The sequence below is a fragment of the Diceros bicornis genome, chromosome X (assembly GCF_020826845.1).
Source record: "Diceros bicornis minor isolate mBicDic1 chromosome X, mDicBic1.mat.cur, whole genome shotgun sequence".
Lineage (NCBI taxonomy): Eukaryota > Metazoa > Chordata > Mammalia > Perissodactyla > Rhinocerotidae > Diceros > Diceros bicornis.
In genome coordinates, this window is record NC_080781.1 from 73,702,210 (window position 1) to 73,766,413 (window position 64,204).

Here is a 64,204-nt window from a genome sequence, read left to right on the forward strand (position 1 = left end):
AATGGCAAGATTTTATTCTTTTTTATGACTGAATAATATTCCATTGTATATATATACCACAATTTCTTTATCCATTCATCCATCAATGGACACTTAGTTTGTTTCCATATCTTGGCTATTGTAAGTAATTCTGCAATGAACATGGGGATGCATATATATTTTTTTTAATTTTTGTTTTCTTTGGATAAATACTCAGAAGTGGATTTGCTGGATCATATGGTAGTTCTATTTTTAATTTTTTGAGGAAACTCCATATTTTCTTTGATATTGGCTGAACCAATTCACATGCCCATCAACTGCACAAGGGTTCCCTTTTCTCTACATCCTTGCCAACACTTGTTAGTTCTTGTCTTTTCTCAGAATAGCCATTCTAACAGGTCTGAGGTAATATCTCATTGTGGTTTCGATTTGAATTTACCTGATGATTAATTGGGCATCTTTTCATGTACCTGTTGGCCATCTGTATGTCTTCTTTAAAAAAAATGACTATTCTCTGAACAACCAATGGATCATTGAAGAAATTAAAGGAGAAATAAGAGAATATCTGGCGACAAATGAAAATGAAAATACACCATACCAACTCATATGCAATGCAGCAAAAGCAGTCCTGAGAGGTAAATTCATAACAATACAGGCACATCTTAAGAAACAGGAAAAATCCCAAATAAGTAATCTTAAACTACACCTAACAGAATTAGAAAAATAAGAAAAAACAAAGCTTAAAGTCAGCAGAAGGAGGGAAATAATGAAAATTAGAGCAGAAATAAATGAAATTGAGACAAAAAAAAACAGAATGGATCAATGAAACAAAAAGCTGGTTCTTTGAGAAGATAAACAAAATTGACAAACTCTTAGCCAGACTGACCAAGAAAAAAAGAGAGAAGGTTCAAATAAATAAAATTAGAATGAAAGAGGAGAAATCACAATGGATACCAGAGAAATACAAAGGATTGTAAGAGCATACTATGAAAAACTATATTTCAACAAATTGGACAATCTAGAAGAAATGGATAAAGTCTTAGACCCACACAACCTCCCAAAACTGAATCAGGAAGAAATAGAGAACCTGCATAGACCAAACATAAGTAAAGAGATTGAGGGGAGAGAAGTCAAGATAGTGGCATAGGCAGAGTCTTAACTCACCTCCTCCCACAAACACAGCCAATTTACCACTACTCTTGGAAAAATTACTCCTGAGACAGAACTGAAAACTGGATAAAAGGAGCCCCTGCAACAAACTACAATCCTAATTGAGGTGGAAGAGGCAGAAACTCCCTTCTGGAGATTAAAAAATGCCACCTTTACCAGCCACAGCACTTCACAGCCACCCAGGAGCAGCCCAAAAGTACACAGCCTTCCCTGGAGGATAGGAGGACCTGAGCTTGGGAGAGTGCCCACTATAGACATTTTTTTGACCCAGCAGAATTGAGAAGAGTGGCGTAATATCTGACTTTGTTTGCTACTAAAACAGTGGGGAGTACCCCCAGAAAAGCTAGTTCACAAAGAAATTAAAGCTGGCTCTTAAAGGGCTCATGCACAAACTCACCTGTTTCAGAAAGCAAACTAAAATTACCAGAAAGAAAGGTACACAGTCCTTTGGTGAAAAGAGACTCACCTGATAGGCTCTGAGTGCATCTTAGTGAGAGGTGAGACCTTTCCAGGGACTAGGACACTGGAGGTGGCCATTGTTGTGGCCTGGTGTGAGTGTGCTGACACAGATGCTGGCAGGAACCATTGGAGTTCACCCTGGGGCCTGCTAGCCCAGGGTCTGCCCCACCCACTAGAGCACCAATTTAAGCCAGCTCAGCCAGGGTGGGCAGCCCACGCTAGGGGCTGGCCCCATCCAACAACAAGCCTTTGGGAACCTTGTGCACCTGCATAATTTGGTGACTTGACTCTCCTCAGCCTGGCAACTGGGTCCACCTCTGTGGGGCAGGGCATATGCAAGGACACGGTGGAGAGTGTGGGGTTGTGGTAAAGTGTGTGGGGCTCCTACCATGGTGAGACTGGTTCCACTTCAGGAGGTCGGGATGCACACAGGGGGAAGGACTGTGTTGACTGTGTGTGTGGACCTGTGGGTGGCGGGGCCTGTCAACTGTGGAAGACTTGGGCTTCTCAAAGACCCACATAGGGGGTTTGCCCCACCTTCCAAAGCCTGAAACAATTGGGTGCTCCCATGCCTGAGGCCAGCCACACCCAGCTGCAATCTGTGCAAGCTGACAAAGACCTAAAGGCTGGAGGATTATAGCAATTGTAAGCCCCTGAGCCTAACAACCTGACATGCTGGGAGCCTACTCACTTAATAAAAATACTGCAACAGGAATGTGCTATTAGAAATTACAGCCAACTGTGCTAGGGCTCCCCAAACCTGATAAAGAGACTGAAGAGCCCACAACAACCACAAGCACCTGAGCATGAGAACAGCTGGTCAGGGACATAGCTCATCCTCCCTGGGCACCTACAGAGATCAACCACGCCACAACAGAAGGACACATGTAGCCCACATAGGGGTCACTCCTGGAACATTTGGAACTGAGGGAAGCACACTGCAAGACCTCATAAGGCATCACTTATATAAGGTCACCCCTCCAAGTTTAGGAGGCATAGCTGACCTAATACATAGACACAAGTACAGGGAAAGAAGCAAAATGAGGAGGCAAACGAATATATTTCAAGTAAGGGAACAGGACAAAACCTCAGAAAAGGAACTAAATGAAACAGAAATGAGCAACCTACCCAACAGAGAGTTCAAACAAAGGGTGTTAAGGATGCTCACCCACCTTGGGAGAAGAATGGATGAACTCAGTGAGAATGTCAACAAAGAAATGGAAGACATAAAAAAATGACCAATCAGAAATGAAGAATACAATACCAGAAATGAAAAATTCACTAGAGGGACTCAAAAGAAGAGTAGATGATACAGAAGAATGGATCAGCGAGCTGGACAAAAGAAGAAATCACCGAAGCTGAACAGGTAAAAGAAAAAAGAATTAAAAAAGGTGAAAACAGTCTAAAGGACCTCTAGGACAACATCAAGCACACATGCATCCATGTTATAGGTGTCCCAGAAGGAGAAGAGTGAGACAAAGGGGGAGAGAATCTATTTGAAGAAGTAAAAGCTGAAAAATTCCCTAACCTAAGGAGGGAAACAGACACCCCGGTACAGGAAGCACAGAAAGCACCAAACAAGATAAACCCAAAGAGACCCACACCAAGACACATCATAATTAAAATGTCCAGAATTAAAGATAAAGGGAGAATCCTAAAAGCCACAAGAAAAGACAAGTTACATACAAAGGAAACCCCATAAGGCTATCAGCTGACTTCTCAGCAGAAACATTACAGGCTAGAAGAGAGTGGCACGATATATTTAAAGTGTTAAAGGAAAAAACCTACAGCCAAGAATCCTCTACGTGGCAAGGTTATCATTCAAAATGGAAGGAGAGATAAAAAGTTTCCCAGACACGCAAAAATTAAAGGAGTTTGTCACCAAGAAACCAGTACTACAAGAAATGCTAAAAGGACTTATTTAAGGGGAAAAGAGAAGACCACAAATAGGAAAAAATAACTATTTCCATGATAAGTGGGTAGTGGATACAAATGCACAAAGAAGAGGCTAGGTATAATATCAAAAACATAAAATGTGGGAGGAGGGGAGTTAAAGAGTAGAGTTTTCAGATAGAGGTCAAACTAAAGAGACCATCAACTTAATACAGATTGTTATATACGTAGGTTACTGTATATGGATCCCATGGTAATCACAAACCAGAAACCTATAATAAATACATAAAAAACTAAGAGAAAGGATCCCAAACATAATAGTAAGAAAGGCATCAAACCACAAGGGAAGAGAGCAAAAGAAGAAGAAAGAAACAGAGAAGAACTACTAAAACACTGAGAAAAAAGTTAAAAAATGGCAGTAAGTACATACTTATCAATAGCTACTTTAAACGTCAATGGACTAAATGCTCCAATTAAAAGGCGAAGGGTGGCTGATTGGATAAAAAAACAAAACCCATATATATGCTGCATACAAGAGATACAATTCAGACCTAAAGACACTCACAAACTGAAAGTGAAGGGATGGAAAAAGATACTCCATGCAAACGGCGATGTAAAGAAACCTGGGGTAGCAATACTCATATCAGATAAAATAGACTTTAAAACAAAAACTGTAGCAAGAGACAAAGAAGGGCACTACATAATGATAAAGGGAATAATCCAACAAGAGGATATGACACCTGTATCTATGTACCCAATGTAGGAGCACCTAAATATATAAAGCAATTACTAACAGACATAAAAAGAGAAATAGACAGTAACACAATAATAGTAGGGGACTTTAACACTCCACTTATACCAACAGATAGATCTTCCAAACAGAAGATCAATGAAGAAACATTGGCCTTAAATGACACACTAGAACAGATGGACCCAGTAGACATGTACAGAACATTCCATCCAAAAACCGAAGAATACACGTCCTTTTCAAATGCACATGGAACATTCCCCAGGATTGATCACATATTAGGCCACAAAACAAGTCTCCATAAATTTAAGAAGATTGAAATAATGCCAAGCATCCTTTCTGACCACAATTGTACGAAACGAGAAATCAACTACCGGAAGAAAATCAGAAAAACCACAAATATGTGGAGATTAAAAAAAATGCTACTCAAAAACGATTGGGTCAACAAAGAAATCAAAGGAGAAATCAAAAACTACCTGAAGACAAATGAAAATGAGAAAGCAACATGCCAGAATTTAGGGGATACAGAAAAAGCAGTTCTAAAAGGGAAGTTGATAGCAATACAGGTCTAACTCAACAAACAATAAACATGTCAAATAAACAATCTAAAAGTGCACCTAAAGGAACTGGAAAAAGAAGAACAAACCAAGCCCAAAATCAGTAGAAGAAGGGAAATAATAAAAATCAGAGCAGAAATAAATGAAATAGAGACTAAAAAAAAATAGAAAAAATTAATAAAACCAAGAGATGGTTCTTTGAAAAGATAGACAAAATTCACAAACCTTTATCTAGATTCACCAAGAAATAAACAGAGAAGGCTCAAATAAGTAAAATCAGAAATGAAAGCAGGGAAATTACAATGGACATCTCAGAAAGATAAAAGATTATAAGAGAATACTATGAAAAGCTATATGCAAACAAATTGGACAATCTAGAAGAAATGGATAAATTCTCAGGATCATACAACCTTCCAAAACTGGATGAAGAAGAAGTAGAGAATTTGAATAGACCAATCACCAGTAAGGAGCTCGAAACAGTAATCAAAAACCTCCCTAAAGGGCCGGCCCGTGGCTTAGCGGTTAAGTGCGCATGCTCCGCTGCTGGCGGCCCGGGTTTGGATCCCGGGCACGCACCCACGCACCGCTTCTCCGGCCATGCTGAGGCCACGTCCCACATACAGCAACTAGAAGGGTGTGCAGCTATGACATACAACTATCTACTGGGGCTTTGGGGGAAAAAAATAAATAAAAATTATAAAAAAAAAAAAACCTCCCTAAAAATAAAAGTCCAGGAACAGACGGCTTCCCTGGTGAATTCTACCAAACATTCAAAGAAGACTTAATACATATCCTTCTCAAACTATTCCAAAAAATTGAGGAGCGGAGAAGCTCCCTAACTCATTCTACGAAGTCAACATGACCGTGATACCAAAACCAGACAAAGACAACACAAAAAAAGAAAATTGCAGGCTAATATCACTGGTGAACATCGACGCAAAAATCCTCAACAAAATACTAGCAAATCGCATACAACAATAAATTAAAAAGATTATACACCATGATCAGGTGGGATTTATTGCAAGTATGCAGGGATGGTTCAACATTCACAAATCAATCAATGTGATACACCACATTAAAAAAATGAAGTATAAAGATCACATGATCATCTCAATAGATGCAGAGAAAGCATTTGACAAGATACAGCATCCATTTATGATAAAAACTCTGAATAAAATGTTTATAGAAGGAAAGTACCTCAACATAATGAAGGCCATATATGACAAACCCATAGCTGATATCATCTACAATGGTGAAAAGCTGAAAGCTCTCCAAGAGCAAAAACAAGACAAGGATGCCCATTCTCACCACTCCTATTTAACATAGTATTGTAAGTCCAGCCCAGAGCAATCAGGTAATAAAAAGAAATAAAAGCGATCCAAATTGGAAAGGAAGAAGTGAAACTGTCACTATTTTCAGATGACATGATTTTATATATAGAAAACCCTAAAGAATCCACCAAAAATGTTTTATAAGTAATAAACAAATAAGGTAAAGGTGAAGGATACAAAATCAACATACAAAAATCAGTTGCATTTCTATACACTAACAAGGAAGCAGCAGAGAGGGAAATTAAGACTACAATCCCATTTACAATTGCAACAAAAAGAATAAAATACCTAGGAATGAACTTAACCAAACAAGTGAAAGATCTGTACAACAGAAAACTATAAACCATTGCTGAAAGAAATTGAAGAAGACACAAAGAAATGGAAAGATATTCTGTGCTCTTGGATTGGAAGAATTAACATAGTTAAGATGTCCAAACTTCCTAGAGCAATCTATAGATTCAATGCAATCCCTATCAAAGTTCCAACAACATTTTTTACAGAAATAGAGCAAAGAATCCTAAAATTTATATGGAACAACAAAAGATCCCAAATAGCCAAAAGAATCCTGTGAAAAAAGAAGAAAGCTAGAGGTATCACACTCCCTGATTTCAAAATATGCCACAAAGCTATAGTAAACAAAACAGCATGGTACTGGCACAAAAACAGACACACAGATCAATGGAATATAATCGAAAGCCCAGACATAAACCCACACATCTATGGACAGCTAATCTTTGACAAAGGAGCCAAGAACATACAAGGGAGAAAGGTAAGTCCCTTCAACAAATGGTGTTGGGAAAACTGGAAAGCCATATGCAAAAAAAAAAAAATGAAAGTAGACCATTACCTTACACCGTACACAAAAATTAACTCAAAATGGATTAAAGACATAAATGTAAGACCTGAAACCATGAAACTTCTAGAAGAAAACATAGGGAGTACGGTCTTCAACATTGGTCTTAGCAACATATTTTCAAGCACCATGTCTGACAGGGCAAAAGAAACAATAGAAAAAATAAACAAATGGGACTACATCAAACTAAAAAACTTCTGCACAGCAAAGGAAACCATCAACAAAACGAAAAGACAACCTAACAATTGGGAGAAGATATTTGCAAACCGTACATCTGATAAGAGGTTAATCTCCAAAATATATAAAGAAATCAGGCATTTCAACAACGACAAAAAAACTAACAACCCAATTAAAAAATGGGCAAAGGACCTGAACAGTCATTTCTCCAAAGAAGATATACAGATGGCCAGCAGGCACATGTAAAGATGTTCAACATCATTAACTATCAGGGAAATGCAAATCAAAACTACAATGAGATATCACTTCAAGCCCATCAGAATGGCTATAATTAACAAGAAATGAAACAACAAGTGTTGGAGAGGTTGTGGAAGGGAGGGAACTCTCATACTCTGCTGGTGGGAGTGCAAACTGGTGCAGCCACTATGGAAAACAGTATGGAGATTCCTCAAAAAATTAAGGGTAGAACGACAATACGATACAGCTATTCCACTGCTGGATATTTATCCAAAGAACTTGAAAACACCAGTGCCTAAAGATACATGCACCCCTGTGTTCATTGTTGCATTATTCACAATAGCCAAGACTTGGAAGCAACCTAAGTGCTCATCAAGGGACAAATGGATGAAGAAGATGTGGTATATATACACAATGGAATACTACTCATCCACAAGAAATGATGAAATCCAGCCATTTGTGACAACATGGATGGACATTGAAGGTATTATGCAAAGTGAAATAAGTCAGAGGGAGAAGGTCAAATACCGTAAGATCTTGCTTATTAAGTAGTAGATAATAACAACAATAAACAAACACATAGAGACAGAGATTGGATTGGTGGTTACCGGGGGGAAGAGAGGAGGGGGGAGGGATAATTAGGCACACGTGTGTGGTTCTGGATTGTAATTAGTATTTGGGTGGTGAACTTGAGAACATGACATAATCCATGCAGAAGTAGAAGTATAATGATGTACACCTGAAAATTATACAATGTTATAAACAAATGTTACCGCAATAAACAAAAACAAAATAAATAAATGAATAAATAAATAAATAAATAAAATGAAATGAACCAGACAAAACAGGAAAAAATATTAATACAAATAAATAAAAATAAAGAGATTGAAACAATAATCAAAAACCTCTCAAAAAATAAAAGTCCAGGACCAGATGGCTTTTCTGGATGATTTTAACAAACATTCAAAGAAGATTTAATACCTATCCTTCTCAAACTATTCCAAAAAATTAGAGGAAGATGGAACATTTCCTAACACATTTTACGAGGCCAACATCACCTTAATACCAAAGCCAGACAAGGACAATACAAAGAAGGAAAATTACAGGCCAATATCGCTGATGAACATAGATGCAAAAATTCTCAACAAAATATTGGCAAATCGATTACAGCAATACATTAGAAAGATCATATACCATGATCAAGTGGGATTTATGCCAGGGACACAGGGATCATTAAACATCTGCAAATCAATCAATGTGATACACCACATTAACCAAATGAGGAATAAAAAACACATGATCGCCTCAATAGATGCAGAGAAAGCATTTGACAGGATCCAACATCCATTTATAATAAAAACTCTCAACAAAATGTGTATAGAAGGAAAGTACCTCAATATGATAAAGGCCATGTATGACAAACCCAGAGCCAACATCTTACTCAATGGGGAAAAACTGAAAGCCAACCCTCTGAGAGCAGGAATAAGACAAGGTTGCCCACTCTCACCACTGTTATTCAACATAGTCTTGGAAGTTCTGGCTAGAGCAATTAGGCAAGAAAAAGGAATAAAAGTAATCCAAAATAGGCAATGAAGAAGTGAAACTGTCAGTGTTTGCAGGTGACATGATTTTATATATAGATAACCCTAGAGGATCCATCGAAAAACTATTAGAAATAATCAACAACTATAGCAAATTTGCAGGGTACAAAATCAACTTACAAAAATTAGTTTCATTTCTATATACCAACAACGAACTGACAGAAAGAAAACTCAAGAACACAATCCCATTTACAATTGCAACAGAAAGAATAAAGTATCTAGGAACAAATTTAACCAAGGAGGTGAAAGACCTATACAATGAAAATTATAAGACATTATTGAAAGAAATCAATGATGACATAATGAAATGGAAAGATATCCCATGCACATGGAATGGAAGAATAAACATCTTTAAAGTGTCTATACTACCTAAACCAATCTACAGGTTCAATGCAATCCCAATCAGAATCCCAATGACATTCTTCACAGAAATAGAACAAAGAATCCTAAAATTCACATGGGGCAACAAAAGACCCCGAATAGCTAAAGCAATCCTGAGAAAAAAGAACAAAGCTGGAGGCATCACAATCCCTGACTTCAAAATATACTACAAAGCGATGGTAATCAAAACAGCATGGTATAATGACAAAAACAGACACACAGCACAATAAAGCAGAATTGAAACCCCATAAATAAAACATCACATCTAATGACAGCTAATCTTCGACAAAAGAGCAAAGAACATACTAAGGACAAAGGAAAGTCTCTTCAATAAATGGTGCTGAGAATACTGGACAGCCACTTGCAAAAGAATGCAAGTAGATCATCTGCTTTCATCATACACAAAAATTAACTCAAAATGGATCAAAAACCTGAAGGTGAGACCTGAAACTATCAAACTGGAAGAAAATGTAGGCAGTACACTATTCGTCATTGGTCATAAAGGGATCTTCTCAAATTCCATGTCTACTCAGATGCAAGGGAAACAAAAGAAAATACAAATAAGTGAGACTTCATCAGACTAAAGAGCTTCTGCGAGGCAAACAAAACCAGGATCAAAATGAAAAGACAACTCACCAGCTGGGAGAAAATATTTGCAAACGATATATCCAACAAGGGGTTAATCTCCATAATATATAAAGAACTCACACATCTGAATAACAAAAAAACAAATAACCCGATCAAAAAATGGGCAGAGGATATGAACAGACATTTTTCCGAGGAAGATATGCAGATGGCCAATAGGCATATGAAAAGATGTTCAACATCATTAATCATTAGGGAAATGTAAATCAAAACTCCACTAAGATATCACCTTACACCCGTGAGAATGGCTATAATCACCAAGACAAAAAACAACAAATGTTGGAGAGGATGTGGAGACAAGGGAACCCTCATTCAGTGCTGTTGGGAATGCAAACTGGTGCAGCCTGTATGGAAAACAGTATGGCGATTCCTCAAAAAATTAAAAATAGAAATACTTTATGATCCAGCTATCACACTTGTGAGTATTTATCCAAAGAACTTGAAATCAACAATCCAAAGAGGCTTATGCACCCCTATGTTCATTGCAGCATTAATCACTATAGCTAAGATGTGGAAGTAACGCAAGTGTCCATCAACAGATGATTGGATAAAGAAGATGTGGTATATATATACCATGGAATACTACTCAGCCATAAAAAAGACAAAATCGTCCCATTTGCAACAACATGGATGGACCTGGAGGGTATTACTTTAAGTGAAATAAGCCAGATGGAGAAAGATAAACACCACATGATTTCACTCATATGTGGAATATAAACTAACACATGGACAGAGAGAACAGTTCGGTGGTTACCAGGGAGAAAAGAGTTGGGGGGTGGGCACAAGGGGTGAAGGGGCACATTTATATGGTGACTGACAAATAATAATGTACAACCGGAATCTCACAATGTTATAAACTATTATGACATCAATAAAAAAATGCCTATTCAGATCTTCTGCCCATTTTTAATCAGATTGTTTTTTCTATTGAGTTATATGAATTCTTTATATATTTTGGATATTAGCCTCTTACCAAACACATGATATGAAATTATTTTACCCCATTCAGTAGATTGCCTTTTCATTTTATTGATAGTTTCTTTTGCTGTGCAGAAGCTTTTTAGTCTGATATAGTCCAACTTGTGGATTTTATTTTTTGTTGCTTTTGCTTTTGGTGTCAGAGTAAAAAAAATCATCATCATCCCATTTGCAACGACGTGGATGGACCTGCAGGGTATTATGTTAAGCAAAATAAGCCAGAAAGAGAAAGACAAACACTGCATGATTTCACTCATATGTGGAAGAAAAACCAACACACGGACAGATAGAACTGTTTGGTGGTTACCAGGGGCAAAGGGGGTGGCGGGTGGGCACAAGGGGTGGAGGAATGCATTTATATGATGACTGACAGACAATAATGTACAGCAAAAATTTCACAATACAAAAATAATGATCAGGGCTGGCCCTGTGGCATAGCGGTTAAGTGCACATGCTCTGCTTCTGGCAGCCCTGGTTCAGAACCCAGGCACGCACCAATGCACCACTTGTCAGGCTGTGCTGTGGTGGAGTCCCATATAAAGTAGAGGAAGATGGGCACGGATGTTAGCCCAGGGCCAGTCTTCCTCAGCAAAAAGAGAAGGATTGGCATGGATGTTAGCTCAGGGCTGATCTTCCTCACAAAAAAAATAATTATCATCAAGACCTATGTCAAGGAGCTTACCATCTATGTTTTCTTCTAGGAGTTTTATGGTTTCAAGTCTTACGTTCATATCTTTAATCCATTTTGAGATAATTTTTGTGTATGTTGTGTGATTGTCATCCAGTTTCATTCTTTTGCATGTGGCTGTCCAATTTTCCCATACCACTGATTGAAGACACTGTCCTTTCCCCATTATATATTCTTGACTCCTTTGTTGTAAATTAATTGACCATATATGCGTGGGTTTCTTTCTGGGCTCTCTATTCTGTTCCATTGATCTATGTGTCTGTTTTTACGCCAGTACTATGCTGTTTTAATTACTATGGCTCTGTAATATAATTTGAAATCAGGGAGTGTGATGCCTCCAGCTTTGTTCTTCTCTCTCAAGGTAGCTTTGGCTAGTCTGGGTCTTTTATGGTTCTGTATAAATTTAGATTGTTTGTTGTATTTCTCTCAAAGATACCATTGGAATTTTGATAGCAATTGCATTGAATCTGTAGATTGCTTTGTGTACTATGGGCATTTTAACAATATTAGTTTTCCAATCCATGAGAATGGAATATCCTTCCATTTATTTGTGTCTTCTTCAATTTCTTTCATTAATGTCTCATAGTTTTCAATATACACATCTTTCACCTCCTTGATTAAATTTATTCCTAGATATTTCATTCTGTTTCATGTGATTATAAACAGAATTGTTTTCTTAATTTCTCTTTCTGATTGTTCATTATTAGTGTAAAGAAATGCAACAGATTTTTGTGTACTGGTTTTGCATCTTGCAAATTTACTGAATTTGCTTATTAGTTCTAAGTTTTTTGATGGAGTCTTTAGGGTTTTCTACATATAATACCGTGTTATCCACAAATAGTGACAGTTTTACTCATTACTTTCCAATTTGAATGCCTTTTATTTCTTTCTCTTGTCTAATTGCTGTGGCTTGGACTTCTAACACTATGTTGAATAAAAGTGGAACAAGTGGACATCCTTGTCTTGTTCCTGATCTTAGAGGAAAAACTTTCAACTTTTCACCATTGAGTATGATGTTCACTGTGAGCTTGTGATATATGGCCTTTGTTATGTTGTGGTACATTCCCTCTATACCCACTTTTTTGAGAATTTTTATCGTAAACAGATGTTGAATTTTGTCAAATAATTTTTCAGCATCTATTGAGATAATCATATGATTTTTATCCCTAATTTTGTTAATGTGGTATATCACATTCACTTGTGGATGTTGAACCATCCTTGCATCCTGGAATAATATCCACTTGCTCATAGTATATGATCCGTTCAATGTATTTTGTTGAATTTGTTATGCTCATATTTTGTTGAGGATTTTTCCATCTATGTTCATCAGAGATATTGGCTTGTAGATTCCCTACTTCTGTAGCATTCTTGTCTTTTTTGGTATCAGGAAAATGTTAACCTTGTAGAATGTGTTTGAAAAAGTTTCCTTATCTTCAATTTTTTGGAAGAGTTTAAGAAGGATTGGTATTAATTCTGCTTTGAATGTTTGATACAGCTCACCAGTGAGGCCATCTGGTCCTTGACTTTTGTTTGTTGGACGGTTTTTGATTACTAATTCAATCTCCTTGCTAGTAATTGGCCTGTTTTGATTTTCTATTTCATTCACTCTTGGTAGGTAGTATTTTGTAGGAATTTATCCATTTCTTCTAGGTTGTTCAATTTGTTAGTGTATAATTGTTCATAGCTGTCTCTTATGATCCTTTGTATTTTTGTGATATCAGTTGTAACATCTCTTTCATTTCTGATTTTATTTGAGTCCTCTTTTTTTCTGGTGAGTCTAGCTAAAGGTTTGTCAATTTTTTCTATCTTTTCAAAGAATAAGCTCTTAGTTATATTGATCTTTTCTATTGTTCTTTTTAGTCTCTTTTCATTTGTTTCTACTCTAATCTTTGATATTTCCTTCCTTCTACTAACTTTGGGCTTCAATTGTTCTTCTTTTTATAGTTCCTTGAGATGTAAAGTTAGGTTGTTCATTTGAGACTTTTCTTGCTTCTTGAGGTAGGCATTAATTGTTATGAACTTCCCTCTTAGAACTACTTTTGCTGCTTCCCATAAATTTTGGTATGTTACATTTCCATTTTTGTTTGTCTCAAGGTATTTTTTGATTTCTTCTTTGATCCATTGGTTGTTCAGTATTATGTTGTTTAATCTCCAAATACTTGTGAATTTTTCAGGTTTTTTGTGTAATTAATTTCTAGTTTCATACCATCGTGATCAGAAAAGATGCTTGGTATGATGTCAATCCTCCTAAATTTATTAAGATTTCTTTTGTGGCTTAACATATGATCTATCTTGGAAAATGTTCCACATGTACTTGAGAAGAACGTGTAATCTGTTGCTTTTGGATGGAATCTTCTGTAAATATCTGTTAAGTCCATTTGGTCTAACATGTCATTTTAGGGCAATGTTTCATTGATTTTCTGTCTGGATGAGCTATCCATTGATGTAAGTGGGGTATTAGAGTCCCCTACTATTATTGTATTGCTGTCTATTTCTCCCTTTAGTTCTGCTAATATTTGCTTTATATATTTAGATGTTCCTATATTGGGTGCATAAATATTTACAAATGTTGTATCCTCTTGTTGGATTGACCTCCTTTGTCATTATGTAATGTCCTTCTTTGTTTCTTATCACAGTCTTTGTTTTAAAGTCTATTTTACCTGTATATAAGTATAGTTATACCAGCTTTCTTCTGGTTTCCACTTGCATGGAATATATTTTTCCATCCCTTCACTTTTAGTCTCTAGAGTGTGTCTCTTGTAGGCAGCATATAGATGAGTCTCGATTTTTTTATCTTTTGATTGGGGAATTTAGTCAAATTACATTTAAAGTAATTATTGATAGGTATGTGCTTATTGCCATTTTGTTAATTGTTTTCTAGCTGTTTTCGTAGTTCCTCTCTGTTCCTTTCTTCTTCTCTTTATCTCTTCCTTTGTGATTTGATGATTTTCTTTAGTGGTTTGCTTAGATTCCTTATTTTCATCTTTTGTATATTTCCTACAGGCTTTTGTTTTGTGGTTACCATGAGGCTTAAATGTTACAATTTATATCAATAACAATCTATTTTAAGTTGATAACAACTTAAGTTTAATCCCATTCTAAAGGTCACCATTTTTACACTCCTCCCTATGTTTTGTATCTTTGACATCACATTTTACATCTTTTTATCTTATGTATCCCTTAACTAATTATTGTAATCACAGTTATTTTTACTACTTTTTTCTTTAACCTTCATACCAGCTTTATAAATAATTAATCCACTACCTTTATCATATGTTTACTTTTTTAGTGTGATTTATTCTTTCATATGTGTCCTTTTTACTAATTCTCACCCTTTCTTTTCAGCTTAAAGAAGTCACTTTAACATTTCATTTTTTGTGTGTGAGGAAGATCAGCCCTGTGCTAACATCTGCCAATCCTCCTCTTTTTTGCTGAGGAAGACTGGCCGTGGGCTAACATATGTGCCCATCTTCCCCCACTTTATATGGGACGCCGCCACAGCATGGCTTGCCAAGCAGTGCATTGGTGCGTGCCTGGGATTTGAACCGGTGTACCTCAGACTGCCGCAGTGGAGCGCACACACTTAACCACTTGCGCCACCAGGCCAGCCCCCCTTTAACATTTCTTGTAAGGCCAGTTTAGTGGTGATGAATTTCCTTAGCTTTTGCTTGTCTGGAAAACTCTTTTCTCTCTCCTTCAATTCCGAGTGATAACTTTGCTGTGTAGAGTATTCTTGGTTTGAAGTTTTTTTCTTTTAGCGCTTTGAATATATCATGCCATTCCCTTCTGGCCTGCAAAGTTTGTTCTGAAAAATCTGCTAATAGTTTTACAGGGGTTCCCTTGTGCATAACAAGTTGCTTTTCTTTTGTTGCTTTTAAAATTCTCTTCTTCCCTTTAACTTTTAACATTTTAATTGTAATGTGTCTTGTTGTGGGTCTCTTTGGGTTGATCCTATTTGTAACTTACTGGGTTTCCTGGATCTGGATGTCTGTTTCCTTCCCCAAGTTAGGGAAGCTTTTAGCTATTATTTCTTCAAATAACATTTCTGCCCATTTCTCTCACTTTTCTCATTCTGGGTGTCCTATAATGCAAATATTAGTCTGTCTGATGTTGTCCCATAAGTCCTTTAAGCTCTCTTAAATTTTTTTTTTTCATTCTCTTTTCTTTTTGTTGTTCTGATTGGGTGAGTTACACTGCCTTGTCTTTGAGTTGACTGATCCTTTCTTCTGCTTCATGTAGTCTTCTGTTAAACCCTTGTAGGGTATTTTTCAGTTCAGTTATTGTATTCTTCACCTCTATGACTTCTATTTGGTACTTTCTCATATTTTTCATATGTTTGTTGAAGTTCTCACTGTGTTCATCCATTCTTCTCCTGAATTTGATGAGCATTTTTATGACAATTGCTTTGAACTCTTTATCAGATAAATTACACATCTCATTTTATTAAGGTGATTTTCTGAAGTTTTATCTTATTCTTTCATTTGAAACATATTCCTTTATTTTTCTTGACCCTCTGTGTTAGTTTCTACACAGTAGATGAAACAACCACCTCTCCCAGTCTTGAAAGAGTGCCCTTGTGTAGAAGATGAAACTTTTTCTTCATCCCTGTCCCAACTCTTTGTCATCTCTCAAACTTCTGTTCTTGTCCAAGTAGTCTATTATATTTTAATAGCTCCCAGTAGTTTAGGATGTGCCATGACCTGTCAGAGTCCCAAAGGGGAGGATCTCAGCATGCAGATTCAGGCTGACTGGAAGCCAGATCTTCCAGCAGTGGCTTTTAAAAGGATGCAAATATATAGAGTCCTGAGGGGCCACAAGTGTAAGGCCTGCTGAACACCAGAGCCAGGTGATCTGGAGGTGACCCATGGGTGGCAATTGCAAAAATTGGGGCTCTAGATGAGTGTATAACCTTCTTTATGGGAGATACTGGCAAGCTGGAACAAGGTAGAGGAAGAGCACTAAGACGACACCCAGAGCCTACATTCCTTGAGAGAAGCTCCATAGACCACTAGATGTGTGCCAAACCTGAAGCTTACCCCTCAGGCCCAAGCCCCAGGACAAACAAAGTGGCCTCCATCACAGAAAGAATGGGAGATGTACCCATTCTTTTCTGCTGTCTGTGTAATGCCCTGGGGGGTGGTAGCCTGCCAAGAACTTTCCCTCCAATTGCCACAGTCCCATGGGACCCAGGAACACAAGCCCTTCTGGCCACCAGAGCCAAAAAATCAAGGAGTGTCCCCAGGGTATTAGCCACAAAAACTGAGAACTAGACAGATGTAAAGCTCCACTCCAGGAGACACTGGCACTCTGGAGAGTGGCAGAGGGTGAGTGAAAATATAGCACCTGCCCTCTGAGGTCTCTGGAAAGGCTAACAGTCAGCCCCAAGATGCGTATTTAATTAGAAGCCTGCCCCTCAGGCCACATTCATGATGCTAATAGGCCTCCTTCACAGAAAGACCAAGCTTCTGGGTCTGTTGTGTCTTACTGCGCCTTGGTGGTGGCAGCTGTTTAAGAACTCTTTCTCCATTGGTTATAGCCCTGTGGGACCCATGGGCATAAACCTTACTGGCCACCAGAGCCAGGTGATGTAGAGGTCTCCCCTGGCAGCAGTCACAAAAATTGGGGCTCCAGACAGGGGTATGAGCTCCTTTCTGGGTGACAGTAATTATTACAGTCCCATGTGACCAGGAATACAAGCTCCTCTGGTCTCTAGAGCCAGGATATCAAGAGACATTCCCTGGGTGACAGCTGCAAAAATCAGGGCACCATATGTGTGTGAAGGCTCCCTTCTGGGAGATATTGGTGCTTTGGAGCATAGCAAAGAGAGAGCACAAAGATGGCACCTATCAGTCTCCAGCCCTGAGAATGTTCCGTAAGGCTCCTAGATGTGTGTGTGTTAAATTAGATGCCTGTTCCTAAGGCCAAGGTTTTAGTATAACCAAGTGAGCCTCCTTCATTTTAAGTCTGGGTACAATTAACTGCCTCTGCGCTGGGGCAGGTGGGCCTGAGTGCATGAGCTCTTTAAGAGGTATTTCTCAGATTGCTACCATCTTGTGGGTCTCAGGACATGAGCCCCGTTGGTTTTAAAATTGGATGTTTTGGGGGCTCATTTCTCAAGTCTTAACGTTGGGCTGCCTGATTTGGGGTTTGAACCCTTCACTCTTCAGGGAGAAGCTCTGGGTTTTGAGTTCCCTCACAGTTGTGAATTGCCACTATGGGGGTGGGGTTCATGGCAAGATCATTTCCCAGCCTCTCTTACTCACTTTGATTTGGTTTTCTTCTCATTTGCCCAGTGTGTAGTTGTCACTCAGCCAGACTTTAGGTTTTTTAGGAGGAAATGTCTCCATATGTAGCTGTAGATTCTGTGTGTTCATGGGAGGAGGTGAGTTCAGGAGCTTCCTGTGTTGCCATCTTGAACCAGAACTCTCTAAATTTCTTATCTGTATAGGTCTTATAAAACCAAATCAACTTTAAAAATGAAATAAAAATAGCAAAACCAATGAAAATCAAATTAAAGAACACTTTATTATGCTAGATGATATTATTTGGTTAAAACTAGATTGCTAATAATGAACTTAGAAATATGTATGTGTGTTTTTTGTCGTTTACCTGTCATATTCACTCTTCTGATTTTGTGCATTGATTTTGAGACATTGGTATTATGGTGTATATTTGTTGTTTTCCTTGCCCTTGTCTCTCCTTTTTTTTTTTTTTTTTTAACAGCATATTGCTTTTAATTTGAGGAATGCCCCTCCATCTTTTTACGTGTTCTGAATGGGACTGTCAATCTTAGTGTCTCAGAGCTGCTGGTCATACGATGGGCACATGACATAAGCTAGGCCAATGACTCTTGCCTTTCTGAGAATTTGACTCTGAAGTAGAGGGATACAAGGATTAAGTCAGTTAGATTTGAGTCTACATTGTTATATTGTTCCATAGCAAAGTGCAATAGAAATTCTACTGTTTAGATCTTGGGAGCTTCCCTTGTACCTGCACTCTCTGAAGTTTTGTTGTTCAGCTTTTCATTTGATTCTGTGAGAGACCCATCATCCTTCCAATAAATTCTTCTTTTTCTCAAGTTAGCCAGAGTTAATTTGTTTTATTTGTAACCAAATAACACAAGCTGATATATAAAATGGTTCTAACAAGTGGCTTGTAAGAAAGAGAATCTCAAGGAAACACAGGTTATTTGGAATTGGATATCTAGCTAAGATGGGGAATAAAGTTGTGAAACATTGATTCACATTCCACTTCATAGTATGCAGTGATAAAACTACTAATTAGTTTATAACATGTGGTGGCCTAAGACCAAGGACCCACTGAGGACAAATATCTGGGGGACTTTGCCATGGAACAATGTAAAGGAAATGAGAAACACTGAGATCCCAAAATATTGTGGCTATTTCTGATGGCATGGATAATTTAAAGCAAGAGAGCTAAAAGTGTGAGTCCTGAAATTCTTAACTCAAGGAACAGAATGAAATTCAGTGTTTTCATGCTTGTCTGAAACTGTAGGAATGGGATAGCTGACAATAAAACTCCAAGATGGATTGTGCTAGTTAAATTAAAATGCTGGTTGAATTCTTAGCCCTGCTTGATTTCTTATATACAAGTGAGAGAAATACTTGGAAAACATTGGTATCCTGACAAAAGGATTGGCAATATATACTTGATTTTAGAGGACTTGAAGAATCCAGAACTTCTCAAACTCTCTGATACCTTCCTCACTATGTCTACCATGTCTGAGAAAGTGGTACCTCACTTGAACAAGCACTGGGCTATTGAAAAGGCCATCTTGTCCACCTGATTGTTAAATTTTTTTTTTTGCTGCAATGATAACTTTCAGATGAGCGTTTATATGGGACTCGAGTATGCTATGATTTGGAGTCTATTTGGAGAAGTTCATCCTCTGTCCCTTCCTCAACTATCCTAATCAATTGCATTTCTTTCAAATCCCTGACTTTCTCACTAGAGCATTAGTCACTGCTTATGATTCAGTGTATACTCTGACCTTAGGCTATCCTTTCTTCTAGGCAAAGTAGACAGGAATATATCTTGCTTAAAGGTCTGCCCTCAGTGGGTCTTTCTTTTCTCTGTTGGTCTTCCTATTTCTCCTGAGTGGGGCTATGATGCTACATCTGTCCACTTTGGGCAAGTATTATCATGAAGAGCCATATATCTAAAATCAATCTCATCTTAGGTCAACACATCATGAGTACATATGTGCAAATCAAGAGAGATACAACAGTGTGACAGAAGAAGGTATTCCACAGAGTGTAAGCAAACTGCCAGTGTTACTTATTTGGGCCTTCAAGGTGGGCTTAGGATGAGTGTCCTATGTAATAATTCCACTTGATGATGGACTACTTTATGGATACATGGATCTGATTGTATATGATTCATGATAGGCAGTTCAAATCATATAATCAGCTGAAGAACAATATTTAGCATTCAGTCTTCATCAGAGTCCAGTGGTAAATCAGAATCTGTTTCTCATTTGTTCATTCAATTTACAATATATTGAGCACTTATTATATGCCAAGCACTATTCTAGGCTCTGGGATGCAGCCACAAACAAGACATACAAGATTCTTGTCTTCCTAGAGCTTCCATTCTAGTGATGGGAGACAGACAATATACAAGCAACCAAGTAAATAAAAATTAAAATTTCAAATACTGACAAGTACAATGAAGATAAAAGAATTTATTGTGAGTTCTGCAGTTGCAGGACTCAGCATTTTGACATCAGGATATACCAACCTAACGTAGCCATACATGCTTAAGGAATATTAAACACTTTTACTTTATGTGATCATGGGGCACATATGATCATAAACATAAATAATAACCTGGGCACTAAAATCTCATGGCAGATATCCAGGTAATCGAGAAAACTGTTAGAATATCTTTGAAATGAAAACCAAAAACTGCTTAAAGCCAAAAATGTTTTAGAAATTTTAAGTACTCAAAGATGCGTGGGAATATATATGTCCTGGGACACACAGAGATCATTGGACCCCAGTTTGAGAACACTTGATCTAGTCCAATTTTATATATATATTTATTTATAATTTTTAAATATTTTATTTGTATTATATTTCATTCATTCCAAAAAATGAATTAAGATAGCTGACAGAAAAAGACATGCATATATATGACTTATTATAATGTGTTAAATGTTTTGTACATCTGATTTCTCATCTGAAAAAAAATAGAGGACGTGAAGGCCATCTTGCTGCAACATCTGTCACCCCATTGATCGCCAGGGTTGAAAGAAAGATGGAGTTAATAGTAATATCTAGATTTGTTTTGAAGAGTAAATGAGATAATTCATATAAAAAACTTAGAGTAGTGTGTTGAAGATTGATGTTGTTGACTTCTGTTATCTATTATAAATAGCATGATGAGCATCCTTGTGCAAATATCTTTACTCATCTCTCTATTTGTAAAGATTAAGTTCTTAGAAGTGGAATCACTGATTCAAAGAGTATAAAATTATAAAGCTTTTCATATATATTGTTATACTGCCCTCAGTAAATTTTTACTGTTTTACCCTCCCATCACAGGTATATGAAGCTACTTGCTTCCTTATCTACTTTTATTAACAGAGACTGTTATCATTTTTTTAAAACTTTTGCCTAATCTAATAGGTGAAAAGTAACACAAGATTTCTCATAATTTAAGGATTATTGGTATCAGAAAGAAAGCCCACTTAAAATGTCAGAATAAATAGTAAAGAAAATTGTCGGATTGGGATTTTATCTTGAAAAATGAAATAAATTATAAAAATAAATTTATTTCATCTTATATTTAATAAAAGTAGGGCATAATTACATTTAAACATGTATTTGTACAATGAATCAAGTGCTAATATGGGGGCAGGATAGTGTAATTTTTCCAACAAATGATGACATGTGGTATGATATCTACCATTTCATATTTGACTTTCATAGCATGAGCATAAAGAGAGTCACTTTACACAAAGTAATTGTGGGCTTCATCAAGTTTCCCATGTGCCTCTCTTAGTCCTTTGATAGTCAAGGTTTCTTCTTTGTAGTTACATTATCATTACGGTAAATTTTTCATCTTCAATTGTGAACTGACCTAATTCTGTCAGATCTTCATTTATCAGTATCTTAGTATGTTATTCAAGCTGTTGCCCATCATTTCTCTCATTTATTTCATAAAACTTCTGCATCTTTTACAATTTTAATTTGCAGTCAATTTGCATTATATTTTCATTAGTGTGGTGATATTACATGTAGTGATCAATTCATAAAGATGTTGTCAAAATACCTAAGAATTGGCATTAGTGTAAAGTGGGGAAAAAACTTTGAGTAAGGACTAATTTTATAAGTAGTCATTTCATTAGGGAATATTTTGTGTTATGATAACCTTAGGTTCCCTATGCATTCTTGTAACCTCAAATGTTTAGAAAATAAGTACTTGGATAACAAGGATTTCCTCCTATCTCATTGTTTGATATTTCTTTGACTGCTTGTGGATTAATGTTTTCTAATATTTCTTGGCAATTTACTTCTCTTGTGAATTTTCTGTTCATGTTCATTGTCCATTTTATTGGGCTATTCCTATGTTTTTAATGATTTGTGAGAGCTAATTATATATTAAGAATAGTAACTCTTTGACATCCAATATGTGACACTGTATTTCTCAGTTTGTCATTTGTCTTTTACATGTGTTCATTGTTTTTGTACAGATTTTTTCAAATTCATGTAGACATATCTGTCTTTTCATGTTTCTCTTCTATTTATTTTATAGTTAAAATTCTTTCCATGTATTAAAATAAAAAACTTACCCATATTTTCTTCTAATTTTACTATACTTGTATTTAACTAACCCATCTAGATTGGTTTTATTTTTGGAGAATGTCATGAGGTAAGGATCTGCTTTCCCACACCCTGTCCCATATAATCAATCAATGGTTTCAGTGTCATTTATTAAACAATGCATCTTTTCCCCACTGCTATAAGATGCAAGCTTTGTTATTTATTATATTCTTATATACTTGGGTAAGTTTTGTAGTTTTTATTCTCTTTTATTAATTTCTCAGTTTGTGCATCAGTTCCACACTATTTAATTATTGTGGCCTTGTAATATGTTTTAATATCTGTTAGGGAAAGTTGTCCTTTATTATTCTTTTTTAAATTTTTTGGACTATTCTTTCCTATTTATTCTTACAAATACACTTTAGAATCGCTTTGTTATTTCTAAGCAAATTCTGTTGGGAGTGTTTTTGAAATTCCATTAAATCTATAGGATAATTCGGAAGGAATTTAGAGATAAATCTATAGAAATGTGCCCTTTTCACTCCTCTTAGTGAAGTTTTGTAGTTTTATTCTTTTAAGTTCTATGTATTTATTATTTAGCTTTCTTCCTAAGTCTTTTGTATTCTCTATTGCTATGAGAATGGCATCTTTTTTTCTACTGTATTTTTAAGATGATTATTTATAATATGCAGAAAATTATTTATTCACTATGTAACTCACCTCTGTATGGAACTCTTTCATTAGTTACAGGAGTTTTTCATTTGATTCTCTTGGGTTTTCTAGGTATACAACCATATCATCAACAAATAATGATGATTTTTGTCTCCTTCAAAACTTGATTCCTTTTTCCTCTTTATAGTTTATTTTGCATTGTTTAGAATATGTAGGACAGTGTAAAATAATATCGTCAATAGCAAGCATCTTGTGTTTTCTAGATCATAGTGTAATACCAGTATTTGATGTACTTTGTCATTTTAAATTTGTACACATTTTAAAAATTATTACACAAATAACACACAAATATATTTTCATCATTAAAAAGTCAAATAATACCAAAGCCTGCAGAATAAAAGTGAAATTACTTCTTCTTTTAGCCCACCTTCACTTCCAATTTTTATTTCTTTCCCCAGAGAAAACTATTATTAATAGTTCTATGTCTTCTTTGAGATGATTTATCTGCATGCTTTTAAAGCATAGTTTAGATCATACTAAGGATACAGTATTCTATTTTTAGTGTAGTAAGACTTTTTTAAAAATTTGGAATGGGTGTTCAGTTTTTGAAATGCCCTTTTGGACTCTTGATATTCACAGTCTGCACAGATTAAGCACTCATTAAATGCAAGTTCTTTTTATTAATTTTATTTACATGATAATGTGCTTTTTCTGCTTCAAACTATAAACATATTCTAGTAATATATTCCCTAATAGTACATTATCCTTATATTATTGTAATAAACCCTGCTTTGTCAGTACGCATTATTTTAATGTACTCAATTTTTAATTTCTTAACATTTTATTTGGACTTTTTGCACATAGTTTATTAAGATTGAGCTAACATTTTTTCGTTACTGTGTTATCTTTCTTATGATTAGTTTTGACTATCTTAGTTTTATAAAATGAATTATGCAACTTCTCTTCCTTCTAATGCTCTAGAATAGTTTATATTAATATAGGTATTATCTTTTTCTTCAAAATTTTGAAAGAACTCTCTGGAAAAATTAATTATCTCTGGAGCCTTTGTCCATGGTAGTTCTTCAATAACTGCTTTCAATTTATTCCGTGCCTATTAATCTATTAAACAGAGTTGCAAAATGAACTATTGCATGGGACATACTTATACTAAAAAAAAATTTGATGTTTATTTGAAATTCAAATTTAACTGGGTTTCCTATTTTTTTTAATTAAAGACATTTTTAGAAGAGTTTTAGATTTACAGTAAAATTGGGAGAAATGTGCATAGATTTCTCACACATCCCTTGCCCCCACACATGCGTAACCTCTCCCATTATCAACAGCACTCACCAGAATGGTACAATTTTTGCCAAGAATGAACCTACATTAACACATCATGGTCACCCAACGTGCATAGTTTACCTAAGGATTTACTCTTGGTGATGTACAATCAATGTGTTTGGACAAATGTATAATGACATATATCCATCATTATAACATCAGGCAGAGTATTTTCACTGCTCTAAAAATCCTCTACGGAACAGATCAGTGGTTATCAGAGGGGAATGGGGTTGGGGGGGCAAAATGGGTAAAGGGAGTCACTTGTATGGTGATGGATGGAAACTAGATTTTGGTGGTGAGCATGCTGTAGTGTATACAGGAGTCGAATGATAATGCTGTACACATGAAACTTATATAATGTTATTAACCAATGTTAGCACAATTAAAAAGCAAAATCCTCTGTTCCTTGCCTATTCACCTCTCCCCACCCCAACTCCTGGCAACCACTGATCTTTTTATCCTTTCCAAAGTTTCACCTTTTCTAGAACATTATGTAGTTGGAATTATACAGTATGTATCCTTCTCAGATTGGCTTCTTTCACTTAGTAATGCATTTAAGCTTCCTCTATGTCTTTTCATTGCTCCATAACTCATTTCTTTTTAGTACTCAATGATATTCCATTGTCTGGATATAACACAGTTTATTAATTCATTCACCTATTGAAGGGCATCTTAATTGCTTCCAAGTTTTGGCAATTATGAATGAAGCTGCTGTAAACATCTATGTGCAGGTTTTTGTGTGGACATAAGTTTTCAACTCGTTTGAGTAAATACCAAGGAGTGCAATTGCTGGATTGCATGGTAAGAGTATGTTTAATTTTATAAGAAACCTTCAGGGCCGGCCCCATGGCTTAGCGGTTAAGTGCGCGCGCTCTGCTACTGGAGGCCTGGCTTCGGATCCTGGGCGCGCCCCTAGACACCGCTTCTCCGGCCATGCTGAGGCCGCGTCCCACATACAGCAACTAGAAGGATGTCCAACTATGACATACAACTATCTACTGGGGCTTTGGGGGGAAAAAAAAGGAGGAGGATTGGCAATAGATGTTAGCTCAGAGCCGGTCTTCCTCAGCAAAAAGAGGAGGATTAGCATGGATGTTAGCTCAGGGCTGATCTTCCTCACAAAAAAAAAAAAAAAGAAAGAAACCTTCAAACTGTCTTCCAAAGTGGTTGTACCATTTTACATTCCCAGCAGAAATGTATGAGAGTTCCTGTTGTTGAATGTCCTCCCCAGCACCCAGTGTTGTCAGTGTTCCAGATGTTCCCCATTCTAATAGGTGTGTAGTGGTATCTCATTATTTTTTTAATTTACATTTCCCTGATGACATATGATGCAGGGCCTATTCATATGCTTATTTGCAATCTGTATATCTTCCTTGGTGAGGTGTTTGTTAATCCTTAGCCCACTTTTTAGTTGGGTTGTTTGTTTTCTTATTGTAGATATTTAACAATTTTTTGTATATCTTGGGTAAGAGTACTTTATCAGATGTGTCTTTTGAAAATATTTTCTTTCAGTCTGTGGCTTGTTTTCTTTTTTTTTTTTTAATTTGTTTATTGTTTCCCCCCAAAGCCCCACTAGATAGTTGTATGTCATAGTTGCACATCCTTCCAGTTGCTGTACGTGGGATGCGGCCTCAGCATGGCCGGAGAAGCGGTGCGTCGGTGCGCGCCCGGGATCCGAACCCGGGCCGCCAGCAGTGGAGCGCACGCACTTAACCACTAAGCCACAGGCCAGCCCCTGTGGCTTGTTTTCTAATTCTCTTCAAAATGTCTTTCACAGAGCAGAGGATTTTAATTTTAATGAATTCCATCTTATCAATTATTTATTTCATGAATTATGTTTTTGTTTGTATCTGAAAAGGCATCATCATATCCAAAGTCATCTAAGTTTTCTCCAGTGTATCTTCTCAGAGTTTTACATTTTTGTGTTTTATATTTAGGGCTATGATTTATTTTGAGTTAATTTTTATGAAAGGTATAAGGTCTGTGTCTAGATTAAATTTTTTGCATATGGATGTCCAGTTGCTCCAGCACCATTTGTTGAAGAGATATCTTTGCTCAATTGTATTGTCTTTGCTCCTTTGACAAAGATAAGTTGACTATATTTATGTGGGTCTATTTCTGGGCTCTCTATTCTGTTCCATTGATCTATTCGTATATTGTTTCACCAATACCACACTGTCTTGATAACTGTAGCTTTAAAGTAAGCCTTGAAGTTTGGTAGCTTCAGTTCTCCAACTTTGTTTTTCTCCTTCAATATTGTATTGGCTATTCTGGGTCTTTTGCCTCACCACATAAACTTTAGAATCAGTTTGTCCATATCCATAAAATAACTTGTTGGGATTTTGATGAGGATTGCATTGATTCCATAGATTGAATTGGGAAGAACTGACTTCTTGACAATATTGAGCCTTCATTTCCATGAACATGGAATATCTCTTCATTTATTTGGTTCTTCTTTTATTTCATTCATCAGTTTTTATAGTTTTCCTCAAATAGATCTTACATATATTTTGTTAGACTTATACGTAAGTGTTTCATTTTGGGGGATGCTAATGTAAACAAGTATTGTATTTTTAATTTCAAACTCCACTTGTTGGTAAGTTTCTTATGTTTTTATTTGCTAAAGCTGGCATCCTTACTATTTAGATTCTCTATTTGTGAGTGAATTTTAGTATTTATCACTTAGGAATTTATTCAACTGTAACAGAAATCACAACTGACAATGGCTTAAACAAATAGGCATTTATTTTTCTCATATAATAATAAATTTGGAGATAGATGCTGGTATTGGTTCAATAGCTCAAAATATCATGAGTAGTGTCTCTCTTGTCCTTTTCTTCATGATAGCAATATGGCTGCCATAGTGTCAGGCATCACATCCACCTTCAAGAAAGGAAAAGGTAGGAGAAGGGATAGTACTTTCTATTCATGCCTCTATTATCAGGAAGGTAAAAGCTCACCCAGGAGCCCTCAGCAGACTTCTCATTATATTATATTAGCCAAAACTTATTACATAGCTATCCCTAGTTGCAAGAGAATCTGTGGACCTATTTAGCTTTTGTACCTTCAATATTAGAAGTGGGCAAAGAGGAGAGGAGTTGATGATGGATATTAAGTTACTAATTTAGCAGTGTCTTCCATACATTAATTTCTATTTTTCTCCAAAAAGGTCTCTTTCATCAAGACTTTTACATTTATTAGCTTAGTATATAGCTTCTAGCTTTACACCATCTAAGATACACTGCACTAATGGAAGTGTAAATTGATGAAACCTCTTTAGAAAATTGGTTGGCAAGATGGATACACACTCCATGACCTAACGACTCCACTCCCAGGTATACACTTAACAGAAATGCATGTCATCAAAGATATGCACAAAAATATTTGTAGCAGCTTTATTCATAAAAGTCCCAAACTGGAAACTACTTAAACTCCTATAGACAGTAAAATTAATAAATTACGGTATGTTCACACAACGGATTCTGGTATGTTTACGTACTGGTCAAACTACCACTTCACACATAAATATGATTGAGTTTCACAAACATAATAATGAGTGAAAGGAGCCAGATACCAAAGTAGACATGCTTTATGATCCCATTTATATACGATTCAAAAGGAGATAAAATTAATCCATATTGTTAAGAGTTAGGATTGGAGTTGTCCTTGCCAGAGGAGTGGGTAATGACTGAAAAGGAACCTGAGAGAGACTTCTGAAGGGCTTGTGATGTTATGTTTCTTGATTTGGGTGTGTTTAATTTGGGAAAATTATTCAAATTTTAACTTATGACGTGTACATTTCTATATGTATGTTATATTTGAATATAGGTAAACAAAAACAAACTATGTGAGCAAAAGAAACTTGAGTACAGGCCAAATTGGGTCATCTGGCTGCCAATTTCCACTCCCTAATAACTACTTACATGAGGTACCATTTGAAAGGTTATGATTTTCACATTTTCTTTTGATGCTTGCACATATTGATCCCTCATCTGATCACTGAGCTTATTCACTATGCTTGTTTCCAAGTGATTCTTTGCAATATTTATGTCCAATTAGATTTATTCATTAAAACTAGAATTTGTTTCAGTATTAACCATTTGGGATTTTATATAAAATAATCTACCTTCCATTTTAAATAATATCTTCCAATATTTTCTCATTGAGATTCTGAAACACTCATCAATGAGGGTGTACAACCTTAAAGTTCCCATTGAACACTTAAATCCTTCTTCCTTCATTTTCATGACATATCCCCTGCGTACACAAGTATTGGGAGTGAAATGGCTACATCAGAATGACTAATCTCTTTGGAACAATTAATTTGCTGGTGTATCTTTTCTATGATATTAACAAGGGAGATATTATTGCTGTAATCATCAATGTCAGGTGGCTGTGGTTAGAATTGTTCTAGGGCTATCATTTCCTCTCAGCTAGCATTTTTTCATGTCCCCAGTCCTTTTCCATGACTGACTGGGTGGTTGAAGATTTTGCGTTCATATAAGAGTTCTTTATGAATCTGAAGTAACTTTAGTTACCTGTGAACACATATATTTTATATCCTCCAAAATATCTTTCATACTGCTGCCTCACGGAATCAGTGTTAATTTGACATGGCATGAAGTCCAAGTTGCAAGAATGCTTCCATGTATGTGCTGATAAAGGCTTTAGTCCTATTTCTTTTTTTTTTTCTGTGAGGAAGATAAGCCCTGTGCTAACATCTGCCAATCCTCTTCTTTTAGTTGCTGAGGAAGACTGGCCCTGGGCTAACATCAGTTCCCATCTTCCTCCACCTCATATGGGATGCCACCACAGCATGGCTTGCCAAGCGGTGCGTCAGTGCGCGCCCGGGATCCGAACCGGTGAACCCTGGGCCGCCACAGCAGAGCATGCACACCTAACCGCTTGCACCACCTGGTGGGCTCCCCTATTTCTTTGTTATTCTTTTAGCTAGTGTATTCAGGCTGGCTTTCCTCCCCACTTGTAGGGGGAGAGCTCACCATTTATATTTTTGAAATGGAAAAAAAATGGAACATGAAAATTGACAGCAAGAGGTATATTTTTCTTACCTTAAGAAATGAGTATAGAAGTAATCTAAGAAATCTGGTTAACTCAGGCATTCCAATCCTAGGAGATTCTTTGACTCTCATCATAGAACCTTCCACTATATGTTTCATTTGACCTGAAACTCATCCTAATTCCATCTAAGAAAGTGGTAATATAAAATAATTCCTATAGATAGAAAGTAACACTCCATATATTTTTTTGGAAAAAAATGAATTCTCCAAACTTCACATAATTAAAGAATTTCCCTACATGATCTTCCTGAGAGAGTGCATAGGAGATAAAATTTTTGAGGCTTTTCATGTATAAAACTGTCTTATTTTACTCCCATACTTGATTGATAAATTGCCTAGATATAGAATTCTAGGTTGTAACTTACTGTAATAATTTTGAAGTCATGATTCATTGTCTTCAAATTTCCAGTGTTGTTGTTGAGAAGTCCTTTGGCATTCTTATTCCTTCTCCTTTGTATGTGAACTGATTAATATGGGGAGTATCTGTGTGTGTTTGTGCGCATGTATGCATGCACACATTGGCACACTACCGAGAGAAAGAGGGAGGAAGGGAGAGAGGGAGAGGGGACTAGAGAATGAAAATTGTATGCTTTTAGGCTTTTCTTTTAGTTCATAATGTTCTAAAGCTTCCACATAATGTCCCTTGACATGTTTCCTTTTTAATTCATTGTGATGGGCACTTGATAGATCTTTTTAATCCAGAATTTCAAGTACTTTAGTCCTAAAAATGTTCTTGCATTATTTCTTTGATAATTTATGTTCCATTTACTAATTATTTTGTAACAAACTATCCCAAAATTTAATGGCTTAGAATAAAAGTTTATTATTATCTCTCAAGAGCCTGTGAGTTTACAGGGATCAGCTGAGTGGTTCTCATTTGGAGTACCTCATGTGGTTATAGTCAAATGGCAGCAGGGGCTGGAGTCATCTGAAAACTTTACTGGTTGACTGTGCAAGATTGCTTCTTCATCTATGTGTCTGGCACCTCAGCTGAGATGGATAAAACAGCTAGGGTCAGCTGGTCATTTCTCTCCATATGCGGGCTTCCTCATAGCATGGTTATCTCAGGGCAGTCAGACTTCTCACATGGAGGCTAGATTTCCCCAGAGCACACATTCCAAAAGTGAGTGTTCCAAGAATTAGAAAGCAGAAGCCACTAATCTTTTTTTTTTTTGTGAGGAAGATCAGCCGTGAGCTAACATCCATGCTAATCCTCCTCTTTTTGCTGAGGAAGACTGGCTCTGAGCTAACATCTATTGCCAATCTTCCTCCTTTTTCCTCCCCAAAGCCCCAGTAGATAGTTGTATGTCATAGTTGCACATCCTTCTAGTTGCTGTATGTGGGACACGGCCTCAGCATGGCCGGAGAGGTGGTGCGTCGGTGTGTGACCGGGATCTGAACCCGGGCCGCCAGTAGCGGAGCGAGCTCACCCAACCACTAAGCCATGGGGCGGCCCAGCCACTAATCTTTTAAATCAGTGGTTCTCAACTGGGGGTTATTTTGCCCCTACCCCAGGAGATATTTGGCTATGTCTGAAGACATTTTTAGTTCTCACAAGTGAAAGGAGGGTGCAACTGGCATCTAGTTAGCGGAGTCCAGGGATGCTACTAAACATTCTATAATGTACAGGGTAGTTTCATACAGCAAAGAATTATTCAACCTCAAATGTCAATAGTGTTGAATTTAAGAAACTCTGTTTTAAGGTTTAGGCCCAGAACTGGCACAGCATCACCTCTGCCAAATTCTATTGGTCAAAGCAGCCATAGGCTAGATGTTTAGTCACTAGTCTTTGAAAAAAAGGGCTCTGGACTAAGTGATATGAGGTACAACTAAGGACAGAGGTAAGGTGCTTTTCGAAAACATCATGGTGAATTATTTGAAAGTGTACATACTAATCAATGAGACTGTAATGGTTAATTTTATGTGTCAACTTGGAGGATATTTTTGGATGAGTTTAACATTTAAACCCATGAACTTTGAGTAAGCAGATTGCCCTCCATAATGTGGGTGGGGCTAATCCAATCAGCTGAAGGCCTGAAGAGAACAAAAAGACCAGCCTCCCTGAAAAAGAAGGAATTTTCTGACTGCCTTCATCTGCACCATTGGCTTTCCTGGGTCTCCAGGCTGCTGGCCTTCAGACTGGAACTGCAATGTTGACTCTCCCAGATCTTGAACCTGCCAGCCCATACTACAGATTTAGACTTGCCAGTTTCAATAATTGTGTGAGTCAATTCCTTATAATAAATCTATCTATCTATCTATCTATCTATCTATCTATCTATCTATCTAATCTGTCTATTTATCTATCTTCTATTGGTTCTATTTCTCTGGAGAACCCTGACTCATAGAGAGACCTCCAGTGCCTCTTTTTTCTTGGGTTTTAAGAATATCTGTAGTCAAGCTTATACATCCAGACAGGAATTTGCATGATTCCTCTCTAGAGAAACTCACTAGCTGAAGAGAAAATGCTCATAGAGAATGAAATTGGTAGATCTTACGCAAGAAATGGCCAGATTCCTACAAATGGTGCTGTTAGTTGACAAGCTCCACTCAACCAGTGTTTTTAATGTCTCATTCTTAAATATAAGTGTTAAATGTCTTAAATCACCAAGCATTTGAGGAAAGACTCTAATATTAACGGCAGATACCAAAACAAGCCAAAATGGGGGTGGGGTGGAGAGAGGAGGACCTTGAAGAAAGTATAGCAATCCAGGGAATAGAAGAAAACTTAGACAAAACAAAAAACAGGAGCAAATTTTTGTAAAATTGATACCAGAGGACAGAGGAAAGAAAATGTTACATCAAGAAACAAGAGCGGCATGATATGAAGAAAGGAAAAGCATAGAGCAAGAAAGAGCTTGTGGAAATTAAAAATAAAAAAAGAAATATAAACTTCAATAGACATATTAATGAAAATAGAAGGACATATGCCAGAAAGAAGAAAAAGAGAGAGATGCAAAATAGGAGAAAAAAGATTTTTAAAAGTAGGGGATCAATTCAGAAGATCCAACAGCCATGTAGTAGAAATTCTGGAAACAGAGAATAAGGAAATGGAGAATTATGGTAGCTAATCTCCAAAAACGGCTCTGCAATGAATGATGCCTCCCTGTATTAATGTCTTATTTTCCTCCCTTTGAATTTGGGCCGACCTTTTGAATTTCTTTTTGCCTAAATATGTGGCAGAAGTAATATGTGGTTTCCCAGGCTAGGTCATTAAAAGCCTTACAACTTGTGCCTGGGTCTCTTGGAACACACATTCTAGCAGAGACCAGCCACTAGCCACATTGTAAGAATTTGGACTACCCTGAGACCACCCATGCTGTTAAAAAAAACAAGCTAGCCATATGGAAAACTGACTAAGCTGAAGTGCTAGACAGGTGATTGAAGAAGCCACCTTAAATGTCTGCTCAGTTGAGCTTTCGGTTGGCTTCAGCCCCAGCTATAACGTGCCTATAACTGCATGGGAACCTTGAGTGAGAACCTCCCAGCTGAGTTCAATCAACCTATATGTCTGGGGGAGTGGATTCGACACCCCATTACAAGAAAATTGCTAACCTCAAACCACCCACAAGTCCTAGATTCTCTCAGGTCTCTGTTATACTGCTTTTTAGCCACCCTACTATTCTTCTATAGCATTACCAAAAGTTGGAAATATACAATTATTTATGTGATTAAAAAATATATTGCTGGACTATAAGATCTGTGAGGGCAAAGAAGATCCCTATTTTCTTTACAGATGTAACCCCAGTACCTAATTGACACATAGTAGGTACTCAATAAATATTTATTGACTAAATGAATTAAAGAATCTAAATTGTAACAATGGTGGGTGGCTTGCCATTTTTCATTGGATTTCTAAGATTATTTTTACAAAACAAAACAAAAAATCCTATTGAGCAGAAGTGGCTTGTGGGTTAAGCCTCTTTGAGAGACAGCATAACCTAGTTTAAATCCTGGAAACCATGGATTTGCCACAACTAAGCTAAACTGATTGGCCTTTGTGCTTTAGTTTCCTCATCTATAAAATGGGAATAATAATAGTATCTGCCTCATAGCATTGTTATATGTAAATATGCTTTTCATATGTGTTTATATATGTGTTAAATATTTGAAGAAGTTATTTAACCCTTGGTCAGAATTCCTAATTTATATGAAAAAAATTGCCTTTTAAATCACTAATACTAAAATATTTCAAATTCATCAATCTCACTTTGTGATTTCTCCTTTCTCTCTCCTCTAGAAAACACATATACACCATTCCCGATTATATGATCTGGAACTCAATTTCTATAAACATTGGAGTTCATTTATATTATTTAGTAAATTCCACCAAGCCTGGACTGCATAATACAGTTGCTAAGAGAGTAAAAGCATATGTTGTGAAGTAACATATACTAAATCATAGTTTTAGTTCTTAAGGAATATTTATTTTTTCTGGATTTAATGTTTAACTTTTTTAAAGAAAGGGAAACCATTTTGATCTACGCTATTATGTGATATTTGATATAAAAATGTAAAGACAATATTCACGGGAAAAACAAAAAAAAAAGCAAAAAAAGAGAGATTTTAAAAATCTGTAATAAAAAATCAGAATGAACAACTCTAGTTACAGAGATAATATGTGAGAGAAAATGATTACTACTCCATATAAAATTGGACTTTTGCCTACTTACTATTTTCCTACTTAATGTAGTCAACATAATCTGAAAGACTATTGTATTCATAAGAAGCAAATTAGTCATTATTAATGACAGGTAATAGTCTTAAATCTGTATTTTAAGATAAAAAACAATCATATCTGTTGTGTAAATATCACATTAGATGTAATCTGTGCAGAAGTGGAGGTGTAGTGATGTACACCTTAAATGTTTACAATGTTGTAAACCAATGTTACTGCAATAAACAAAAAATTAAAAAAAAAAAAGCCTTTTCTGTATTCTAGAAAAGTACCTTCACACATCACTTACCTACTGTCATGGTTTAGATTTCTCTTGATTTAATTTTAGCACAGGAGACTCTAAACTGCAGCTGATTTGATGGGCTTTTTCTCCATTCCTTGTATGTTAACCAACTTGTTCCAACAGTTTTTTTCTTAATTTTTGAAAATTGCTGCAGTGGTATCTTGAAGAAAAATAATTCTTTTAGAACCAAAACATTACTGTTCGAGGATTTTCAAAACCTGATTTTTAAAGATGTTGTCAAGAGTTATCCATGTGATCTTAGTAGGTCATTAATAATACCTATTATATTATGGTTTATGAGATTAGACTCCAGCTCTGACATGCACTTGCTTTAGGTCTCCCTTCGCTCATACCAAGCTAAACATCAATTTTTATAATGATTAATAATGTTCAACATGAAAATTTTTAAATATTATTAGGGAAAAACATTAATGGCAGAACTTGCTATATGCAGTAGATATGCCCTGAAGAATTGTGTATAATTATTCTCTTTTTTCAAAGTACAGCAATAAAGTAAATTATATTTTCCAATCGCATTACAATATGATTTCAAAAGTTATTTCCACTAAAAAATTTTTATTCTGAGACAAGCCTTCTCTAGCCAAAATCATGCTTATGAATGGGGCAAACCCTTTAAAGTCACAACAGAAAATTTTAGATTAAAATTTCAGTATTGTATAATCAGAAAACAATTATTGTGATGAATCAGTATTATATATTACCAAAACTTGTGTTGCCAATGAGATAATTAATGAAAGATGCTTCGTATTAGTAAAGAAACTCCAAGTGCACTTGAACAACTTTTCTCTGTGGGGTTCCCTGAAGATTTTTTTTATAGCTTTGTCTATTTCTCCACATTTTTAGTAAGGATTGTTCTGCTATAGTAGATTTATAATTTATATTCACTTTTACTTACAGTGATGGTGTGCTGTCTCTTCCAGTTAGCACTCTCCTACTCCAATCCTCCCTTCACATCTTACTATTGTTGAGCCTTTCAGAAGGGAAATTGTATGAAGCAAAGTTTTGATGGTAAAGGGAAAGTACGATTCAATTAAAACATCAAGAAATAAAATAACATGAGAGCTGGGAAAGAGTTTACTTTAGTATCATAGTGTGAAGGAATGATCCTTCTGTAGTATACCATGGCATTCTTGTTATATGAATGCTTTATTATATAGTTAAAATAACGTCAAAAAAGTGAAGGTGGCTGCCTTCTTTATGTAGAGGGTAGAATTTCACAAGAAATGTTAAGGTTACTCACTGCCATGGTTCCGCCCATCACCTGGAATGTGTTTTTAAAGAGGAAACCAAGGTTGTTATTTTATTTTAGCCTTGACAATGAAGGGGATTACGGTGCTTAAAAGACCAGTTTCTGTGTTGGAAGTTATGACAGCAAATTTTCTGTGGTTACAGAATATGGCTAGGAAGTGAAGGATTGAGGCAAGAAGTTTAACCAGCTCTTTTAGGTTGATTTTTATTACTATAGCACTGTAGTAAGTTTTGAGACAGGATATGAAATGATGCAGGGCCTGCTAGCCCTGGTAAAAAGGTAGAGTCAGAGGTCTATGCTCTGAAACTGAATTCCTGAATTTGTGTTATTTCCTTTTTTTATTCTTAATATTTGTGAAGCCTTTTTAAAGCCAGGGAAATTAGGCAAGAAAAAAGAAATAAAGGCATCCAAATTGGAAAGAAAGAAGTAAAATGATCTCTATTTGCAGATGACATGATCTTATCAATAGAAAACTCTGAAGAATCCACAAAATACCTATTAAAACTAATAAACAAGTTCCTCAAAATTGTAGGATACAAGATCAATATTCAAAAATTAGTTGTATTTCTATACACTAGCAAAAAACAATCCAAAATGGAAGTCAAGAAAACAATTCCATTTACAGCATCAAAAAGAATAAAATACTTAGAAATAAATTTAACCAAGATATGCAAGACTTGTACACTAAGAACTACAAAATATTGCTGAAAGATACTAAAGATGTCTTTCCTAAATAAATGGAAAGACATCTCGTGTTCATGGATTGGAAGGCAATTTTGTTAATATGGCAATTCTCCCCAAATTTACGTGCATATTTATTGTGATCCCTATCAAAACTCCAACTGCCTTTTTTTTTTTTTTTTGCAACAATGGACAAACTGATCCTAAAATTCATATGGAATTGTAAGGGACCCTGAACAACCAAGAACAAAGTTGGAGGACAAATACTTTCTGATGTCAAAACCTACTACGATGCTACAGTAATCAAAAGTGTGGTACTGACATAAAGATAGACATATAGATCAATGGTATAGAATTGAGAGTTCAGAAATAAACTCATAACGTCTAAGGTCCATTGATTTTTGAAGAATGCCAAGACCATCCAATGGGGAAATAGTCTTTTCAAGAAATGGTGCTTGGACAAATGGAAGCCACATGTAAATGAATAAAGTTGGACCCCTACTTCACACCATACACAAAATTTAACACAAAATGAATCAAAGACCTAAATGTAAGAGATAAAACTCTTAAGATACATGGGGGTACACCTTTGTGACCTCAAGTTTAGTACCCGATTAGGCATGCCGCCAAAAACAGACGCAACAAAAAAAAGTAAATAAATTGGACATCATCAAAATTAAAACCTTTTGTGCATCAAAGAACACTCAAGAAAGTGAAAAGACAACCCATACAATGGGAGAAAAATTTGCAAACATTATATCTGAATACGGGACTTGTGTCTAAAATATATACAAATCTTACAACTCAATACTAAAAAAGACAACCCAAGTAAAAAATGGGCAAAGGATTTGCTAGACATTTCTCCAAAGAAGATATGCAAATGGCCAATAAGCCATGAGGAGATGCTCAACATCATTAGGGAAATGCAAATAAAAATCACCATGATTTCGATCACCACCAAATCACCCCACTAGGATGACTATAATAAAAAGATAAGACAATAACAAGTGTTTTCAAGGGTGTGGAGAAATTAGAACCCTCATACATTGCTAGTAAGAATATAAAATGCTGAAGCCACTTTGGAAAACGGTCTGGAATTTCTTTAAAAGGTTAAACATTGAATTAATATGTGATCCAGTGACTCCACTCCTAGATATATACCCAGGAGGAAAAAAAATACGTGCACACAAAAACTTGTACATGAATGTTCCTAGCAGCATTATTCATAATTGATGAAACATGGAAACAACTCAAATGTCCATCAACAAACAATATAGTATATCAATGCAATATATTATTCAGCCATAAAAAGGAATGAAGTAATGATACATGGATGAACCTGAAAACATTTTGCTAAGTCAAAGACTCCAGACACAAAATGCCACATATTGTCTGATTCCATTTATATGAAATATCCAAAATAGGCAAATCCATAGAGACAGAAAGTAAATTAGTGGTTGCCAGGGACCAGTGCAGGGGGTGGAGGGTGGGGGAAATGGAGAGAGACTGCTAATAAGTACTTTGTTTCTTATTTGGATGATGAAAACGTTTTGGAACGAGATAGTGGTGATGGTTACACAACACTGTGAATATACTAAAAACCACTGACTTTTACACTTTGAAATGGTTAACATTGTGAATTTTGTGTTATGCTAATTTCATCTCAGTGCAAACAATTTTAAAAATGCTTTTGTGAACATCACAATAGAAAAAAATCAAGCATTATTTCACTAACTACATTTTTGGAAATGAAACAAAATACAATCATCTTTGAAGATAATTTTTATTAAGATAAATTCAGAAAAATTTTGTAGATACACATACAATCAGAACTGCCCTTCTGAAATAAACATTTCTCTTTCTTTTAGAAATGGAATTACAATTTTTTTCCCAAGCTAATAATAAAGTTCTTTTTGGAAAAGATAATTCTAACTCTTAGCATTACATGAAAATAGTTCACTTTCTTTATAAAAGCAACCTAGAGAACCACAAGAATGTTGGAGGAAACTTTCTTTTGGGATCTCTCCACTTTGTGAAATTATCACATATAGGAGTAAAATTAACATTAAAAGATTTAACACATAACTTACGCAAAAAGGAATTCAATGACAAAGTTGAAAGCATATTTTTTTCTATATATTCCACTATTATTATCACAAAATTTATAGATAAACGTTTCGTGTTAGGAATTTTGTGGATAATATTCAGTAGGAAGATGTTCTGAAATTAAATTGAGCTAAAGAAAAGCTGTGTCTATAAAATATTTGATAAAAATATTCATCTCTATTAACATTACAACATGGAGGTACATATTACCAAATTATGAAATTATATAGGGCAGCTTTAAACAATACTCTGAGACTCTTCTTTTTTTCCATCTTCTTTTTTGACCTCTTCTATTTCAGCTACTTTTTTTCCGATATCAGCCTTGTTTTCATCTTCCTTTCCACCTTTTCCATCTTTCCCATCTCCTTTTCCATTTTCTTCTTTTCCATCTTCCTCTTTTCCATCTTTCTCCTCTTTTCCATCTTCTCCTTTCTCTTTTCCATCTTCCTCTTCATTTCCATCTTCATCTTCTTTTCCATCTTCATCCCCTTTTCCATCTCCTTTCTCTTTTCTGTCTTCTCCTTGTTTTTCATCTTCTCCTTTATCTTTTCCATCTTCAGATTCTTTGCCATCTTCTCCTTTCCCCTTTCCATCTTCATCCTCTTTTTTATCTCCTTCCTCTTTTTCATCTTTTTCCTCTTTGCCATTTTCTCCTTCCCCTTTTCCATCTTCACCCTCTTTTTCACCTCCTTTCTCTTTTTGATCTTTGCCCTCTTTTCCATCTTCTTTCTCTTGTTCCTCTTCATCCTCTGTTCCACCTTCTTTCCCTTTTCCATCTTTGTCCTCTTTCCCATCTTCTTCTTTCTCTTCTTCCTTGTTTTCCTCTTCTCCATCTCCTTTCTGATCTTTTTCATCTTCTTTTCCTTCTGGTGCCACTGCTTCTTTCTTTTCTTCTCCCTCTTCTTTGACATCTTCAATTTTTAGTTCTTTTATTTCCTCAAGTTCTTTTTCAGGAGCTGGTGCCTATATGTATAGAGAAAAAAACAACATAATATTCATAAATTTAGAACTGTTTCTCCTAAATATTTAGACAGGACTATATCTATTTTATGGAAATAATACTTCATTTACAAGAAAGTAGTTTTTTGTGGAAAATGCCTCCTAAATATCACATTATAAGGAAAACATTCTAAGAAATAGGATTAATTAAAATATCTCCATACAAACATGCACGAATAGATGTTTGGAACAATAAATTCAGGAAAATTTACTCATATAAATAATTTTTCCTAAAAATATGAGGAAATAGAGTAAATATAGGAAATAATGCCATATATTCTATATCAGTAATTCTCAATGAGTAGCATGCATATAAACAAAATATATTCCTTGAAGAAATAATAGAGAAGTGACATAAGCATCATGGCAGAGTGAGCTGTTCCCATAGCCTCTCCCCACTAAGACACAACCAACAGGACATTCAATAGCCAACAGAGGACACCCACACAGCACAATAGGACATCTGAGAGATCCATGCAGCCATATATCTGAAGGTGGGGGTGCTGGATCCCCAGGAAGCAGTGGAAGGAGGTAAGTGGATCTCCTCCCCCTCCCCAGTGGCAGCAATCTGAGGTGAGGGACCTCACACAGTGGCCAGTGTGTGACTCTGGCAGGAGATGGGGGAGCAGGCAGGCCTCCGCGGGAACACTTTGGCTTTTGGAGTTGCATCCCAGCCCACAGGAATGCTGCACACTGAGGCAGCTCAGCCACTGCGGAGGCGTTCCCACCAAGCCCAGTGGCGAAGGCAGGCTGCTGGTGATTGCAAAGTGGGAACGTGCACACAAAACATAGCGTCTCTCCCTTCACCTCCTGCCTGGTGCACCAGCTCGGCCAGTAGGTCAGGGCAGCAGATCCACACCAGAGCACCTGTACCTGCATGTGGGACACGCCAAGCAGTGGCAGCCAGCAAATGTAGACGAGCCCTACCGGCACAACTTCCAGCAGATGGGCACAACTTCCACTGGACGTGATGGGTTCAGAAAACACAGCTCCTACCCCCCACAGTGGTGCCAGCTGGAATCTGTGACCAGACAATACCACTATACACCAACTCATCAAATACCATGAAGAAATAGATTAACACTGCAGATAAGAAGGAAAATGACAAGACAGAAACCAATCCTGAAGACACAGAAATTTACAACCTAAATGACAGAGAATTCAAAATACTTATCATAAAGAAACTCAATGAGATACAAGAAAACTCAGAAAGACAGCTCAATAAACTCAGGAATAAATTAATAAACAGAAGGAGTTCCTCACAAAAGAGAATGAAACTCAAAAAACAAACTAGCTGAAATCCTGGAGATGAAGAACACAATGAATGAGATAAAAAGCAATCTAGAAGCCTTAAAAACAGAATGACATTATGGAGGACAGAATTAGTAATATAGAGGACAGAAATATAGAAATGCTTCAGGTGGAGGAGAAGAGAGAACTAAGACTGAAAAAAAAATGAAGAAATTGTCTGAGAAATATCTGACTCAATTAGAAAATGCAACATAAGGATTATAGGTATTCCAGAGGGAGAAGAGTGGGAGAAAGGAGCAGAGAGCTTATTCAAAGAAATAATGGCTGAGAACTTCCTAAACCTGAGGAAGGATCTGGAATTACAAGTAAATGAAGCCAATAGAAGTCCTAATTACATCAATGAAAAAAGATCTTCTACAAAGCATATATTACTAAAACTGGCAAAAGTGAATGACAAAAAAAAAAAACTATTAAGGGCAGCAAGGCAGAAGAGAATAATCTACAAAGGAACCCCTATCAGGCTTAAAACAGACTTAGCAGAAAACTTACAGGCCAGGAGAGAGCGGAATGACATATTCAAAATATTGAAAGACAAAAACTTTCAGCCAAGAACACTCTATCCAGCGAAAACATCCTTCAGATATGATGGAGAAATAAAAACTTTCCCAGATAAAAGCTGAGGGAGTTCATCACCACAAGACTCCCCCCTCTACAAGAGATGATCAAGAATGCCCTCATACCTGAAACAAAAAGGAAGAGGTTTACAAAAAGCCTTAAGCAGGGAGATAGACAGACAAAATCAGAAAATCAGAGCTCTCAAGAATGGTGTCAAGATGGTGGCATAGGCAGACTCTGAACTCACCTCCTCCCATGGACACAACAAATTTACAACTACTCTTGGAAGAATTACCCCTGAGAGAGAACTGAAAATTGGATAAAAAGAACCCCGCAACAAGGGACACTGCTGACTGAGTTGGAAGAGGCAGAAATTCTTTCTGGAGAGAAAACAAGCCACCTTCACAATCCGCAGCACTTCATGGCTGGCTGGGAGCAATCCTCAGGTATGAAGCCTTCCCGGGAGGAGTGGGGTATCTAAGTGGAGGAGCATCACTGCTATAAGCAGCTTTTGGACTCAGCACAACCAAGACAAGTGTCATAATATATGCCTTTGCTGGCTACTAACAACAACAGAGAATACCCCCAGAAAAGCTATCAGACATAAGGGAAAAAATCCTGCTCTTAAAAGGCCCATGCATAAATTCACCCATTTCAGAAAGCAACCTAAAATCACCAGAAAGAAAGGTGCACAGTCCTTTGGAAGGAGACTCGCCTGATAGGCTCTGGGTGCATCCTGGTGAGAGGTGAGACCTCTCCAGGGACTGAGACATTGGCAGAAGCCATTATTGTGACCTACTGCTGATACAGATGCTGGCAGACACCATTGGAGTTCTTCCTTTGGCCTCTTAGCCCAGGGTCTGCCCTAGAGCATCAATTTAATTCAGCTCAGCCAGGGCAATCAGCCCACCCTAGGGACTGGCCCCACCCAACAGCAAGCCCTCAGGCAACTTGTGTGCCCGCACAGGTGGTGTGGCTAGAACCTCTGCAGCCAGGCGAGGGGGTCCACCTCTGTGGGGCAGGGCAAGTGTGAGGCGCAGGCCTGCATTGGTGGCATGTGTGGGGCCTCTGCAGTGGGGTGACTAGGTCCACTTCAGTGGATTGGGGCACACACATGGGGCAGGACTGCGTTGACGTGTGTGTTGCCCTGTGGGCAGTGGGGCTTGTCAGCTGCAGCAGTCTTGTGCTTCTCAAAAAGCCACGTCAGGGATAGGTCACACGTTCCAAAGCCTGAAACTATTGTGTGCTCCCATGCCTGGGGCTGGCCCCACTCAGCTGCAACCCTGAGAGAGCTGACAACAGCATTGCAGGCCAGAGGCCAAAAGCAATTGTAAGGCCCTGAGACTAGAAACCAGCCATGCTGGGGGGCTACACACTTTACAAAAAAACTACAACAGGAATGTGCTATTAGACCTTGCAGCCAACTGTGCTGGGGCTCCCCACGCCCAGTAAAATGACTGAAGGATCCATAGCAGCCACAGGCAGCTGAGCATTACAAGTAGCCGCCCAGGGGGGCAAACTACCCTCCATGGGCACTTGAAGCAAGAGCAAGCACGCCACAACAGAAGGACACATGTAGCCCATGCAGGGGTCACTCCTGGAACATTTGGAACTGGTGATGAGAGGGAAGCACACTGCTGGGCCTTATAAGCCATCTCTCACATAAGGTGACCTCTCCAAGATCGGGAGGTGTAGCTGATCTTCCTAATACCTAGCTATAAGCACAGAGAAAGAGGCAAAATGAGGAGACAAAGGAATATATTCCAAGTAAGAGAACAGGACAGAAGCTCAGAAAAAGAACTAAATGAAACCAAAAGAAACGATCTACCTGACAAAGAGTTAAAACAAAGTCAAAAGGATGCTCACTGATCTTGGGAGAAGAATGGATGAACTCAGTGAGAATGTCAACAAAGAATTGGAAGATATAAAAAAGAACCAATCAGAAATGAAGAATACAATACTGGAAATGAAAAATTCACAAGAAGGACTCAATAGCAGAGTAGATGATGCAGAAGAACTGTCACTGAGCTGGATGAAAGACTAGAGGAAATCGCCCAAGCTGAACAGATAAAACAAAAAGAATTAAGAAGAACAAGGACAGTCTAAAAGACCTCTGGGACAACATCAAGAGCCCTGACATCCATATTATAGGTGTCCCAGAAGGAGAAGAGAGAGATAAAGGGGCAGAGAATCTATTTGAAGAAATAATAGCTGAACTTCCCTAACCTAAGGAAGCAAACAGACATCCAGGTACAGGAATCACAGAGAGCCCCAAACAAGATAAACCCAAAGGGGCACACACCAAGATACATCATAATCAAAATGTCAAGAATTAAGGATGAAGAGAGAATCCTAAAAGCCACAAGAGAAAGGCAACAAGTTACATACAAAGGAAACCCCATAAGGCTATCAGCTGACATCTCAGGAAAAACCTTAGAGGCTAGAAGAGAGTGGCACAATATATTTAAAGTGATGAAAGGTAAAAACCCACAGCCGAGAACACTCTACCTGGCAAGGTTATCATTCAGAATGGAAAGGGAGATAAACAGTTCCCCAGACAAGCAAAAACTAAAGCTGTTCAGGGGCCAGCTCCATGGCGTAGCGGTTAAGTGCGCACTCTACTGCTGGTGGCCCAGGTTCGGATCCCAGGCGCACACCAATGAACTGCTTGTCAGGCCATGCTGTGGCAGTGTCCCACATAAAGTGGAGGAAGACTGGCACTAATATTAGCTCAGGGCCAGTCTTCCTCAGCAAAAGTAGGAGGATTGGCATGGATGTTAGCTCATGGCTGATCTTCCTCACAAAAAAAAAAAAAAAACAAAAAAAAACAAAGCAGTTTATCACCAAAAAGCCAGCTTTACAAAAAATGCTAAAGAGGCTTATTTAAGTGGGAAAGAGAAGACCACAAATAGGAATAAGAAAATTATAAAAAACAAAAGAAAACAATAATATCACTAGTAAAGGCAAAAATACAGTAAAGGTAGCAGATCAACCACCTGTGAAGGTAACGTGAAGGTCAAAAGAGTACCAAAATTACGTATCTTCATGATAAGAGGGTAACGGATACACACACACACACACAAAAAAAGTTAGATATGATATTAAAAACATAAATTCTTGGAGGAGGGGAGTAAAAGAGTAGAGCTTTTAGAAAGAGGTCAAACTAAAGAGACCATCAACTTAATATAGATTGCTATATACCTAGGTTACTGTATATGAACCTCATGGTAATCAGAAACCAGAAACCTATAATAAATACACAAAAAATTAAGAGAATGGAAACCAAACATAACACTAAAGAAAGCCATCAAACCACAAGGTAAGAGAGCAAGAGAAGAAGAAAGGAACAGAGAAGAACTACTAAAACACAGAGAAAAAAAGTAACCAAATAGCAATAAGTACATACTTATTAGTACCTACTTTAAATGTCAATGGACTGAATGCTCCAAACAAAAGGCACAGGGTGGCTGACTGGATTAAAAAACAAGACTCATATAGATGCTTCATAGAAGAGACACACTTCAGACCTAAAGACACTCACAAACTGAAAGTAAAGGGATGGAAAAAGATACTCCATGCAAATGGAAATTAAAAGAAAGCTGGGGTACCAATACTTATATCAGACAAAATACATTTTAAAACAAAAACTGTAATAAGAGACAAAGAAGGGCACTACATAATGATAAAGGGAACAATCCAGCAAGAAGATATAACACTTCTAAATACCTATGCACCCAACATAGGAGCACTTAAACATATAAAGCAATTATTAACAGACATAAAAGGGGAAATAGTAACATAATAATAGTAGGGGACTTTAATAGTCCATTTACACAAATGGATAGATCATCCAACAGAAGATCAACAAGAAGACATTGGCCTTAAAAGACACACTAGACCAGATGGACTTAATAGATATATACAGAACATGCTGTCGAAAAACCACAGAATACACATTCTTTTCAAATGTACATGGAACATTCTCCAGGATAGATCACATTTTAGGCCACAAAACAGGTCTCAATAAATTTAAGAAGATTGAATTAATACCAAGCATGTTTCCTGAGTACAGGAGTATGAAACTAGAAATCAACTACAAGAAGAAAACTGGGAAAGCACAAACATGTAGAGATTAAACAAAATGTTACTGACAGCTATTGGGTCTATGAGAAATCAAATGAGAAATCAAAAATCACTTAGAGACAAATGAAAATGAAAATATGACATGCCAAAATTTATGGGATACAGCAAAAGCGGTTCTATGAGGGAAGTTGATAGCAATACAGGCCTACCTCAACAAACAAGAAAACTCTCAAACAATCTAACGGTGCACCTAACGGAACTGGAAAAAGAAGAACAAACAAAGCTAAAATCAATAGAAGGAAGGAAATAATAAAAATCAGAGCAGAAAATAATGAAATAGAGACTAAAAAAATGATAGAAAAAATCAATGAAATGAAGAGTTGGTTCTCTGAACACATAAACAAAATTGACAAACCTTTAGGTAGACTCACCAAGAAAAAAAAAGAAAGCTCAAATAAATAATATCAGAAATGAAAGAGGAGAAATTACAGCAGACACTTCAGAAATAGAAAAGATTATGAGAATAGTACAAGAAGCTATACACCAACAAATTGGTTAATCTAGAAGAAAAATGATAAATTCTTAGAATCATACAACCTTCCAAAACTGAATCAAGAAGTAGAGAATCTGAATAGACCAATCACCTGTAAGGAGATCGAAACAGTAATCAAAAACCTCCCAAAAAATAAAAGTACAGCAACAGATGGCTTCTCTAGTGAACTCCACCAAACATTGAAAGAAGACTTAATACCTATCCTTCTTAAAGTCTTCAAAAAATTGAAGAGGAAGGAAAGCTTCCTAACTCATTCTATGAAGCCAACATTACCCTGATACTAAAACAAGATAAGGACCACACAAAAAAAGGAAATTATAGGCCAATATCACTGATGACCATCTATGCAAAAATCCTCAACAAAATACTAGCAAATCGAATACAATGATACATTAAAAAGATCATACATGGGGCCGGCCCAGTGGCGCAAGCGGTTAAGTGTGCCCACTCCGCTGCGGTGGCCCAGGGTTCGCCGGTTCAGATCCCGGGCGCGCACCGATGCACTGCTTGGCAAGCCGTGCTGTGGCAGTGTCCCATATAAAGTGGTGGAAGATGGGCATGGATGTTAGCCCAGGGCCAGTCTTCCTCAGCAAAAAAAGAGGAGGATTGGCAGATGTTAGCACAGGGCTGATCTCCTCACAAAAAAAAAGAAAAAAAAAAAAAGATCATACATGATGATCAAGTGGGATTTATTCCAGGGATGCAGGGATGGTTCACCACTGGCAAATCAATCAATCTGGTACACCACATTAACAAAATGAAGAATAAAAATCACATGATCATCTCATTAGATGCAGAGAAAGCATTTGACAAGATCCAACATCCATTTATGATAAAACTCTGAATAAAATGAGAATAGAAGGAAAGTACCTCAAAATAATAAAGGCCATATGTGACAAATCCACAGCTAATCATTCTCAAAGGAGAAAAACTTAAAGTTATCCCTCTAAGAACAGGAACCAGACAAGGACGCCCACTTTCATCACTCTTATTTAACATAATATTGGAAGTCATAACCAGAGCAATCAGGCAAATAAAGAATTAAAATGGATCCAGGTTGGAAAGGAAGACGTGAAACTGTCACTATTTGCAGATGACATGATTTTATACATAGAAAACCTTAAAGAAACCACAGAAAAACTTTCAGAAATGATAAAGGAATATGGTAAAGTTGCAGGATATAAAATAAACTTACAAAAATCAGTTGCTTTTCTATACACTAACAATGAAATAGCAGAAAGAGAAATTAAGAATAGAATCCCATTTACAATTTCAACAAAAAGAATAAAATAACTAGGAATAAACTTAACTAAAGAGATGAAAGACTTGTACACTGAAAACTACAAAACATTGTTGAAAGAAATTGAAAAAGACATACAGAAATGAAAAGATATTCCATGCTCTTGGATTGGAAGAATTAACATAGTTAAAATGTCCATACTTCCTAAAGCAATCTACAGATTCAATGCAATCCCTATCAAATTTCCAACAACATTTTTCACAGAAATAGAATAAAGAATCCTAAAATTTATGTGGAACAACAAAAGACCCCGAGTAGCAAAAGGAATCCTGAGAAAAAGGAAAAAAGCTGGAGGTATCACATTCCTTGATTTCAAAATATACTACAAAGTTATAGTAATCAAAACAGCATAGTACTGGCACAAAAACAGACACACAGATCAATGGAGCAGAATCAAGTGCTCAGAAATAAATCCACACATCTATGGACAGCTAATTTTCAACAAGGAAGCCAAGAACATACAATGGAGAAAGGAAAGTCTCTTCAATAAATGGTGTTGTGAAATTGGACAACCATGTGCAAAAGAATGAAAGTAGACCATTATCTTTCACCATACAGAAAAATTAACTCAGAATGGATTAAAGACCTGAATGTAAGACTTGCAACCATAAAAATTCTAGAATAAAACATAGGCAGTATGCTCTTTGATATTGGTCTTAGCAGCATGTTTTCAAGTACCATGTCAGACTGGGCAAGGGAAACAATAGAGAAGATAAACAAATGGAACTACATAAACCTAAAAGCTTCTGCACAGCAAAGGAAACCATCAACAAAATGAAAAGACAACCTAACAATTGGGAGAAGATATTTGCAAGCCATATATCTGATAAGGGGTTAATATCCAAAATATATACAGAACTCATACATCTCAATAACAAGCAAACACCCAACCCAATTTAAAAATGGGCAGAAGATCTGAACAGACATTTTCCCAAAGAAGATATACAGATGGCTAATGGGCACATGAAAAGGTGTTCAACATCACTAATTATTAGGGAGATGCAAATCAAAACTACAATGAGATATCACCTTAAACTCATCAGAATGTCTATAATTAACAAGACAAGAAATAACAAGTGTTGGAGAGGATGTGGAGAGAAGGGAACTCTCATACACTGCTGTTGGGAGTGCAAACTGGTGCGGCCACTATGGAAAACAGTATGGAGATTCCTAAAAAAATTCAGAATAGAACTGCCAATTGATCCAGCTATTCAACGGCTGGATGTTCATCCAAAGAATATGAAAACATGAATGCATAATGATATATGCACCTCTATGTTCACTGCAGCATTATTCACAATAGCCAAGACTTGGAAGCAACCTAGGTGCCCATCAAGGGACTAATGGATAAAGAAGATGTGGTATATATACACAATGGAATACTACTCAGCCATAAGAAAAATGAAATCTTGCCATTTGTGACAACATGGATGGACATTGAAGGTATTATGCTAAGCGAAATAAGTCAGAGGGAGAAAGTCAAATAATGTATGACCTCACTCATAAATAGAAGATTAAAACAACAACAAACAAACACATAGAGACAGAGATTGGATTGGTGGTTACCAGAGGGGAAGGGGGGAGGGAGCATGACAAAAGGCATGATTTGCATATGTGTATAGTGATGGATGGTAATTAGTCTTTGGGTGGTGAACATGATGTAATCTACACAAAAATCGAAATATAATGATGTACACCTGAAATTTATATAACGTTATAAACCAATGTTGCCTCAATTCAAAAAAAAGAATTCAAAATATTAAAGAAATAAAAAAAAGTACAAGAAAAATTTTAAAAAAGAACAAACAGAGCATCTGAATAGATAATTCTCAAGTAAAGAGATTGAAAAAGTAATCAAAAAGCTCCCAAAAAACAAAGTCCAGGACCACATGGCTTCTATGGAGGATTCTACCAAACATTCAAAGAAGATTTAGTACCTATCATTTTCAAACTCTTCCAAAAAATTGAAGACCACGGAACGCTTCCTAACTCATTCTATGAGGCCAACATCACCCTGATACCAAAACCAGACAAGGACAACACAAAGAAGGAAAATTATAGGCCAATATCGCTGACGAACATAGATGCAAAAGTCCTCAACAAGATATTGGCAAACTGAATACAGCAATACATTAAAAAAGGATCATACACCATGATCAAGTGGGATTTATACCAGGGACACAGGGATGGTTCAACATCTGCAGATCAATCAATGTGATACACCACATTAACAAAATGAGGACTAAAAATCACATTATCATCTCAATAGATGCAGAGAAAATATTTGACAAGATCCAACATACATTTATGATATAAACTCTCAATAAAATGAGTATAGAAGGAAAGTACCTCAACATAGTAAAGGCCATATATGACAAACCCACAGCCAGCATCATACTCAATGGTGAATAACAGAAAGCCATCCCTCTGAGAACAGGAACAAGACATGGGTGCCCACTCTCACCACTTTTATTCAACATAGTACTGGAGGTTTTGGCCAGAGCAATTGTGCAAGAAAAAGAAATAAAAGTTATCCAAATTGGAAAGGAAGAAGCAAAACTCTCGCTGTTGGCAGATGACACGATATATACCAGAAAACTATTAGAAATAGTCAATAACTACAGTGAAGTTGCAGGGTCAAAATCAGTTGCCCTTCTATACTCTAATAACGAACTAGCAGAAAGACGACTCGCGAATACAATCCATCCCATTTACAATCACAACAAAAAGAATAAAATATCTAGGAATAAATTTAACCAAGGAGGTGAAAGACCTATACACTGAAAACTATAAGACATTATTGAAAGAACTTGAAGATGACATAAAGAAATGGAAAAATAGTCCTTGCACATGGATTGGAAGAATAAATATAGTTAATATGTGCATATTACCTAAATCAATCTACAGATTCATTGCAATTCCAATCAGAATCCCAACGACATTCTTCACAGAAGTAGAACAAAGAATCCTAAAATTTATATGGAACAACGTAAGACCCTGAATAGCAAAGGCAATCCTGAGAAAAAAGAACAAAGCTGGAGGCATCACAATCCCTGACTTCAAGATATATTACAAAGCTATAGTAATCAAAATATCATAATACTGGCACAAAAACAGACACACAGATCAATGGAACAGAATTGAAAGCCCCAAAATAAAACCACACCTCTATGGACAGCTAATCTCAACAGAGGAGCCAAGAACATACAATGGAGAAAGGAAAGTCTCTTCAATAAACGATCTTGGGAAAACTGGAAAGCCACATGCAAAAGAATGAAAGTAGACATTTATCTTTCGCCATACACAAAAATTAACTCAAAATGGGTTAAAGACTTGAATGTAAGACCTGAAGCCATAAAACTCCTAGAAGCAAATACAGGCAGTAAACTCTTTGACATCAGTCTTACTAGCATCTTTTCAAATACCACGTCTACTCAGGCATGGGAAACAAAAGAAAAAATAAACAAATGGGACTACATCAGACTAAAGAGCTACTGCAAAGGAAACTATGAACAAAACGAAAAGACAACCCACGAACTAGGAGGAAATATTTGCAAATCATGTATCCAACAAAGTGTTGCTCTCCAGAATATATAAAGAACTCAGACAACTCAACAACAAAAAAAACAAACAACCCAATCAAAAAACGGACAGAGAATATGATCAGGCATTTTACCAAAGAAGATATACAGATGGCCAACAGGCACATGAAAACATGTTCAACATCACTAATCATTAGGGAAATGCAAATCAAAACTACAATGAGATATCACCTCATACCCGTCAGAATGGCTATAATTACCAAGACAAAAAATAACAAATGCTGGAGAGGATGTGGAGAAAAGGGCATCCTCATACACTGCCAGTGGGAATGCAAACTGGTATAGCCACTATGGAAAGCAGTATGGAGATTTCTCAAAAAATTAAAAATAGAAATATCATATGACCCAGCTATCCCACTACTGTACTGGGTATTCATCCAAAGAACTTGAAATCACCAATTCAAACAGATTCATGCACCCCCATGTTCATTGCAGTGTTATTTACAATAGCCAAGACATGGAAGCAACCCAAGCGCCCATTGACAGACGAATGGATAAAGAAGATATGGTACATAAATACAATGGAATACTACTCAGCCATAATAAAGGACAAAATCGTCCCATTTGCAACAACGTGGATGGACCTTGAGGGTATTATGTTAAGTGAAATAAGCCAAACAGAGAAAGACAAACACTGTATGACTTCACTCATACGTGGAAGATAAATAAACACATGGATAACGAGAACAGGTTAGTACTTTCCAGAGGGGAAGAGGGTTGAGGGGTGGGAGAAAGAAGTAAAGGGGCACATATATATGGCGATGGATAAAAATTAGACTATTGGTGGTGAGCACAATGCAGTCTATACAGAATACTGATAAATAATATTATATACCTGAAATTCCACAATGTGATAAACCATTATGACCTCAATAAAATAAAAAAAACAAAAGAATAAATTTTTTCCAGGGGCTGGCCCTGTGGCGTAGTGGTTAAGTGCATGCGCTCCGCTGCTGGTGGCCCAGGTTCGGATCCCGGGCGCGCACCGAGGCACTGCTTGTCAGGCCATGCTGTGGCGGCATCCCATATAAAGTGGAGGAAGATGGGCACAGATGTTAGCCCAGGGCCAGTCTTCCTCAGTAAAAAGAGGAGGATTAGCTTGGATGTTAGCTCAGGGCTGATCTTCCTCACAAAATAAAATAAAACAAATAAATAAATTTTTTTCTATAATGGTGAGATTTAGGTTTTCTTTGTAAAAAGTTACCTGAAAAGTGTTTTTACCAGATATCATAGGATCACTTACAAAAGATTTTTCCTATATGCAGAGGTTTGGTTTGTAGATTTGGCACTATATCCCATTTTCAGTGTTAATACCTAAAAATGTAGTATGCATTAAATATGCAAAGCAAGACCTATTAACATTTACATGATTATTTGTTTTGCAATCTACAGCGGAAAAAAAGAATTATATGATCTGGGAAAGGGATTTACAAATAGCCATGTGCTGACAAAAGGAATAGAGGATTGGTCTGTATTTAATGAGAGAGTCATTATATTACTACTAAGTCATTATCACCAGCATTGTTCTATTAACAGCAATGCTAACCCACTACTCCCACTACCCATACCTGTAAATTCTCATATTTTAAATTTCTTTTCTTTTTTTTCCCCTTAGATACCGTTATACTATATGCTATAAACTGAATGTTTGTATTTCCTATAATTCGTATCCTGCTAAGCCCCAATGTGACAGTATTTGGACCTGGGGTTTATGGGAGGTGATTAGGTCATAAGAGTAGAGCCCTCATGAATGGGATTAGCGCCCTTATAAAGGAGGCTCCAGAGAGCTCTCTGGCCCCTTCCACCATGTCAGGACACAGCAAGAAGACTGCCATCTATAAATCAGGAAGCAGGTCCTCACCAGACACCAAAGATGCTGGTGCTTGATCTTGGACTTCCCAGCCTCCAGAAATGTGAGAAATAAATTTCTGTTCTTTATAAGACACCAGTTTGTGGGATTTTGTTATAGCAGCCAGAATGGACTAAGATACTATAGAACCACTACTTATTTAATGTTTCTCAACTTTTAAACTACAAGACAAGATTTCTTTCAGTTGCACCAATTGTTAAACTTTCAAATGGACAAAATCTGTTAATATTGTAAGATACCTCTATAATTTTGGCTTCTCCATTTTCAGTATTTTCATTGTTGTATTCTTCTTTAACAACTTCTTCTTTCTTGGTTTCAGCTATTGCTTTGGCACTTGTATCTGTCTTTTTTCCCATCATACTTTTTGTCTTCATTTTCTGTCCAGCAACACAAAATAATAAAAATAAATATAAAATTTAACTGGTGTGTTGATTAAATGGTCTAAGTTATTTTACCAGCTGTGTACTAATTTATGGAAAGGCTGTCAAATACCCATATAAACTTAAAATCAACAAAATTATGACTTGACACTTTTAGTTTCACCGTAAACTTGAAGTGGCATTAAAATGAATAATGTTCCTCTGATATAAATCAAAGAAATTTTCTTTTGGATGAGAAGCAACAAGTTGGAATGCTGATCAGTGGCCACTCAGGTCCAATTCCCAGCATTGTCTTAGACTTTGATAAATTAACTTTCTTTGACTAGAGGGGGTCAGTTTATCTCTCTCATGTCTAATAATTAGCAACAGGGTTTTGTTGATTGCAAAGCCTTGATTGGCAATAATTAAGAGAAATACTATGTTAGCGAGAGCATCAATTTAGTTATATTTGAAAGAGATCACCTGGGGACATAGGTGATTCAGTTTTTACATCTACAAGTTTTGGAATGACTTGAATCATGATTGCTTTACCAAGAAAGTGCTTTGCTTAAGTGTGTATGTAGTAGAAAGAGCACTGGGTAAGGGAGGCAGAAAACCTGTGTTTCAATTCTGGATCTGCTACTTACTTGATGTGATCTTGAGCAGAAGCATAAATCTCTTTAAGCTTGTTTTTTCATATGTAAAGGAGAATAATACCATCTACCTCATAGGGATATTATAAAGAGCAAATGATAAAATATATGTGAAATTGCTTTAGAAATTGTAAAATGCAATATAGATATGTTATTACTCTTTTAACATATGAGAAACCGAGAGCCAAGGAGAATTAAGTAAAGTCCATGATTATAGAGTATCTGTCTTATTCTAGCACTATCTTCTATTTTTAAAGGAAATAAATAGTCTTTACTATTTTCATAACCTATACATTAAGTACCTAATTTTATAGAATAGTGACCTTGAAATGTGAAATAGAAAATAAAAAGAAACTTCCTCTTCTGTTGTCACTTACTATTATTATTTACCATTATTACTAAAACTTCACTTGCCCTAGTTTTAGCAACACATTTTAATCAAGGATTTCAAAGCATTTTATGAATATGACTATAATTTACAGTTTCTTCAACCACAAAATGATGGGATTAGATGATCTTTAATGTTCCTCCTAGTTTTAAGCTTTTATGATTTTAAGAATTCAATCAATCTTTAAAACATCAATCATAGCTCAATAAAGCAGTTTAAAAAAGAAATAAAATTGTACTATATTCACGCATATTTACACATAAATAAATAAATATAAATATACGGGAAAAAAGTGAACTTAATATTGAGGCTATTTCTATTTCTAATGTCTTTAGCCACAACAGAGCATAGAAGCCTATATGAAATCAATTATATCCATTAAAAGTACTGTATGTGAAAGCACTTTGCAAACTTTAAAGTATCGTCAAATATTAGTTACTACAATTATTACAACACATTACTTCGCTTACTACAGTTTACACCTTTTGTTTTCCCAGGAATATCAGTATTGTGACTATATGATGTCAAAGGCATGTAATGTACATTTTACGGGTTTATCCAACTAAAATTTGTTTTGTCTCTTCCTAATGAAAATATCAAAACACAGTGGACAATCACAGAACATGAACAAATATTCCCTACTCAAAAGGCTTATATGTACCATATGGTATAATGTAATATATTACTAACTGAACAGAAAATAAAGAAAGCAAACTGATAAGCTATACCCTTTCCCAAAAAATTATTTCTGAAGAAAAGCAATTTTCTTTCAGCCTTGAGTGTTGAATATTTACCCTTGGAGTTGATGTTCTTTTGGGCTTCAACTCCGGAGTAGTAGGCACAGGCATCTGCATCAAAAAACACAAGTCATGGCAGGGAAAGAAAAATAACATATGATTTCACTCATAAGTGGAAGATAAACAGAGATAAATAGAACAGATTAGCGGTTACCAGAGGGGAAGAGGGTGGGGGAGGTGGGCAAAAGGGGTAAAGGGGCACATATGTATGGTGATGGATAAAAACTAGACTATTGGTGGTGACCACAATGCAGTCTATACAGAAACTGATATATAATAATGTACACTTGAAATTACACAATGTTATAAACCAATAGGACCTCAATGAAATAACTGAAGTAAAAATAAAATAAAAAAACACAAGTCATGCGGGAAAAAAGGAAGAAATCATAATTGCAGAAAGATCACTGAGAATGAAATCCAACCTCTTACTTAAAATAAGTAGGTATAGTTCAAATTCAGCATGAGCAAAAAAACATTTCCTTGGTGTGAAATTTTTTTCTTTAAACGTCAAAAATAAATCTTGTATTAAATAATTAGTATTGCCTACGATTCTGCGAATTTTAAAATTACAATTTACAATACATGGGCAGCTTTTTAAAAAGACTACTTACAGCAGACAGTCTGGCTGATCTTCTCTTAGGCTATAAGTGAAAAAAAATGATCAGTTAAGAGAACTATGGATACACAAAATTGGATTATTTATATTGTGGTGAAAATATTTAGTGTAACTCTACATAAATATTGTCATTAAAGAAGCAATTGTGAACTTGATTAGAAAATATCAGGGTAGAAATATAAGTTTTGATTTTTCTCTCCTCTGGACCTTTCATACAGCTTAAGGGAAAAAAAATCTCAAATTAAACTTCAATTGCTAGGCTAAATGAACACAATGGCTAGTAACAAGGAGCATATTGAGAAATGAAAATATAGCCCCTTCTTGCAAACTGACAAAGCAATTCTTTTGCTTAAAGAAAGAAGTTCTCTCCAGATCTTAACAAGCACAATAAGGTCCTAAATTCCAAGAAGTTTGGAGTTTTCAATGCCTACTATATTTCTGAGAGCTCACTGGCATGCTATATTGGTACTTACATGGTATAAATATATTAACCAGCATCTACTTTTCAGCTGCTTATGTGTCTCAAGTTTATAAAACGAGTGGATTTTTTCGGACAGATTCTAAAACTAAAGAAACTCACCTCCTGCTTCATATCACCTTGACCTGCAGCCTATACAGAGGAGAAAACCACACAGAAATGAGATCATTGATATAAACATATAGATCAGAAAATATTGCTTATGCATTACGGTTGCAATATAATTGCTTACGACATTTTTCCTGGATTCCCACTCAAGTAGCCACGTGTTATTTCCTAGTAGCATGCTACATACATCTACCAAGGTGCAAACATGCACTAGGATGTAAATACATTCTCAAGACAAGTTTACACAACTGATAGTTAATTTCATGCTTTTGTGTAAATTGCATCTCCTAAAAACAAACCTTTTTAATTTAAAATCCACCTGCTGTAGCCAGTGTTAAAGCTAAAAAAGTGTGGAGGCAGGCGAAATGAAGGCGGAGCTTTATGCAATTTTCTTGTCTATTTGGCCTTATGTTTGATATACAATTATACTTATCTGACCCTCTCTACTGACTCTGGACTATTCTCCCCTCCAAGTTCTGCATAGAAGAACTACAACACCCACAATGCTTTGGGGGGACCTCTTTGTTACAACGTCAATGCGTTATTCTGAGGAGCCAGCCGCGGATTTTAAAACTTCCCGCCACTACCTGCTACAAGGTTGCTGTCAGCTCTGCAAAACAGCAAGACCCATTGCACAAGCCTAGAAAAGCGCAGCGGCGGGAAGCTCAGGAAGGGGGATGGTGATTAGAAACTATTGCTTTCCGTATCTGAGCCTGGGAATTTTCAATCTACTGCACGATTCTTGCAGCCCCAGAGCACCAGGGAATTTCGTTCTTATTCCTATGTTCTAAAAATAGGGAAGGCGGACGGATAAATAAGAATAATATCAAAACAATCATAATGCCTTACATTAGCACAGTGTTTTACAATTTTGTCAAGCAATGAAACAGCGTTCGATTTCACTTCTAAGGGACGCACCCCCCACCCCCCAAAAACACACACAAACGCCTCGCGTGAATTTATTTCTCGTCTAAGAGCGGAGCCACGAATTTTGAAGTCAAGGTTTGCAGACCTGTAGCCCTTGAATAGCTCAGATCAATTCTGCATGTCTAAATAGTGAATAAATCCATGCTACCCAACATCAGCAATAGTTTATCTGACGCCGTTCTCTTATCATCTTTCCACCTTTAGATAGAGAACTTGGAGAGCCCCAGATCTCTCAGCCCTAAAGTTGCTAATTACAGCGGTGAATCTCTCTCTTCTCTAGGACAGTTTGAAGTCTGCGCCGCCTAATGGCACAGGATTACCACTGCATAGCCATCTGGTATGACAAGAAGTGGAGGAGGGAAGGGGAAAAAAAAAAAAAGGAAAAAGAAAACGAGAAGAACAAAGGCAAATACAGGAGAAAGCCATGGCTTTCGTTTCTCCAAACAGGACGGTTCCCTGAGAAAAGCTTAGGAGGAAACGGGTGCCTGGAAGTGTGGTTGGGAGGAGAAGAGTTACTCCAATAGGGTAAGCAGAGGGAGGGGGGTGGGGTAGGAAGCGACAGCACAGCGCTATGGCTGTTTGTAATTCAGCATGGAGACACCTCTCAAGCGATTCTTTCCCTTAAACAAAACAAGCCAAAAGTGAACTAACTACTAGTTGCACGCGAGACCATCCTAAACCTTACACCGAACGTTCTTTGCCTTTACCTCCCCTTCCATTCAGTACATCACAAAATCGAACTAGAAGCCAAAATGCTTTTTAAAAAATCTCTGCTGATTAGGAAATATGTATTTCAGTCGCGAATCCCCCTTCTATCTTCCCATTTCACTTACCTTTCTTTTGGGCATTGTTGCAGCTCTCGATAAGAGATCTTAACAGTCAGCAGAAAAGAAAGCCGAAAGCAGTCTCTGCCCGACTGCTCGGAGAGCAACTGAGTTTTCAATGAACTAATTCCAGTACGACCTGTACTCGCTTCCAAAAAAAAAAATCCCTCGTTATTGGCAACATTAAACACGCCAAGACGCAACCAAACTACGTGAATGGTTAGCAGGAGTGGGAGCCAGATTGGAATGACAGGCTGTCAGGCCAATAAGGGGAGGTGACCGGCCCAGGGGGCGTGGCCCGTGGACTTGCCCGAAACCCTCGTATGCTGCGCGCTCCGACCGCTGGTGGAGTGGAGGAGCACGCGGATTTAGTAGACGCAAAGTGCTCAAGCATAAAACCGGCGGGAAAGCCGGAGTTGTCTTAATCGTTTTTTTCCTTTTATGTTGTAATGACAGGCGAAAGTCACTGCAGTTGCTTTCTCTACAGTCTCCAAAGGCCCCACTTTTACTTCTTCCCAGGGGGAAAAGTGTTTTTGAGACCGGGTTGAGTCTAGGCTCCAGCCTTTCCATTCTACCTTTGACAGGAGGATGGAAATGAACTGAGGGGAGCGCTCATTCAGAGAGTAGGAAAGAATGGAGCTTTTTCTCTGGTTATGGGAACTTCACACCAAAGCAGAATTGTGGTTTTAGCACGAGGAGGGTGCCAAAATGGCGTGTCTCTCGCAAGTGGAGAGTAGCAACAAAACTGGGAAGCTGGAAGTGCCGGAGGCGCCTGAAGGCAGGGACACTAGATAAATACCGTTATCCCACTTGGTGGGAGTCCAGCAAGAATTCAATGCGACCCCGCGTGAAGTTTGTAATAACGGAGGTCTATCCAGAGGAAAAGTGCTGGTACAATGGAGTTTGAATCCAAAAGTGGCCTTTAGTGAAGGGACTCGGGAAGGTGGCATACGTGAAAATGTTTGGGACTCAAAGCCTGGACTAGGATAAAGCGATTAAGGCACTCAGCTCTGGCGCAAAATTTAAGGATATGCCAAAACCTCAGGAGATTAGGGTGAGGCGATTGAGGCGAGTCATACAAGTGCAAGGTAAGATCCTGTCTTTATTTAAAATTTTGATATTTTGTTCATCGTGGACTTTTTTGCATTAATTTAGCTCTTTAAAATAGCGCATTAAATATTTATGTTCATTACTGAGTTTTAGAGTGCCCCCTTATATTTTGTGCCTAAGGAGAGTGCCTCCCTAGCCTCACCCTAGTCCTAGCCATCTTTAGGTGGCTTTCTACTCTAAAAGAGGCTTCTATCTGCTTTCCAAAGTTAGTTCCTGAGACATAAAGGTTGTGGGAGTAGGGGTGAGTATTAGCGAATAAGGTACTTGAGGATAATTATGGGTAAAACAGAGGATCCAGGTCCCCAAAACCCTTTTTCTGAGTGCCTTGCTTTGTTTTAACTGTTTTAACAGTTAATTGGGTTTAAAAGTGCTCCAACAGCCCAAATCCCTATTCTGAAAGGTTAATCAAAAAGAAAATGAACCTTTTGAACAGTTACTTAAAGGAAGAATTGCGTTTGTGTTTATGTGAATTAAAAAATTGGAATTGTCAGTTTAAAAAATAAATATTCATAGCTGCTATAGAATACCAAACCATCCCTTCAAACTAAAATACAGCCTAACAGAAGAACCCATTATTTTTATTTTTGCCCATTCTTTCCCAGCACCTACAGTGTGGAATTAAACAGATCAGGTAGTATAAGACTGTTTTACTGCAACTCAGTTTCCCTCCTCCAACCTCATATTGCATTCTGATTCAAGTAGGTAAATCAGAAAGACATTTAAATTCCTTTCTTTGCCCACAGTTATTGGGATCATCCCTAGATGCTCTAGATGCCTCTTTTTACCCATATGATGAGAGCATTATTGGGTGAACCTAGATATGTTTCAATCATTTTATTTTCCAAGACTTGTATAAAAATTGAGTTCAGTATAAGGACTGCCTCATAAAGATAAGGAAACACATGAAGGGAATGAAAACTCTATCAGCACTGGAACACATTCATTAAACAAATTTGTATTTAGCGTTTTTGTGTGTGTGTGAGTTGGATTTTGTTTCTGTAAACTAGCCTATGAAAATGCAAAATCCTGTGACATGCAAAGTTGCATTGCACTGTTTCTGCCCTTAAGGATTTTTATAATTTTGTAGGATAGAGCAAACAGATGCATACATATTTGTAAATCAAGGTTGCTTATATCATATGAGTGGTGCAATTTAAGTTCAATAATAAAACAGAAGGGAACTGTTGTTTAGGACTGAGATCGTTGGAGAAGGCTTTTGTTGAGGAGGTAGTATTTGACTTGGCTCTGAGCTGTTGGGTAAACTGTTATATTATAGCAAATGCAGAGGCAGGAAAAGTTTGTACTATTTCAGGGAACAGAATGCCTAGTCCAAGTAGATTGATACAAATGATCATGAGGAGCTTTGGCAGGTGAGGCTTAGTTTGGAGGCAAAGCAAAAACATGCAGGTCAGTGGGCTCTAAGAATCCTCTTAAGTTTGTCAGCAATATTCTTTTTCGGTCAGTTTTTCTTCTTTACAGTCTAACCTATTGCAATTGTTATTTATGTCTTATTAGATTGGAAAAATAGTTGTGCATGCATAAAAATTTTTGTAAGTGTGAAACATTTGTCTAGTTCGTGACCCCCACCCCTCCATGTTCTTCTTTCCAACCATTAACCAGGGTGGTCTTTGTACAAAGCAAACTGCCCTAGGCTCTTTGCCTTTGCTATAGTATTACTTCTGACTGCAGCCCCATTCTCTTATTTCTTTGCCTATCAAATGTCTAACAAACTGTCGAGACCCAAGTCAAATATCAAAAGCCTTCTCCAATCATTTCAGCCCTAAAAGATCCTACCTTCTTGTTATACTATAGAATTTAGATTGTACCACCCATATGACACAAGCAAGCCTGATATTTTCCACTTTCTCCCCAACCACTCAGCCCTACAATTTCACACTGATTTAAAATTTTATATACTTATTTCTCCTTGCCTAAATATTTTCTCAGCATATCACACTCTACATACCTCCCATAGAATTCACTAATTTTAAAAACTATTTTTCTAAAATTTATAAATTATTCCTTAAGTACAGTTTTTATTTTTGTATAATTGTCAAAGTGAGACTTTTTATTGGCACATTTTTCTCTAAAATTACATTGGCTTATTTCTCTTTTTAAATTATTTATTAATGACTATGAAGGTTGATTGCCAGACAATTCTCCACAGGACTCTCTAATTTTTCCTGGGTATTAAGTATACCTACTACCACTTTCAAAACTTACAGGAGCTGTAGCATGTCCATTTAGTAACCATTGGGAAATGACACAGGAAGATATGAAAAATTATAGAGGAAAAACACCAACATTAAATGTTTGAGACAGAGAATCGAAAAGAAAATACTAAGATTATGCTTTTATGAGAAAAGGGATGCTAGGCAGCTAGGATAAAAGAAGTCTTCAAATGTTCTGTATATTCATAGTTTAAAATGATATAGATGATACATAATTAAAAGTATTTCTATATACACTGCTTTGCATGTATCTCAATAGCATCTCAAAAATATTGATTGATTAGTAGTATACACTTTCTTTTCCCTATTAAATTGTCTTTAATTTTGATTTCTTCCATTACCATTATTATTCCCATTATATTTCAAAACAATGAAAAACATCAGAAAACTACCTACTATTCTTATCAATTAATGCTGCAAGACTTCTAGTATATAATTAAAATACTGTATTATAAATATATTGTTGGTTGGTATTTTCAGAGGGCAAAATAAATAGTAAGTCTACAGTGAATAAAATACACCAATGCATTTATTTTTGAGCCTCGTTTAAGATTGATCTGAGGAATTTGCTTAGATTGATGCCAGCACTTAGCTGAGACTCTGGAAAATCTATAATCCTGAGGCCCTGAAGCTTGCCATATCCTATGTTTATTCACAGCAGGCCTGAGACTAATAAAATGCTGAATTAATGAGTGATCTCTGATTTGAAGGATCTGGAAAGTATGTTTCCAATGGTAAAAATAAATGGAGCTGCTTTCTAGGGGAAAAAGGAACATAATACAATTTTATGTTTTTAGTTGCAAAGTTTCTACCTACTTTTAAAGTTAATAATTTGAAACAATCCTATTTTTAGGCTGTCAGACGTTAAAGCTTTGAGGAGACTATTAGAGATTTTCTAGTTCAGTACCCTTGAAATACAGATGAATAACTCAAGCCCAGAGAGTTTAAATGACTTGCACAAGATCATCTATTAAATGTGGAGCAGTTTTTTTTTCATTTTTGTACTAAAATGTTTACCAATGGCTGTGATATTAGCAATTATACCACTTATGAAGAAATGTTAGTGACTACTTGGCATATTTGGTAAATACAGACTCTATTCAATTCCAGGGACTTCAAAACTCAAGAAGAAACTGTGGCCATCAGCCTGCTTCAGATATTTTTTATGCTTATTCACTGGATCCTCCATTCATCTATGATCTTAAACTTGAATTCTCTAGTCAGGTTTCAGCTACCTAAATAAAGCAGAAAACTAATAGGAGAGATATTCTTTCACCTTTTCCTTTTGTTTTTTTCTTCTTTTTGGTCTAAGGTAATTCCAGTGAATATGGGTTTTCAACCTAGAATTTGACAAATACTTGCCCATGTTTTCCTCTTTCTTTTGCCAGCAGAGAAGTTTTCAAATAAAATTGCAGATGAGCTTTCTCATTGGCTAAAAGTTATTTGAAGATTTCCAACTTCCAGTAGGTGTCCTCACTTACTTGAAAGAGTTTCAAAGTTTCTCACTTTAGCTATAAAGATTTCTGGTTCCCTTAAATTTACTAAATTCTATCCATTGAGCTAAATTTGTGTTTTTGGTTAATATTCATGTTTTTCCAGGGACTATAAGCCTTTTAAAATCTTAAATTTTTTCTAATATTTTACCATCAGCCTTACCTTATAGAAGCATAAATATTAGCCCATAGCTTATAAACTACTATGTAGATTGGGACACTTCTACAAGTTGTGTGAATGTTATGGTACTCTAAGACAATGGCGTCTTCAGTTTAAAGCAATTATATTTTAGTTTTTTATATTTTAATTTGCCTTAATGCTCCAGGCTTCTTCTACCTCCTTAGAAAGCTCACTAATTCTCGTTACTCTTATAAAAAGAATTTATAGAAAAAGAATTAATAAAAAAGTTGATAAATGCCCCATGCTGCCCATATAAGACTTGAGCCTATTTTCAAGAAAAGACAGATCAATTTAATATAGTCCAACTGCCACCAATGAAGGTTTATTAGAAACAATCACCCTTCACTGAGAAAATAGTGGCAACCTATCAAATAGGTTGTGTGTCAGAAACCAATGTCCTCACTAATAAAAAAAAAATTCAATTTAATAAACTGATACCATTTTAACCAGAGGCTAAGGTTAAATGCTGGATTTTTAAGATGCCCATAGAAAAATGATTCTCTTAACTTTTCATCATGCTAGGTTTTTTTTTTTTTCTCCTTTTTCTGTTTTTGGCCTTCATCCACTCAGACTTACATATTAAATTGTTTTATAATAAGCACCATATAACCCTCCAAATTGTTTTATTTTATTGTAAATTACTTGAAACACATGGGCCATCAACTGAAGTTTGTTTAAATTTAGCCATATCTAAAGTGTGATGACATAAAGTTAAAACTAGTTTTCTTCAATCTTCAAACTGTACATATAAACGTTCTGATGAAGTAGTAGAACTCAAGTAGATTTTCTTTTGGGAAATTGGCAATCTATGCTATTGTTATTACTAACTATATATTCCTTCAAAAAGATAAATGAACAAATAACTGTACAACAAAAGTGTTAAGTCTGAAAATGCTTCAGAGTGTACAGCAAAGGAAGAGTGCAGGGAGGAAGAGAGAAAAGATCCACTGAAGAAGAATTATTAAGAAATTATCTCTTAAGAGTCATTTTTGGGGGATCACTTATACACATCTCTGTGTTCTTAAATTCTAAGAATGTAGTGAAAGACATTTGCTGCAGGGTTCCCTCCATTACTCCTTTTTCAAGGAATCATTCTTTTTGTTTGTTTGTTCCTATCCTCTTTTTATTAAGTCAGTCTATGTTCAATTCATTTGTTAAACAATAGCTGAC

General features: G+C 36.6%; 1 protein-coding gene across 1 annotated transcript; it reads right to left on the reverse strand.

Annotated features, from left to right (window-relative positions):
• Positions 1–38,253: 38,253 nt before the first annotated feature.
• Positions 38,254–58,194, reverse strand: HMGN5 (high mobility group nucleosome binding domain 5). The gene is made up of 6 exons (XM_058536253.1): positions 58,029–58,194; positions 56,263–56,292; positions 55,678–55,707; positions 55,061–55,114; positions 53,106–53,243; positions 38,254–39,556 (listed from the first exon to the last, which is right to left on the reverse strand). Exons 1-6 carry the CDS (start codon positions 58,041–58,043, stop codon positions 38,831–38,833), a joined length of 993 nt encoding a protein of 330 aa, XP_058392236.1. The 5' UTR covers positions 58,044–58,194; the 3' UTR covers positions 38,254–38,830.
• Positions 58,195–64,204: the final 6,010 nt, after the last annotated feature.

Excerpts from the sequence above, each read along its gene's own strand:
- HMGN5 (XM_058536253.1), bottom strand. Across the intron at positions 55,708-56,262 it reads AAGGTGATATGAAGCAGGAG|CCTAAGAGAAGATCAGCCAG; the intron begins GTGAGTTTCTTT and ends TTTCACTTATAG. Across the intron at positions 53,244-55,060 it reads AAAGAACATCAACTCCAAGG|AAAATGAAGACAAAAAGTAT; the intron begins GTAAATATTCAA and ends GTTGCTGGACAG.